Genomic DNA, 72,089 nt, shown 5'->3' on the forward strand with positions numbered 1-72,089 from the left:
TGCCTGATTAAGAATTAGCAATCACACGTTCCTATTAGATTGCGATAACATGATCACTTGGATGGCATATTTCCACTGTCTTGCTGACAGCGATTGAACTGATCGTTTTCATAATCAATGGCATTTACACTCCTAATTAAACGCTTATGGCAGACAACTTCCCATTATTGCGGCTGACAACATGCAGTGAGAAAAGAGGTCAAGACAAAAATCTTTACTGTTAAGGCAGCGGAGGCACTAATTAACAAAGCAGCACAAAACCAAGCAGTTGTTTTTTGACTTGTTTTTAAATGAGCTGTCAGAAGAAAAGCTTGCAGTGTTATTTTGCTGTAAATAAGAAGAGCAGGATTTAAAAAATGTATTTTTTGATTTGAAATTGGTTGTTGAAAACATAAAAACATACCAAAAAAAAAGTAAGTTCTGCAAAAGTAGGGAGGTCAACCTCCTTACTTTCAGTTGCTGATGAATAAAATAGATTGAACCATCCCTTAGTGAAATCCTTCTTGGCGGTGGATGCTAGGTGACATATTCCTTTTTCATTTTCAATATTGCGTGCTGTTCTCATTGTTCTTGTTTTAGATTACTTCCATTCACAAACTAAAGTGAAACTTTTCTTTTTCTTCAGCAGATCTGTCACTTACGTCAGATGCTGTTCCACTGTCTCAGAGATCTGCAGAGTGCAAGTCGTGTTTCCTCAGTAAAGCTGGGGTGGAAAAATTATCAAGGGTGTTGTTGGCATCAAACCTGGTATTGTAGACTGGAGTTGCAGAGTGCTGCTTCTTACAGAAACACACAGTCAACCCTCTGGCAATGTAATAGTGCATTACCTAGTGCTTTTTGTACTCCTGAAAATGTATCTTAATCCAGCAAAGATTTAGCCGGCCCATCAAGTCCTGTCTGCTGTAATTTACAATGTAGTCTGTGTGTTGCAGCTGTATTCTTTAAAAGAAAACACTTTGATACTTATTGCACTTGTATCGAGGCAGGCAGTCCATCTAATGCACAATCAAACAGTAAAGGATATTTTTAAATCGTATCACTGTTGCTAGTCTCACTGGCAGCTTACAGGTTGACTGTCCCACAGGGAAATCTCCCGCTGCTCCAGATGGCAAGTCCACCCCCAACTGTCTCCATTTTCTTTGACAGGAGGAAGGTATAACAGCACATATGAGAGGGAGAGAAGAAATAAAATGTACTGCTGAAGTTACAGAGTTTGATTCAACCTTCCTTTATGGACTTGGCTTTGCACCAGTCTGACAGCACACCTGGAAGCTTTGCACAGGTTTAAAGCCATATCCTCTCTGATGATTAGAAAATGTGTTGCATCCCCGGGTCCTTTCATTCCCACATAAATGGCTTATAGAGCAGCCTATAGAATCTTTGCAGGAGCGTGTCTGTCCTTCAACGATAAAATGACATGTTTTTGATAGACCTTGCTAGTACAGGCACAAAGGTGAACGTGATGGCTTGCGTTTTGCTAGGTGACAGTCAGTGACGGGGAACTGGTGATGCTCTGAAACACACTCAGGCCTACAGCCACAGCTGGAGAGAGGCATATATTCGTCAAAACACACTCACACACACCATTACCTCTATACCCTCCAAGCAACGATTGGGTTGCAGAGGCTCGGACTCTAATTTAATGTAATTTCATTTATCACTCCGAATTAGATTTCATGTTGCTACTTAATAATTTAAATCCCCTGGAAAGCACTCTTGGCTTTCATCTCAGTTTCAAGGAACACTGGGAAAAGATGACCGGAGGTAACGGCCACTACAGTGACCATGATTTATTTTGCAGTGCAGCATAGGCAGTATAGTGAAACAAGAGAATTTGTGGAAGTGCTATAGTCCGTGATTAAGCAAGTGCAGAGTCGCCAATCAAATCTGTAAAACTTTTCTGCAGTTAAGCTTTATTCATGTTTTTGGTCTCTATCCCCAACTCTGAACTCAACCCAGAGTTACAAAACGTCTCGCTCATGAGGTTTAAGAATGGTTTGATGAACATTTACATTTCATTAATTTAGTGTTGAAACTATTCTGTTTGTTTGTTTGTTTTTTGCACCATTAGGATTCATGAATACGCCACTGCGTCATCTACAATATAAAACCCTGTATGTTCTGAATTTAAGCTTTAGTGTTCGTAATCTTTAAAGGCAAGCAAAGGAAGTTTTGTAATGTCAAAGTATTGATCAAGATCCTGCTATCATTAGATGTTGAACTGTAGTGTGTTTGAAGTTAATTGCTCTAATACAAAAACTAAGATTAGTCAAATTAAGATATTTAAAGAAATGTGTTGCTGAGGAGCACAATTTCACATTAATTTATTTTCACATAAGCAAACTTTGAAAATGCCCATTACAGCTACAGTGTGAAGTGCTTTTAGTTCACTTTCTCTTTTCACATTTATGCATGGACCAAACAATAGAACTTCTCAAGCCTGTTTCTCCAGTTCTACTGTGCACAATTATGAGGCATAACTTATGTTAAATCATATCCATAAAGTCACATTCTCTGCTTGTTTAATCTATTTGACACATTGATATGCAAGAACACAGCCAATGCCATCGTGTCAGGCTTTTAAATTTCAATAATCAATAGTTTATATTCTAATGAAGGAAATAGATTTATTGTCAACTGAGCATCTTTCTCCAGTGCTGAAAAATGAAGCCAATATGGAAGGGCCAAAAGCTACAGTTCTTCAAATATGTCCACTTGGTGTTGGCTCCTGACGCGAGTCAGTCCCTATAAAACCTCAAGTGGCTGCACAGTGGCTTGGTGGTTAGCACTTTCACCTTGCAGCTAGAAGATTCCTGGTTCGCGTCCCGGCTTTCCTGGGATCTTTCTGCATGGAGTTTGCCTGGTTTTCTCCAGGTACTCCAGTCTCCTCCCACAGTCCAAAAACATGCTGAGGTTAATTGGTGATCCAAAATTGTCCGTCTGTGTGAATGTGAGTCTGATTGTTTGTCTCTATATGTAGCCCTGTGATAGACTGGTGACCTGTCCAGGTGTCCCCTGCCTTCACCCTAAGTCAGCTGGGATAGACTCCAACCACTCTGTGGCCCTAATGAGGATTAAGCAGTATATCAATAATGGATGGAGGGATCGATCTCATTACCTAATTTTCCTAGTTAGGACAGCTGTTTGAAGGGTGAATTTATATACAGCTCACCTGTTTAAATTATAGTAAGGTCTACAGTTAAGTAGAATTGTATGGACCACTCACACTCCTCTTTCCTCATTTCTGGATTATCTGGGAGATAAGAGGAGTCAGGCCGGCCAAAGTGGCTATAGCTGGAGCCACCATACTGAGTTTTAAAACTGCACATCAGGAACACTATAGGTAGCATCATGAAGGGTTCATCCATCTGAAAATACAGTCAGTGGGTCTTATGTAAGCTTACTATTTTAACAAATTCATAGACATGCCAATAAATTGCCAAGATCGAGGGCAACAGTAGAAACAGAATGTACTGTTAGGTTGTTTTGTTATTTTTTATAGTTCTTATGATGGTGACATTTTTGAATGATGCTACTCTGGTGAACTTTGGAATATACTCATTTAAAGCAAAGAACTACTTGCATGTGAAAACTGGGGAAAACTAAATATTTGTGAAGATTCTATAGACTAGACAGTATGAGGTGCTCTTTAATATTAAGAACAGGAACCATTCAGTCATGCTAAGATGAATGCTTTGAAATAATAAATTACAAAATGCAAATAAGAAGAAGATTAGACTGTGTTTATGGTTGGCATTTAATTTTAATTGGTTCATTATTTCAGGAAATTACATTTTTAAACTCTCTTGACTGCCACAGCTGTGCTTAGTGCGGTGTCAAGGGAAAGAAGGCTACAGGTCGAGAGTGTTCCTCTCTGGAAACCAGGCTCCTGTGTGGAAAGTCTCATTTGGTGTGAATTTGGATGATCTTCTTCCTCTTCATGCATTAGCAAGAAATGAAAATTGAACTGAAGAGAATCCATTCATATAAATCTGCACTGTCTGCAGTGACAAAATTATTGAGCTTGTGGGGATGCGGTTAAAGATAATTCACGTTTTATATAAAGCAGCAACTTTCAGGCTGGACAGTTTTGCTTATGCTTATTCCTTCTTCCCTAACCTGATCAAGTCACTGTCACACTTATCTTGATCACCCAGACTTGTCTTAGAGAGATCAGACCCCAGGCTGCAATAAAACCCCTCATGTAAAGCTTTACTGTTTCTTTTTGCTTGTTTTCTTGCTGTTTCTTTGCATTTGTTGTTGCTGTCTCCTGCGAAGCCCCTAACCTTGAATAACATAATCTATGCTGGCTGTGTCTTGGAATATTTTTGCAGTTGTCCTTCCAGCGTCCACCTCACATATGATTCCATTTTACGCTCTAAACATACGTTAGCAAACCATCTAAAACCCCTGAGGAAGGCATCTGACACACAGAAAACAAAACAAACAAGCAGACAAATACACAAGCAAAAAATAAGCCTCGTATTTTCTTGAGCAAATGCACCGAGCAGAAGAACACGTGAGGGGAAGTGTTGGATTTGTAGCGGTCCATAGCAATTTTTCTCCTTGACAAGACAAGCTGCCGTAGATTCACCCTTTGTCCAGCAAATGGGTTATTAATATGCACCTTTTTGATCCCAAGACATGCTTTTCATTCTTTTGATCTTATGTAGTCTTTGCACAGCATACTTCAAGGTTAGCCTGACGCGCCAGATGGTTTGTTACACAGAACCATCTGAGAAGCCGTCCTTGGAAACTGCTGGGAAAAGGGTAGGCACTTCCAAAAAAAATACTTGGCAGGTGATTGGTTGAACCATCTGTCAATCACTGTCTCTCACAGGATAACACACACCTGAAATGTGCCCGTAGACCATCAGTAGTTCCTCATATAGGATGCTAACCAGTCCGAACAACTGTGAATCATCCACAAGCTCATAGCCTTAAGCCTCGGTGAGACAGACTCTCTCGTAATCTTGTGATAATCCAGCTACCTTGCAAGGCAGGATGGTGTCGTGGTCTAATTACAAAACTCACACACAAAAATAGTTATGACAATTGCCAGCAGATTTCTTCCATGCTGCTTGTGCAATATGTCAAATGACAGCAGCTAGAACTGGGACAAAAATACATTCATGTCTAGCCAGGCGTACAGGAAATGTTATGCCACAAAATCATTTCCTGAAAATCATTGAAAAGCTAGTTTCCAGCAAATGAACATTTATATTTAACAAAATGAACAGTTCATAAAGAAACACACAGAATGTTATGTTTAATTTTCATTATACATACACTTTAAGAAAACAATAGGAACCCTACCAACTCATTTACACGTCTGGCAGCTGAGGAAATTTCCTCTCCCAGGAACCGGATTAAAACACTCCTGAAATTGATAAAGCCAATCATGTTCTGAAAAATAATTGTAAGAGTTGGCATCAAAAAACTTAAAACCCAGTTGAAACTTCTGATGTTAGCTGTGGCATTTTGCCAGTTAACATTTGCAAAGAAGAGCTTGGGGGAAAAAAAAGGCAAGTATACAGTTGAAGTCTATCTCACGCTGGTGTCATAAAAAAAATTCCAGTCTTGTTTGTGACCTTTGTTACATCTAAACCCCCGTCTTTCTTTGACGTCCTTATCTTCAGTTCAGAAGTTTGATAGAGTAATGGCACAGAATATAGTGTATTGTAAGAAATGCAGAGGTATTATGCTATGAAAGTAAGCTAAAGCTGAGTAACCTTTTCTTTACTTCTATGACATTTCTGCTTTATTAGGGGGAATGATAGGCAGAGTTCAGAACCATAAACATCTGAAGAAGGTTAGCAACATAGAGCAAAGGTGGCGAGTTGGATTCAAACACAGACGCAATTCCTCGAGTTCAATAATCCGACGTATACAATACATGCTTTGTGGTATTTGAGAGATAAAAAAAGAAAACATGCATATCACACATTGTTTTAGATGTGCATATCAAACAGCTCTCATGGGACTGTTTGCTGTCATCAGCAACAAGGGCAAGATGAACCCTGGAATGCTGCTGTGAAACAGCATCTGTCCCACGGTGTGCAGTATAGAGCCACTGTTCCCTATGAAATGTCAGCGTGCCCTCATAGATGACTGGTTTTCATCAGGATAAGGCTTGATCCAGAGATAAAGTGCCTCTCCTTATCGCCCATGACAGTTCTCGCTTGTTCTATCACATACAAAGTGTAGGCGCATGCGGCGCCGTTCACAGGACTCCCCGCTGGCATCAATAGCAGCAGGATTTTCGAACGGGATTTTACTGGTCTCAGGCTTGTGAGCAGCGATCCCTGATGCAAAGCTGTCTTATCTGACAAGTGTGTGCATGTGGGTATATTGTATTCTCTTTTTCATTGTATGCGTTTCTTTGTATCTACATTTGTGTGTATATGTTGTGTATGGTCGTCACACTGGATGACTACACAGACACTAGTTATCTCCAATCAAGAGCATGGGCATTAGAGCACCCCTCCACCACTGCAGTCGTTCCCTGTCACTCTTCCCTTCTATCCATCCATGCTTCCACCCATCCATCTATCCACCACTAGCACTCCATCACCCCCCTCCCTTCCCCCTTTATCCCTCATCCACAGTTGAGCTCAGACTCCTGGGGAGATTATGTCTGCCTGTCAGCCTCTCTGGTATGATAGGTTAGAGCAGAGTTTTTATTTTTTCATCCTTCCTGCTCACGTGAAAGCTGTCATGATTGGCACTCATCTCAAGTTGTGATTGTTGTACTGTGTGCGGATTTGTGGGGGAGTCGCTGCTTAGATTTCGATACAGAGGCAAAGCTCTGCTGACAGCCAGAATGACAAAGGTGCGGCAAGCAGTCAACGGCTCTTTATCGGTAAATGCAGGAATTCTCTTGTCTCCAAAACATCTCCTCTTGGGAGACGTCTCGTATTGCTGAGTCACAATGCAAAACAGAACTCAAAGGGAATCTCAGTAAAGGACTCTGCTCCTCTAGGAATGAAAGGAAAACAGAACATCTATTTCAATTTAATTGATTCAGTTGTTATTGACTTAATTTGTGCAGGAGGATTCATGCAATGAGTGGCTAAGGCAAGATCTGAACCAAAGCCAAAGGTGGGAATGAGTAATTGCACAAGTTAACATTTCAGCCATTATTGCATACACTTTACAATCAAGGGACATCTCTTTCTTCATTACTGTGGTTCTGCAGACTTCAAAGCTATCCCATTACTTTTTCCTGATGGCCAACTTCCATTTTAATTTTTACCCAGACGGAATGACTTCATTGTTGTTGTCTTATGTACAAGGTCGATACATTCTCATTCCACAAAATAACAGAACAACTTATTTGTGAGTAGTAGACATTCAGCTCAACACCAACCCCATTAAATGTTAACAGGCTGATTGTTTTCTAAAGAAATATCTAAAATGAAACGAATAAAAAAAAAAAAATCACTAACTAAAAGTTCATGCCTGTTTGACCCCCCACATTATACATTTTCCTCTGACACAGGCAGCGGGCTGTAATGATGTCGTCAAATCCCCCAAACGTATTTTTAATCTAAAACTATACGGCACGTTTTGCAATGCTGCACCAGATTCCTAAGACTTGCAACTTTCTTGACATCTACCTTCTAAAGTTCAACAGTTAGACTTGTCTTTCTTTTCAGCACCTACCATTCTGACATCTGTCTCCTCTGACTGACGACATACCTTCCTAGTTCTGTGCAAGCAATCAAGGAAGTTACTTTGCTCCAAACTGGTGCCACTCACTTTTTACTCATTCTCTGCAGCTAAAGCCGGGCATATGCACACAGCTGTCACAGCTGTCGTTTTCCTGTCGCTCTCAGGTTAAACAACCTTCTCTCCTGCGGGTTCTTGTCCAGCCAGCGTGCTGGTTAGAGCACTAAATGTGACTCAGATGAAGCATCATGACATGTTAAAAGATTGTTTTACTTGGATTCAGTCATAAGGGATCTCACAGCACAAGTGTGACACATACTTTGTTTTCCACCCGTACTGTGCCAAAGTAGAACTTGAGAGAAAGGAGCAGCTTGCGGCACTTATTGTGTGCGTTTGTGACAACATTGATGTTGGAAAAGAGGAAGTTAGAGGAAATGCAAGGCAGTAGATGCCAACAGTGCTGCTAGACGACCATGAAGAACTTGATGAGCTGTACATGTTTTATTTAAAAGTGGAAAAGATGAAATATGACACTGGACTCTTGCTGGTTTTATTTCTGTTTTTACAGTTTGTTCTTTTTGTAGAGGCAATCTTTTGCGCTTTTTTTTTTTTAACAAATTCTTTTCCACATGTACCCTCATCTCAGCAAATCCACACTGTCCCTGCAACTCTTAACAATGAAAATTACTGCAATTTGTGCCATTAGGTGTTCTTTCCCACAAGCATCGTCGTGCCTTGTTGAATTCCCAATTGTCGGAATACCTGCAGTCTCAGCAGGAGTTTCTATGACTCACCCTCATCTCCTCAGGGAACAGAGAAATTCAGCTCTCCTGAAGCTGTCAGAACTTGACTACAGTCCCAGTATGGGCTCTTAAGAGACAAATGAAGCAAATTGTGGTCGAATATATAGAACGCAGGAACGAACAATGCTTCAGAAATACAGAATATTGCAGCAGTTCTGTATGATGTCAGACTGCACACTATCTGCCTCAGGGTGAACCAATGAATCAAGGCAGTTCTTAGTGGGAAAGTTCATAGTGGGAGATAGACAGTGGAATAGAGTGAAACAGTGCGAGAAGCTTACTGGCAGTTATGGTGGTGCCAGATGGGAGAGGGAAGAGCTGCCCAGGAGAAGCGCCAATAAGCACAGACAAGTAGTGCCAGCCCAACTGTGTCTAACAGGAGGTCCAGCTATTTAATCAAACCCAACACTGAAACCCCACCAGTGCCAGATGCAATTCAAATCCATATATAACTCAAACGCCAATTAGTTCTATATAGATTTCCCACCACTCCTCCTGTCAAAGCTCTTAGAATAGCTACTCCTTGTTGTAATTTGTGTAATAAACTGAACCCCCATAGGATGAGAGACCTAGAAGACGTGACGGATTTCAAAATTATGGGTGATAGGATCTAGCTGGAAAACTGAGCTCATGATGCATGCAGCGATTTGTAAAGATGCTCTGTCAATAGTGTTATATTTACACTGCAAGCACTTGTTACCATATGCAAGAAGTTTCAACATTTGTCCTTCACTTAAGTTAAATCTGTCTTGCAGCTGGCTGTTGCTATTGCCAAGATTCAACCATCCTGTCATTTAGGTGATTGAGGTGCCAATATAGTTCCACTCAGATACACACACCTAGTGAAGAAAACCACTAACTAATAACAAGACCATTGTCAGGATATCCCTTTGAGAAGGCTGATGAAATCATCTGGTGCCGCTCTGTGGGGACAATCCAACAGAGGAGGGGACAGGTAGTTTGAGCAAGAAATAACTGAAAATACCTTGATTAAATTCAGAGGTGAGAGATTTTCATCAACGTGATACGGCTCAGTGGGGGTGTCGGTGTGATAGTAGGGGCCGGGAGTCTCTCCTGTTGACAGAAAGGACACACTGCTTGTCAGCAAAGTCATCTTTTCCGTGCACAACATCTGTGCTGATTTCGTGCTGCACTGTAAGCAGCCCATTAATCTAAACCAGGACCACTCCTTATCGTGCAGAGCGACAGGCACCCTCACACTGTGTACTGAGAATGAAAAATAGATATGAGGTTTTTTTTCCTCCCCATTCACCGCATTTGTCTTTATGTCTTTCTCTTTGTGCCCCTTATTCTTCTTATCAGCTACCCCCTCTTCATGCGTCTATGAGGTCATTTGAATTTGACATGGTTTCGTGTCTGGTAAGCAGTGCAACACAGAAATACCCCTCCCAGGAACACCAGCATGCTTCTTGACCCCTTTTTTTGGAGCGCTGCAGCCTCAGCATTGGATCGATGCACAGTGGTGCTGATGCTGTGGCATTTCCACTGGGAGATGGATGTTGTGGGGTCTATAAGGCAGCATAGTGACATTTACATAAGGAAGAATGGATGCTGTTAGACCAGTGAGGAAAGAAAAGAGGTGGGAGAGTAAAAGCCACGCAGTGTTATTGCCCCATCCTCTCTGATGTTCCTTGACAGTCATTTTGCCCCTCCTGCTGTGGTACAGAGACGGTACACGAAGTATTTTCTTTACGCCATCTGCAATTCCAGCCGGCAAAAAAACCAAGGTGATGGCATATGTCAGCACACTGCAACCAACATTGGAGGGAGGTTAATGAATAGATTTAAATAAAGATTTCATATTTTTCAGTTGGTTGGAGCAGCAAGACGATTCAGACCCAAGCCTCCCTGCCGTCATGGGCAAAGTGGTTCTATATAAAAGAGGACAGAATGTGCAGAGGGACTGAGTGCAGCAGAACTCAGAGCTGAGCCAGCCAAACTTGAAGTTATTCAATCAAAAATGAGTACATTTCACATTATGAGTATCCTATTGAATGTAGGCCAAGGTGTGCTGTGCACAGAAAATGTTTCAAAGCCCAGGAAATGATTGCTAGAACGCAGTTATGTCAGGGCAACCTGGTGCCGGCTGCTTCAGATAGTAGCTGCTTCCATAGAAAAGATGTTTCTTCAAATAGCATATATTAAGAGCCATCGTTTTCCTAATTTAATGGTTAAATTATACTAAATGATGTTTAATACATCAATTAGTGATGAACGTGAGCACGTGACTCGTGATGGTGCCAGTGTGTATGGCTTGCCCTCTGTCTCTGCGCACTTTTCTTGTATTTTTGTTAGTTTTACTGGTTGTCACTGTAGATGTCAGCTCTCTGCTGGTTTATGACCGCCAAGCACTACTTGATCTGAGACCCTCTTTTGAAAAATTGGTCTCATTTGAACCCGATGGGCACAAAACCGGCTGCCCTCCGCTTCTCTCTGGGATACCGGCTCGCAGGCGCCAGGGTAAGCGTGGAGGCCGGCTGGTGAAACTGAAGGCTTGGCTGGTTCTTTCTGCTAAGACGCTCCAACGGATCGGACCGGAATATCACCGCTTCGTTTCGTGGCGCACTCTGGATCCAATCGACCCCTGTTTGGTTCCAGTGGTCGGTCTGGACGAAGGATTCTCCACTCGCCGCCTCCCAGCTGCTAACCCTCGCTGGCGTGGGGTGAACCAGCTGAATCTCCAGCTGATAGCTAGGAGTCCATTGACAGCTAACTCCCCTGCTCCTCCTGCTCGGTTTGCCCTGGTGAACGCTAGATCGCTAGCAAATAAAACTTTTATCCTGAAGGATTTATTCGAGTCACGGGGATTGGATTTTCTCTTTATAGCCGAAACATGGTTGGCTGTGGGTGAGTCAAGTGCCTTTTGTTAACTTTTACCGCCTGGCTGTTTGCATTTTAACTCCCCGAGAACATCGGGCCGTGGATGGGGGGCTTGCAACTGTCTTTAAAAGTAACTTTAAGTGTAAGCAGCTCGTACCCACGGCATCATATGCCAGCTTTGAAATGAACATATTTGAACTGAGCTCTGCGCCCCCGGTGTTGTGCGCTGTCATTTACAGGCCACCCAAATACAGCAAAGACTTCATTAGTGACTTTTCGCATTTCCTAGCTGAATTTGTACCGGTGTATGACCGCATTCTCATTACTGGGGACTTTAATGTCCATGTGTGTTGTCCTGAAAAGTCACTGGCGAAAGACTTTTTAAATTTGACTGAATGTTTTAATCTTACACAGTGTGTTGTTGGTCCCACACATGAACATGGCCACACTCTCGATCTTGTTCTTACTCATGGTCTTATTGTCTCGAAGCTTGAGATTTGTGATGCAATTTTCTCTGATCATCTGCCTGTTTTATTTGAAATTCCCCTATCTTGTGCTGTATCCAAACCGTGCGCGCCTGTGCGTCGTGGCCGTATGGTTAATCCCTCCACCGCTGTGCACTGTTGCTCTGTCCTGAACGTAGATGACTCTCTATGTTTAAACAGATCCATTGATGACTTTTGCGCTGGTTTCAATTCTGCTTGCAGAGCTGCATTAGACATTGTCGCTCCTGTGAAACTCAGGCTGTCTAAACCAAAGTCTGAACCCTGGCTGAATGACATTACGCGCGCTGCCAGACGTGAGTGCAGAAAGGCTGAAAGAAAATGGAAAAAGGATAAGCTACATGTGTCTTTTCAGAATCTGAGAGATAAGTGGCATTCCTGTCAAAAAAACCGTCAAAGATGCAAAAACTAGACACTTTTCTGACATCATTGTTTCCAACGGTAACAACCCACGTGTTCTTTTTGATACTATTAAAACAGTTCTCAGTGCTCCTGAGCCCCACTGTCCCGAGGACCCATTGAAAATGTGTGAGGATTTCTTGCAGTTTTTCATTCGTAAAGTGGAGAGCACTAGAGCCCTTATAAGTCGTCCTGCACATGACCCAGGCACATCAGTAACTTATTCTGCTGTTTTTAATCAGTTTGAACCTGTTAGCCTGCATCTTTTAGAACAAGTTTTCAGTGAAATGAGAATTACAGGCTCCCACATTGATGTGATTCCTCCTCGTCTTTTTAAAGAAGTCTTTCGGACATTGGCACCTTTTGTCCTTGATATTGTTAATGGCAGCTTGGCCAATGGTGTTGTCCCTTTGTGTTTTAAACATGCAGTGGTCCAGCCTCTGTTAAAGAAACCAAACCTTGATCGACAGGAACTCTCCAATTATCGGCCAATTTCCAAACTTCCTTTGCTGTCCAAAATTTTGGAAAAATTTGTGTACATTCAGCTGAGCTCATTTTTAAATGAAAATTGAATTTCTGAAGTCTTCCAATCGGGATTCAAAACTGGCCACAGCACTGAGACGGCTTTGTTGAGGATCTTTAATGATGTTCTTCGGGCTTCTGATTCTGGTCATACTGTTGCTCTTCTCCTGTTGGATTTAACTGCAGCCTTTGATACGGCGGACCACCAGATTTTACTGTCACGGTTGGAGAACTGGGTGGGAATAAAAGGTCCAGCTTTAGCCTGGTTTAAATCATATTTGTCCAACAGAAGCTTTTCCGTCCAGGTCGGGGATTCTGTTTCCATTGTGGCCCCTCTGATGTGTGGTGTACCGCAAGGGTCAGTTCATGGACCCTTGCTTTTTTCATTGTACTTGTTGCCTCTTGGGTCAGTTCGGCGTAGATATGATGTGTCGTTTCATTTTACGCAGATGACTGCCAAATTTATTTGCCTTTGAAACAGTCCAAGTCCCTCCTTGAATGCTTTGAAGAAGTAAAATTGTGGATGGCTTACAATTTTTTGCATTTCAATGAGCATAAAACTGAGGTTTTGCTGTTTTCTCACTCCGGGGGTCAAAGCTGAGCTTGGCTCTTTAACCCAAGCTGTACGCCCTGTTGTGACGAATCTGGGTGTAAAGATGGACTCTGTTTTTAAATTAGATACCCAGATCAGTGCTGTTGTGAAATCAAGTTTTTATCATTTGAGGCAACTTGCCAAAGTGAAGCCTTTTTTATCTCGTCACAACTTTGAAATTTTGATCCATGCTTTTATTACCACTCGTTTAGATTATTGCAACGTGCTTTACTCAGGACTCAGCAAAACCTCACTGTTGTGACTTCAACTGGTTCAGAAAGCTGCCGCTCGCCTTTTAACGGGGTCACGTAAATATAACCACATAACTCCCATCCTCCAGTCCCTCCACTGGCTCCCCGTGCACCTCCGTATTGATTTCAAACTTCTTTTATTTGTTTTTAAATGCCTTCACGGTTTGGCCCCCCTGTACCTGTGTGATCTGCTGGTTCCCTACAACCCTTCTCGCTCACTGAGGTCAGCAGATCAAGCTCTACTGGTGGTGCCTATGACCAAAAAGAAACTGAGAGGTGATCGTGCTTTTTCTGTGGCTGCTCCTAAACTGTGGAATGAGCTCCCACTACATATCAGACAGGCCGATTCCCTCCCGATTTTTAAATCTCTTTTAAAAACACATTTTTTTAACTTAGCGTATGGCTCAGCTTAGAGCTGACTTTTACTGTACAACCTGTGTCTTATGTCTTATTTTTATACTCGCATTATTTTATTTGTATTTTTATTTGGTTATTTATTCTTTTATTCTATTATTTAATGTGTACAGCACTTTGGCTGACAGTGTTGTTTTAAAGTGCTTTAGAAATAAAGTTGGATTGGATTGGATTGGAATTCATAGCCAGATTTTGACTCCATAACTAAGCTTTATGGCTAATTAGACTTTTTCAAATAAAATGTGAAACATTTCTTCTAATAAAGTAGTCATGTGTGATATCAATGGGACGATATAGGATATGGCAAATGCCACACATTTTATTAAACTGCACCAAGGAAAGAATTAGCTTAGTTTCGCAAACCTGAAAAATGAGTCCAATATATTGGAGAATCTGTCTCATTTACTGATCTCAGACATTCTGCCTGTCTTATGTGTGGTTTTATTGGAAGGAATGACTTCTGTAAAATCACTCACACTGCTTCCAGTTCAGGATTATATTGGATATAAATGGATCAAAATGGAGCTTCAGGTGAGCTATCGACTGCAAAAGTTCTTATCAAATAGTGTTACTGAATTAATCTGTTTTGATGCTCATAGCAGAATCAAAGTGAGATGTAAGGACTTCGAATCACTCAACAAATGTGTCAGATATATAAATCTAGTACGTCTTATTACATGAACAGAAAATTGAACTGTGCTCTCAAAGAATAATGTATAAACTTGATTTACTTTGCTAAATAACAGCAGACCAGGGTCAGCTCAGGACATCGGATTTTACTGTGCATGTGTTTCACATTTTAACCAGAACAAGGATCTTATGCTTAATGTATGCCAGCATTAGTTTAATTTGTGTCTCTCAAAAATAATCTGACTCTGGTGTGACATTTCATGCATTACCATAATTACCAAATAAAGGAAATCTTCAGAGGTGCTGCAAATTGCAAATGTAATAGTGTCCTACATCATTATCACTTTTTGATTCTGACAATTATAACAGGCTCATAATGTGTTAATAATTCCTTATAAGCACTGCATCCTCTAAGAGAAGCAATAGCCCAACAATAGAGCTGCTTGTGCAATCTACCATTCCATTCTAATTAGTTCACAAGCTTATAATTTACTTGTCTTTCTGGCTGAGGCTTTAACACATCACTGAGTCCAGTTGGTTGTTTTTTATCTTTGGATAGTCTCATCAGCTCCGTATTCCACTAAGCTTCTGAAGCAGCACAGTGGGGAGGGTTTTTTTCTTCTTTTTTTTCCCAAATTGAAAAACCCTAATCTGTGCCAGAGAGAATTTCCATATCTGCTACTGTGTTGGTTCAGAAACTGCTTGCCCTGTCTCTGAACTGGCCAGTGAGCGTAGGATTGTAGCGGAGTGCTTCAGTTCAGGCAGACGCCTGGAAATGATGCTGCACTTCTGTCTGGCCAATGTTAGCAACACTAGTGCATTAGTGTTGACTTTGTTTGCAGTCTCCAATGAACTGAGACCCATCTGGGCAGTGTTTTAAGAAAGCTAAATAATTTGTTGACTTGCTCATTTCAGTTTGTGTCTTCTGATAAAACATTTTTGCTTGGTTAAATATGAACACAACAACAAGCAGGAATACAGTGTATGATTACAGAGATTATGTTGCAGGCTGGAGCTGGTTCTTCTCATGGGTTCCAACATAAACCATTTCAAAACAATCTTCTTCACAGCTGGATGTCATGCTTTATTATTTTATTTTTTTTTTTTAAATGCAGGCACATAAAACATTCCTTTTGGCCTCCATGATTGGAAGTTATATATGTTGTCAGAGAAGCTGACAACCGGAATGCAAAGATATCCTCCCTGCATCCATGCTGCATAAGTCACCTCAATCCATGTGTCTCTGTGGAGGTCTCCAACATCTATGAAAAAACATCACTTTATTGTGCTCAAAGTGAACATCTGCAAATGTCCCCACTGCTAGAAAACATGCATAACCACACCTTTACAACACTGCTGAGATTGCAGTAAGAGGTCTATTGAAAAGCTGTTTCTTTGTGCCGTGCGACACGCAACATCTGCAAGTCATTTGACACATTGCAGAATTATTTCGCTCTCTCTCCAGAGATGAGTTGTGCCCTAAAGACAAACTGCAGTGATGAATCTCCATAATTGTCTCCCTCCTTCTTAGTTGTTCTGAAAGTCGGGGCCCCGTTCTCAAGGCAAACAGAAGTAGCCCCAGCTGTTTGGAGAACGGCAACAGCAGTTTGGTTTTTTTTTTGTTTTTTTTTTAACTCAGAGCAGGAGACCAGTCCCAAGCAGGCCCATTTTTACCTGACAGGTAACCTTGCAAACTTCTCCTGCAGCAGATCTCGCTGAAGTAATGGATGTTGAAACTCTATGACTCTTTGCTTTGCTGTGAAAACTTGTCAGTATTAAATATATTCTTAGTGACACTGTTACTTTCATGTCTTTAACCCTTAGATGCATAAGAGGGTCAAAAATGACCCAGTGAGGTCATTTTCCTGAAATATCTTGTAATGAAAAGTTTTTTGTCATTTCATTTTCCAGCTATTCCTCAAAAAACATGCTTTTGATATCATTCCATTTAGGTTTTGAAGTTACCTTTTATACTTTTCAAGAAATTGTAAAATTGTAACGTTTGTAATAGGGCTGTCAAAATTAATGCATTAATGCAGATTAATCCATCATCATGATTCATCTGGTCAAAACTTTTAACGCAACTAACCCATCTACCGAGACATATCTGGCAACACATTTCAGGCAATTTGTCCAAGTAGACTTACCGTCGTGCAGGCCGCCGCACATGGGCAAATTGGATGTTGGCATTGTTCCTTTGTTGTTCTGTGTGATTTCTTTCTTTTTTCAATTATCAAAATGTGCAAAATCTGTTATAAAGTGAAAAACAAACATATTTCAAACATGAAATCATTCTTGTATGAACAAAAATATAATTCAAACAATAATACAAATGATTATTCTTAACCAAAATCGCAAAGATTGTATAAAAACACATTGATTCTTCTACGAGTCATTTTTAACCCATTTATGGAAGTGTAGGGTCCACTCATGCATCTAAGGGTTGAGGGCCAACTGACTGGTAGTCTTAAGTTGGGTTAAAGTAAAGGAAAGTGACCTGTAATGTGAAATACCAGGCACCTCTGACAGCATTTTGGAACAGTTCTCCACTGTTTGTCTACACATGCACTTCATGCAGTAAGAAGTCAACTCACATTATTCCACAGACCTACAGCTGCGTGCAGAATACTGGCAGTTAAATGTGGATGTAGACAATGCAGGATTCAGAGTTAAGTACGATGTTTTCAAATGTGTCATGTGGAAGAAAATGCATTAGATAGACCACATGGTTTCAGTGAACAACACCGGATGTAAGATGCAACCAAACTCATTTGCAATGTATTTCTTTTCTTCCTTTCTTTCTTTTTTTTTTTGCCCTGCAATATTAGCATTTGAATGGAATGTAATTGCATCTCTGGTAGCTCGAAATGCATCTTAGCTATATGGAGTCCTCATCAAAATAAGCATCAAATCAGTTTCAGAGGCAAAATAATCACTGTTGTGCAAAAGTTTAGCGCACTGACCCAGCGATGAGCCAAAACAGCTTGTGCCATCACCACATGTTGGTAATAATCTACCCGGGGTACATGAATGACATTGAAATCACATAGAAATGCTTATGTGGAGTGAGTGTGGGGGGGTCCTCTGCATCCCTTCAAAGCTGTTCTACCAGCAGCCATCAGGTCTGTGTGATGAGCTCCTGGCATGTGCAAGTAATGTGTGCCGTGGCGCCAATGTCCTTTCATTCCTCATTTCACTTTAAAGCTCTCTGCATGTTGGCTCATCATGATGAAGTTTGGATTTCATTCCTCCCTCTGCCCCATTCCAATCTGTCTCAGTCAGTGAGAACCACATGTCCTGCCTGTATTTCTGGACAAAACATTTCTATTGCATTTTAATTGGTCTATTGTAGTCCATCGTAACAAGCTTCCTTTCAAGTCTACTGTGTATTAAATATAATGTGGGAGAAAACTAAGCTGTGAAGAATTTTACATCAAAATGTGCATTGTCTGATTGTTTATCTGGCTGCTCTTGGTATTCTTGAAGTCTCTCTCTGGTACTCTGACTCCTGCTCATATTTGCTGTGGTTAAAGATGCATTGTGGGGAGTGATGATCTTGTTTTCCACTTGTGTGACTCTGCTGAGACAGCCCTCTCTGCAAACTCCCAAAGCTTGTCGCTCCAAATACATACACATAAACACACACACACACTCCCAAACTGTGTGTGTATTATTTGTCAGAAAACAAATAGGGAACGATGTCTCCACACACACACACACACACACACACACACACACACACACACACACACACACACACACACACACACACACACACACACACACACCACTCACCACATGCATTTTCAAAATTAGCGATAAATTATATGCACACTTTTGTCCACTTTCTCTGTGGCTGCTTTTCACCGGCAGATTTAAAAGTCATGTTATCTATTATTTTTAAAAAATGCCAAAATTACACCATTTATCAGGGACAGGAACTGCAAAAGGAACTGTCTGATTTTAAACTTTCCAGTGATTGAACTAATTGTGTATGATGTGTGCTTGTGTCGGAATTGTTATAATTGTTATATTTCATCAAAATCATTTTATTCTGCATTTCTCCAACAACTAAGAAGCCATGATTCAGTCAGCTACGACCAGCTGAGCTGTGGACTGCATTTAAACAGAACAGAGAGGACACATTAATGAAAACCAATTAGAGAGATCCATCCATCCATCCATCCATCCATCCATCCATCATCTATACACCGCTTAGTCCTCAATAGGGTCGTAGGGGGCTGGAGTCTATCCCAGCTGACTTAGGGTGAAGGCAGAGGACAACCTGGACAGGTCATTAGTCTTATCACAGGGCTACATATAGAGACAAACAATCACACTCACATTCACACCTACGGACAATTTAGAATCACCAATTAACCTCAGCATGTTTTTGGACTGTGGGAGGAAGGCAGAGAACCCACGCATGCACAGGGAGAACATGCAAAAAATAAAACATACATGATGAATAAAATAACTGCAGCATGGCTCAAAATAGTATACAGAGGAACATGTTGTCAGCAGGTTGTTAAAGACACAATCAGCATGGTGAAGTATGTTTTTAGAGTCGATGTGCAGAGCAGTGTGAAAAACACCTAGTTTGTAGAGGTGGCAACAACTTAAGTGGCAAAATATGAATAGTCCACAGAACCTTGATTTTTTTTTTTCCCCCCTAGTCTTTCTAACACCTATAGGGCACTTAGAAAGGTGTTGTATCTGTTGATTCCATTTTTCTATTTATATTTTTTTGAAAAATGCTAATCAAAGAAATTCAGAAATTTAGTTCTTTTATGTTCTTTTTAGTTCTATTATAACTTTGCAATACTGCACAAAAAACATTTGCGTTTTCTTTTCTTCTAGCTATGGTTGTGCTGCTTCCATAGAGGAGCAGGACTTTATATTGCAGTGAAAATGAGGGTACAGAGAGTAAAAATCTGAGAGGAGCAAAAACCACACAGAATCTACTTCTGTTTCAGGTGGTAAATTACATGTTTAAGTTCGATAAATAGATCAGATGGCAGTTGCTTACAATGACTTGGTTCCAAACTAATTCCAACTGAATTTCCCCTCGGGAATTAATAAAGTTACTGTATTGTATTGCATTGTAAAAAAAAAAAAACAGAAGTCATGTCATTTCAGGGTGAGCAACTCAGCTCAAGTGTAACTCGATGGTTTAAAGAACAAACAAGGTAGCTCACCCCTCATCCAAACTAAACACTGATATGAACAGCATGAAACTCTTAGTTCACGCAAACTAGTTATCACTTCCAGATGCTCTTAGCTCACCACAACAGACTGTGGTCAATTTCTTACTGTAACCTTAACTTGGAAACACATTGACATGTGACTAGTTGTGTTAAACCACAGTATGTAAAGTTCCATTAACCTATGCTTATTGTTAGATTTCATTGCGATGTTTGAGACATTCCTTGCAAAGACTTTTTCCACCACCTCAATACAGTGGAGGTGAATGGATTATTTTCATCTTGTTTGAATGATCTGAAACAGCAACATTGAATGTGTAGGTCACTGTGGACAACCCAGCAGCTATGGTGTAGAAAAAGTGTTTCATGAACCTACTGTTAGAAGAAACACATTTTGTATTTTCAGCGGAAAATAAAGTGGCATCTTAGAAAATGTAAATGTATTTTATATTAGTTTGGCTGGACTGCACAGTGGCTCGGTGATTAGCACTTTCACCTTGAAGCTAGAAGATCACCGGTTCACATCCCGGCCTTCCTGGGATCTTTCTGCATGGAGTTTGCATGTTCTCCCTGTGCATGCATGGGTTTTATCCAGGTATTTCAGCTTCCAAAAGTCCAAAAACATGCTCTAGTTTATGGTAACTCTAAATTGCACGTAGGTGTGAATGTGAGTGTCATTGTTTGTATGTAAATGTAGCCCTGCGATAGACTGGTGACCTGTCCCCTGCCTTCACCCTAAGTCAGCTGAGATAGGCTCCAGCCCCCTGCAACCCTGATAAGTGGCATATAGATAATGGATCGATAGATTGGTTTGGCTTTCACCAATGCCCCATGTAATGTCTATTACTCCTCCACAGGAACAAAGTCTCTTAACCTCTGACACGTTTTTCGTGCAAATAATTCTTCAAATAAAATCAAGGTTTGCACATGTTGAGATTGCTTCAAAATTTATGATGCAGTTGCTCTGCCTCCATGGGAAAGTGCTATTTAGCCAACTTTGTTTGCTAAGATGGCAAACACAAGCACACAAGTTCCCGCATACATTCGGTTTCAGCTGGGAAATGTGATTGTCGGTGACAACTTGTATGACGTAGCAGCCTGTAAGCAGGTGCTTCGGGCTACGTGCCCGCTCACTGAAATGGCCACAGAGGAATTTCTGTCAGGCCTGGTTACTGGCATTGCTATCTAGCCCCAGCAGTCTGTGTGTTTGGGACCTCAGCAGAAGAAAAGTGTGTATGCGTGCGTGTGACTGTGTGTGAAGGTGTTGGGGAGTGAGGGAACAGACAATGAAACAGAAAAAAAAAACATGTAGTCACCAGGGGACGAACACTTTCTCCAAGCTTCTGCTGTGCAGATGCATGTTGTAAATTATAGACTTGAAAAGGTTTCTATTCCAAGAGATAACGCATATCTCACATCCTGTGACTTTGTAAGAGTCCCACAATGTTGCTGATTTCTCACTAAAGAGGAGCCTGTGTTTGGCAACCATTTTTAAAATGCTTAAGTGCTGTGTTGAGTATTCACAAAGGAATACTTTGGCACTGCAGATACTGTATGTGTACAGAGTACTTCAGTGCAGTTCTGCCTGGATCAACAAAATACTAAAAGCTCTGCTGCAAAATGTTCAAAAAATTGACAAAGATATGACTTTTTCCAGGGAATTAGTTTGTTTTTTTCTCCACTGTTTCTTGACTGTGTCTAGAGTCGCTGCATATCATGCACAGTATTACCTTGAAATAGCTGTTTGAGATAACTCAACCATTATGGGATTGGTGGCAATGTTGCATTTTAAGAAACTTATTAAATTCACGTACCACCTTGGTACGTGGATTCCAAATAGTTGGAATGAACAATTCTCAATGCCTCTTTGCCAGTGATTAATACTTTCTTCATTACTTTAGTTTTTTTTTCTTTTACTCAAGAAATGGTAAAGCCTTAAACATATTGTATAAAATATATGTTGTACAATGTCTATTGACTGATGGAGACTTTTAAAACCCATTTATTGTTAAGCAAATGCACTTGTGATTGGAGTATAGGAGTGAAAGAAACATATTTGCTCAACTAAAATGCTTGCTTGTCTGAGCTGCACTTCACTCATTTCTAGTAATTTTGTCCAGCTTGAAAGCTTATGACTTGATTATCAGAAGTCTGGCAATCACACAAATGTGGTGTTGCAGTATTAAATCCTTTCGTATTCACTTTCTGAGTACAATAGTGTTGGGCTTTAGTTGTTTCCATTTTGTGAATTTTCTATCACAGAATATCCAAATTACCTATTTAGCAAATGTCTTTCAAAGTGTCGCATTTCTGAAATGCATTTTTGAATGATCTGCTCAAATGAATACTAATGTCTTCCTATGTCTTTCTCTCTCTCTCTTGTTTTTCCTTTCAGGTGGTTTACTGAGGACGGGTTTGTGTGGATGTGAGAAGCCTAGGTTAAATGGAAGATTATCTGAACTGATGCAGATTGTAGAATCAGGCTGGATAAGTTAAAGTATGAAACACGTGTGCAAGCTATTACGCTCCAAACAGCATGAATGAATGATGTTCTCATGAAAAGTTGGACTCTTATTCAGTTTGGGTGCTCCACATTGTGCTGCATTATTCTTGTCAAGCGGCCATGATCTCTCCCGAAGGACAAGCTGGCAGTGGGCTTTCCAATATGGAGTGATGAGTGATATGTCATGTGTAAATTGTTCCACACTGGATCAGACTTATCGATTTCTGAGTGTTGGCACTTGGATCTTTCGAGCTCTGTGCTTCTGCAGCAGAATGATTACTTTTTCATCATCTCATTGATATTTCATCATTATTGTGCTTCTCCTTCCTTCCTTCCAAACTACTACTGCCAACTGCCCTTCTGAAAAGCAATTATGCTATGGATGTCTATCATTTCCCTCTTATGAAACTGTCCATGCGCCAGGGCTCGTTTAGAAAACAGAGATGTTATATTCATACTGTAGATGGCAGTCTACCTTTTCACTTGTAGCTATTCTTGTGTGCTCCGTGCGCTTCACCCATTAGCCTTCCAGTGGCACTTGCTTGTTTCTGCTTCCATGCCCAGAGATGCACTTGCTGACACAGGATCCCACTTACACAGAATTATGATAATGTTTGTCTCACCTTTATGCTGAGGTAAACATGGAGATCCATCACTGTGATTATTTAAAGGCAAGTAATGGGTCGGAGGGGCAAAATTCACATTTTTAAAAGAATACCAACAGTGATTATAGTTGTGCCTGTGGATCTGTTATGGCAGTTTACTGCATGGCTGCAACAGTGTGCATAATGATGACAATTAAAGAATGTGTAAAGTTGAAAATAGTTCTGGAAAGGCATTGGGGTATCATAGAGCAGAAAGGGGGAAAAAGCACAGAAAAAAGAGTGAAGTGGATAAAAAAACAGCTTGTACTCTGTCTTTAGAGTGAAGCTGGGAGCAGATTGTCCCATCTGGAGGTGTGGAAGGAGGCGTGTTGTCTTGACAAGAGTGTTTGATATGTTAGTGGGGGGAAGGGAATGTGCTGAATGACACTGCAGCATCATATCACATCATGACATCAAATTAAATGAGGGTCCAACCCTTGAAGCGGAGCAGGGCAGGATTTGTATGTAAAAATATAACAATTTTATCATCAGTAACTGTGAATATGGATGCAATACAGAAAAACATCCAGCTGCAACACTGACCCCATATAATAAACTAAATTCAATCATTATATTCCTGACTGTGATAGTAGTAAAGCTGTGAGAACTTTAAAAGCAACCCAGGCCTGTGTCTAGAGAAAACTGAACTCATAAATGTTAGATGATTTCCCTGCTGTTGTTTTTGGAATCCTTCAGCTCAGTGGTTCCCAAACCCTGGGGCAGTCCCTCTTCAAATCTTTAAGGCATCATAGCCGATCAACTACGGCTCAGGAGATAGAGTGGGTCGTCAATTGGTGGTTCGATCCCCAGCTCCTGCTGGCTACACATCAAAGTGTCCTTGAGCAAAAACGTTGCATCTTAAATTGCTCCATCTTGCCACTATCAGCGTGAGTGTGTGAATAGAAGGTATTGTGAAGTGTTGTGTCCCGCATAGGTAGAAAAGTGTTGTACAAGTGCTGTCCATTTACCGCTGCAGGAGGGGAGTGACCAGAGGAGAATATGTAAGCCAAAGATGAATAAATCAGATTTATTCCAGAACAAGAATGCTTTCAGATCAGAAATGCCATCAAAATTCAGCTTAGCAAGGTTCATTCAGACAGCAAAATAACATAAGCACAGAGCTGACAGAACAAAAGAAGTCTGAACAATGTTCGTAAAGCAAACACATCTGAAGTGACGACATTATGATGAAGCTCATCTCGCTCTTGGCGTCACTGTGAATGCAGTGAGAAACTCTTTTGTCTGTGTTTGAAATCAGGCTAAAGAAAACATGCAGTCCATGCTCTTAATAGCATGAACAACTCTTTACTTCGGCTTCAGAAAGGGAACCTGACAGGAAGAAGTTCAAGAACCAGAACTGCTTTAGTATAAATGGCCATGCTGTGTTAAGTTTATCGATTCGACACTACAGGATTTCTGGCTCTTCAAGTGCACAAAATTAAAAAGTCTCCTCTTTCTGCCATGTGTGAAATTAACTTGTACAGTGTTAATCAAAATATATGGGCTACAGTGCAGTTGCACACACTTATGCCGATACATGCATAGAGACCCATTGTTATGCATGCAAGGAACACATACAAAGTGCTAAAATGCATATGGACACACACACACACACACACATGCATGCATCTTGCATTTTAGAATAGCATGACGAATGGAGGACTAACAAAGTAGTTCAACTATAGTGTCTTATACTGCTGATAGATGTATGCTCAGAGACTGGTGTGTGTGTGTGTGTGTGTGTGTGTGTGTGTGTGTGTGTGTGTGTGTGTGTGTGTGTGTGTGTGTGTGTGTGTGTGTGTGTGTGTGTGTGTGTGTGTGTGTGTGTGTGTGTGTGTGTGTGTGTGTGTGTGTGTGTGTGTGTGTGTGTGTGTGTGTTTTTCGCCAACATAACAAAACTATCATCTTCCTCCCTTTTGGTCTGTCTACCTGAATCAGCAAGGAGCTCACACTGTCCTAACAGCATCTGGTCTAAACGAGGTGAGCGGAGTGGCCACTATGCCAAATGGACACATAAAAAGGAGACATTAATGGACTGAGGAGCAGCATAAATCTACCAACAGAGCCCTCTACTCCAACGCCTGTGTTAGCAGGCCAATGTAGGAGGAGAGGGCGAAGACGCCCCAGGTGAGGCATATATCTCTGGCATCTAATTATACTGACTCTAAGTGCCAATGACATCACACATCCCACATGGAAAAAGGGGAAAATACAATTATTTTTCCATTTATATGAAGAGTGTTCCAAGATAGTATGCTTTGTGTGTTTTTAACACTATTTACTATGGGATTTTTGTCTTCTAAATAGTGAAGATTTACTATATGAAAATTACAGGCACCACAGCAAGAACTCAGTGCAACAACACTCCATATACCTTCCAATGCAAGGATTTGAATCCGTTGCTTTTGCAGGACTTCATATGCCCTCCTTTATTTCTGATGACAGACTCAATCTTTCTCAGCATGGAGGATACCAGTGTCGACTAAGTTCAGGAGCGATGTTATGCCATTCTTTAAAGAAAAGGTTTTGTTGTTTTTCCCTCTCTTTAAAATACCCAAAAGGAGTTTTACTGAATTCAAATCATGTGACACGTGTGGCCATGTCAGAGTTGTGTGGTTTTTCTCCTTTAGAACTCTTGTACAATTTTGGCAGTGTGCTTTAGATCATTATAATGCAGCAATATTCCTCTGGACACTGCTTATCTTGTCAACCAGTATTTGGTATATCCACAGACAATCACATTACCACCTACAAATGTCATCTCCCCAGTATGTTTCTCCACTCTTGCATTTTCATATCATCACACTCACGCCTCCATTCTTCACTATTAAGACGATGCACTTGCTGTGGTAGTCCTGGCCAGATTCATAGCAAACAGCTGGTCTCATCTGATGAGAAAATGTTTCAGGTTATTTTAACAAAGTTTCATCCTGCAAATTTGTGCCAAAGTGCAAACAAGGACTTTAAAAAAAAAAAAAAATAATAATTCATAGAGGTTGGTGTTATACAAGGTCCTTGAGACTGTCTGAGCTGTAACAGAAACTTAGATTACCATTGTTAACCCCTGTGCAAAGTCTGAAGCACTTGTTCATCTGTTTTAGAGCTAGATGGTGCATGTAGTGTGCTGTCCATGGTGCCATTGAGGGAGGATTACCACTGCAGCTCTGATCAATGGTACTATACCCCTCGATTACTACTGGAACTGCGTTGACCAGACCATAGACTGCCATAGCTGCTCATGGACCCTCTTCTCCCCCTGGATTCCCGCCGTTCCCTGCTCTGTCGACAGCCAGCTATTCCCTGAACCATTACCTGCCTTGCCTGCCGCCAGCTCAGCTCCCCTCTCACCCGGACTCTGGATTTCCCGAACCTGCCTTCTCCCTTTGTGTTTAGTTCCTCCCATTTCGTGAGTACCCTCTTTTGTTAGTTTATCCAGCTTTGGTTTTTGTAGGATTTCACTTTCGGGCTTAGTTGCTTGTTTTGGTTATTTGTAGAATGAGGTTTGGTTTAGTTTTCCCTTCAGTTTAGTTTTCCCACTTCTGTATTGGTTTTAGTTCTTATCTTGTTAATAAGGTCCTTTGTGTGAATCCTCACTTGTGTCTGCCAGTTCTGTGTGTGCGCCTGGGTTCTAACTCCCTCGTGACAAAACTATCTAAATCGAAGCTCATGGACGGCTCAATGACAGAAATGATTACTTACCTTTGTCTCATTCTTTATATACTAGTAATTGTTAATTAGAGGAAAAGTAAACAAAATGTATGGAGATAGCCATATAAATGAAAAACAATTGGTTCAGATTCTCCTTATGTAACATTTTATTTGCTGCCAAAAATCCACAAGGCACCGGAAACATGGCCGGTTCCCTTTATAATTCCCAGTGGTTGACCGATCGTGACTGTGGATTGGAGTCCAAGTAGTATATCAATTCCTTTTAAATCTGTTCTCTAACAAACATGACAGCTATGTAAAGGACACGTATGATTTTGTTCAAAGATTAAAAAAATACACAAATTATAAATAATACTTTTAAATTGATGTTGAATCCTTATACACCAATATAGATACCAGCCTGGGGTTACAAGCAGTTAAACAAGTCTTTCAAAAATATCCTGACAGCACACAGCCTGATCAGATTGTTTTGAATCTTCTAGAAATCTCATTAACAAGGAATGATTTTGAATTCAATAAGAAATGTTACTTGCAAATCTCTGGTTGTGCAATGGGAGGAAATATTCACTTGCCTATGCTAACATTTATCAAGCAGACTGAGAAGCCTTTGTTTTCACAAAATGTTCTAAATTACCCAACTTATATCTAAGATACTTAGAAAACATTTTTGGCCTTTGGCCCCATTCCAAAGAAAATTTTATAGAGTTTGTTCACATCTTAAAAAACCATCACCTTAAAATCTGCTTAAAGGCCAATTTACAAACATCACAACTGCAATTTCTCAACACCCGTGTTTTTGTTTTTTCTAACTTCGTGGAGGGCTTTAAAAATCCAGCCACGAGTTTATTTCAAGAATACCGATAGACAATGCTTTACAAGTCCAGCTATCATCCTCCACATACCAAATCTGCACTTACAAAGAGGATGTAGAGGCCACTAAAATCTTGTTTGTCGGTTTCCATCCTAGAGGGTATTCGGTCTGCTTCCTTAAAACCATCAGGAAACAGGTTAATAGCATCTTTCAAACCTCCGTAGATTACAAAAGCAACAATCAAGTGAATTTAGTTCCGTTTACAGTTACATATTCAGAACAATATTCATGTCTCAATTCCATTCTAAAAAAAAATTCAAGAGTCTCAGGTTTAACTTCCAGCTCTAGGTGAATACCGAATGATTACAGCTCACAAATGCAATATAAATCTTGGGGACATTCTAGTACATACAAAGCTTAAATCTGATACTGTAAAAACAAAAACTAAAAATCATAGATTTTTTAATACCACTTACCTGGAAAATATCCACTCAAGGCTGGAAGCTCTCATTCGTAAAATTTACTCTCTAGACACCACCAATGTAGTTTTTCCAATGTACAACCTGTAATAAAATTCATATAGGAGAGACGGGTAATCTTCAAACCAGATTGTATCAACATACTAACCATATTCGCTGGAAAAACAAATCAACAGTCATTTATAATCACCTTCTACAACAGGGAGAGGATAATATAAACTACATGGTGCTGGAGAGCAACATCAATTGGTCCTTCAGCCAGAGGCAATCAGTGGAGAGGAGGTGGATCATGAACCTACAAACCATTGAGCCACGTGGTCTGAATGAGAGGATTTAAAAATACATTTCCTAGAAATCATTGCCCCACCCCCTTCTTTTAAGTTGCACTTTGTATGTTACCTGTTAAATTGTAGTTTTTATTATGAACATCATAACTGCCAGGAACAAGTACCCCCTGCCTCTCCGCCTTTGTTCCGCTCCACGGAGCCACCGTATTCACCAAGCTGGATCCCAAGAAAGCCTATCACCTGGCATGCATCCAGGAGGGGCATGAATGGAACACAGCTTTTAATACACCCCTGGGCCACTACGAAGAACTCGTCATACCCTTTGGCCTGACCAACGCCCCAGCCATCTTCCAGAACCTGGTTAACAATGTCCTCCGAGACTTCCTGAACAGGTTTGTGTTCATCTATCTCGACGACATCTTGATTTTCTCCCACACCCCGGAGGAACACCAGCAACATGTCCGCCAGGTCCTGGAGTGCCTGCTTAGGAACCGCCTATATGTGAAGGCAGAGAAGTTTGAGTTCCATGTTTGGACAGTCTCTTTCCTGGGGTACGTGGTGTTGGTGGGGGAGATCAAGTTGGACCCTGTCAAGATCACAGTGGTGAGGGATTGGCCCCGACCCGAGAGCTGGAAACAGCTAGAATGGTTCTTCGGGTTCACCAATTTCTACTTCTGCTTCATCCAAAACTACAGCCACATTGCGGCCCCTCTCAGGGCCGTCACCTCCACTTTCACCAAGTTCCTTTGGACCTCTGGGGTGGAAACAACATTCAAGTAACTGAAGACCTGCTTTGTGTCAGCTCCCATCCTCACACAGCCAGACCCGAGCCTCGTCGCGAAGGTGGATGCATCGAACACTGGAGCAGGTGCGGTCCTTTCCCAAAGCTCTCCCAAAGACAATGAATTACATCTATATGCTTTCTTCTCCAGAAAGCTAACGCCAGCAGAGAGGAACTCTGACATCGGCAACAAGGAACTGCTGGCAGTGAAACTGGCCCTGGAGGAGTGGCACCATTGGCTGGAGGGAGCTGAGCAGCCTTTTCATGTGTGGATCAACTATAAAAACCTCTCCTACATCCAGACAGCCAAGAGGTTGAACTCCCGGCAAGCCCGGTGGACCCTGTTTTTTGGATGTTTTAATTTCTGTCTTATCGCCCTGGCTCCAGAAATATTAACCTGGATGCCCTATCCCGCTGCATTCCGCCGAGGAGGCCCCAAAGGAGCAGAAGCCCATCCTTCCGTCCACTTGGCTCCTGGCAGTCCTCACCTGGAAAACAGAATTAAAGGTCCGACAAACCCAGGTGCACCAACCGGACCCCTGTAACGGCCCTGCGAACACTGCTTGTCGCTGCAGAATGCTGTGGTAGCCATGCTGGTTAAGTGTGCCTTGAATTTGGAATAAATCACCAATAGTGTCATCAACAAAGCACCCACACACCATCACACCTCCTCCTCCATGCTTCACGGTGGGAACCATGCATGTAGAGGCCATCCTTTCACCTTTTCTGTGTCTCACAAAGACACGGCAGTTGGAAGCAAAGATCTCAAATTTGGACTCATCAAAGCAGAGATTTTCTCTAGTCAAATGCCCATTCCTTGAGTTTCTTTGCTCAAACAATTTTCTTCTTGTTGTTCATCCTCAATACTGGCTTCTTTGCAGCAATTCCACCATAAAGGCCTGATTTGCACAGTCTCCTCTGACCAGCTGATGTTGAGATTTGGCTGCTACTTGAACTCTGAAGAATTTATGTGGGCTCTAGGTTGAGGTGCTGCTAACTTGCGGTTTCTAAAGCTGGTAACTCTAATGAATTTTAACTCTTGGTCTTCTTTTCCTGGGGCAGTCCTCATGAGAGCCAGTTCCATCATAGCATTTGATGGTTTTGGTGACTGCACTTTAGGATACATTCAAAGTTCTTGAAATGTTCCAGATCAACTGATCTTCATGTCTTAAAGTAATAATGGGCTGGTGATTCTCTTTAAGTAGTTCTTGCCATACTATGGATTACAGCAATAGTCAAATAGGGCTACCCATTGTGTACTAACTGTTCCCCTATGAACTAAAATTGGGCTACCTTAAAGCATCTAAAATATAAAACATTCTGGTTTGTTTTACATTTGTTTACTACATAATTCAATATATGCTCCTTCATAGTTTTGATGTCTTCAGTATTAATCTACAATGTAGAAAATAATTAAATGAAGAAAAAACATTGAATGACAAGGTGTGTCCAAACTTTTGACTGGTACTGTATATTTCTAAAAAAAACAATGTTAGTTTTATTTTTATTCATGATGCTAAAATGCAATATAAATCAGAGTAAAACTTCCAAGTGTAAATGCACTGCATCAATACAGGTTTTATCACACACGCTAATCAGGCATCTCAGAGGCATCTGGATATAACAAAAAAAAACAAAAACAAAACAAAACAAAAAGAATCCACATCTCAAGAACTATATGTAGCCATAATGGAGTGCTAACGTCCTGCTAGATGATATGGGGTGTGATGAATCAGGGCACTATTAAAGAAAGTCTCCATAACTGCTCATCCTTCCAGAAAATGCCCAACAGGTGTTCAATAGACCACTTTGTACTGCAGGATAATGACTGCTGAGGAGGCGCTTGCTATCAAATGTTCTCATTTGTTGAGCAGTGCAGCAGACAGCAAAATTATTCCCATTTTATGTAAATTTAATATAGAATCCATCATTGTGAAAGAGACTCATTCAAGCTCTTACATGACTGATGATACTTATTAGGAACAAATTATGGTACTTAACAAGAAAGCTGTAATATAAGTACTTTGTTGACAAAATATGATCAGACCAGATCTGCAGGAGACTTTGAAAGGAACAATCTGCACCATTTCTATAAATTGATGACTGTTTCGGTGCTTTCCATAGGCAATTGTTACAGCAGAGTGGAGTTCAATAATGGACAGAAGGTTTCATTTCAGGCAATCATGACACCAGGTGATTGTACTGATTAGTTGCTCCCTTGTTCCTTGAAGATGCAGTGAGTTAATCAGTAAAAAGCAACTGCAGCTGACATAATTGGTTAGAAGAAAACCTTTAACACCATTCAAATCACATTTTAAAACAACAAAAACAAGAACATGGGCCATATATATATTCTTTATGTACACAAAACAAAACATTTAAATACATTGTTTTATCAGGTGCCATACGATCAAACAGAAACACAGATTGTGGTAGATGAATTGAATCTGTATGTTGAGGATGAGTTACACTCTGTACTCTTGGTTATATCAGTAATTTTATTTGAGCCATATAGTTTGACAATTCTTTGTAGTTTAGTATGTTTTCTTCATATATGGCCTCTACCCTCTGTTGCTGCAAATCACTAGCAAGATATTCAGGTCCCTTTGTCTTTGTTACGACTGACTTTTAGGCTACAACAAAGGAGGAAATGCACAGGGAGGTTTAACTGAACCCAAAGGGATTTATTAACAAAAAGGTAGTTGGCATCAGTGATGTGTGTGCCTCATATTGTCCATGTAAAACAAACTAAACTAACACAACCAGCATAAGCATATGAGAGAGAGCTCTGTCTCAGCAGACCAGCTTAAAACCAGGGACACTGTCCAGATGTAGCAGGTTAGCTGATGGCAAGATCTGCCCAGCCAGAGTCCTGCAAGAGAGAAGCACAACACCAAGGCTCCGTAACAATTACCAAACCTGCACTGCATTTGCCTTTTCTTTTTTGCTCACTTAGAGGGTTGGCTATTGTGCATTTATAATCTTGAGTCTGCAAGATGTGGCGTTTCAGAGATTCTAATTAGCTTAAACAGACACACGACTCCTTCAATAAACTCCCCAAGTTTTGTGCATCATTTAAAACTCATAATTTGTATTAATGTATGGAAAACCAAAAAAATAAAAATAAAAAATCTCAGCCAGAACTACCAGCCATTTGCTTAATCATCATGTAACTTAGAAGTGGATTAAGGTTGGTAGTATTATCTTTGTAAGTTCATCAAAACCTTAATATTAATGTCATAATCGAACAGTCTCCACCAGGTTCACTGCCACCACTCTCATATTTGAAGGTCAGTGCTACTATACAGACTAACAAAAAATACCTTGAATTAAAGCTTCCTCAAACGAAATCCCACCTTCATTTCATTTGGCCATGTGTATACTTCTTCTGCAAATATGTTGTCATAGTTACAGTGACAACGTGCTGCTATCTCGCAATGATACAGAAATCCTTAATACAACCATGGATCCAGACTATAAGCTGCATCACTGCCAAAATCTAATCATTTGCTCCTTGTGTCATTTCTGACCTTCTCTGAAAATTTCATCCTGGTGCGAACAAACAAACAGACAAACCAATGCCGATCGTCACATAACTCTGCCTCTTTGGCGGAGTCACAATACTACTGTAAAAAACTGCCTTTTAATCACAGTTCATCACCACACAATGTTATATGTGCTTTTAAACATGAGAGCCTCTTTAAATACATCACCCACAAATAATGTGTCATACGTGACCAATGGGAATTTCAAATAGACCACTCAAAACATTGGAAGAGCCTAACCAGCGTGACCTCAAAATCCAAGACGGCTGCTCAACACATTCACAGTAGTGAACGTTGTAGTAATGTACAGTTTATTAGGACTACTGTCTTATTTGTGTGTCATTAAATGAGCGGTAGACACTGTACTGTCCAACTTCTGTCTGTAGATGTTATGCTAGGGTGTTTGTATGTGCAAACTATCATGCAATGCATTGTTAACAACTAGTAGTGGGGGGAAAAAAACGGTTTTCCTGGAGACGTCCATCTTGGTTTTCCAACTTGTACTAGAATGTTGTCAGCTCAGCTTGATGTCAGTATGTGGTACTATTACATACCTCTATTGGCTCTTGAAATGCTAACGATAAACTTTTTCCTTGTACTCTGTGTGTAATCCAGCTGTATTCAAATTTTAAATAACATTAGCCGTATGCACTTTAGTTTCATGGACCATTCATTTAAATTTTAGACTGTTGCATCTAAGAGTTTTGGTATGTCTGACTGTAACTGTGGTAGCATTTTAAAACTGAATATTGAGTTACGGATTAAACTTTGGATCTTAAAGGTGTCTACACACGGGTTTTCAGTTCTCCTGACCAGCTCAGTTCTGCTGTACTGGTTGATATTTCATCCTAATAAGAGAGGATGTTTTTTTATTGAGATGCTGTGCAGGTTATGAAAAGCTGACAGAGTAAAATGTGAGTTACTGCATGGTCTTATCCAGACATATTCGTGAGGATGTGACAGGATGACATTATAATTAAACAGTAACTCTGATGCATCTCAGCTCTCTGATGCTTCCCTTAAAAAAAAAAAAAAAAAAACCCCAAAACTGGAGTACTGTGTGATTTAAATAAATCGGACTTAAATAAATTGAGCTATGTGCTCTTTTGTGGTAACACTGGGTTAATATAGAGCAGGGTGGCAAATATAAGTCAACTCTTTTATGTCGCACCTGAGATGGACGCTGATGAGACATGTTAAAGAGAAATTACCTGTGTGGATGGACCACAAGAGTTAAATGATCTTTTTCACACTACTCTTGTTCAGAATTTTATTAAAATAGATTGCCAAAAAGTGCCTGTATACTCAGATATTTTCTTGCTTCCACGCTGCCAAAAACAAAATACATTAAATGTAGTAAATCAAAATGCTCCAAGAAACATGTGGGTGCAGTGTTGATCTAGAGTGTTGATCTAGAGTGTGTCCCACACTGGCGCACCTTATCAAATGTTCTGGTAGCTGTATTTTCTTGTTCAGGTTTCTGCCACTGCTTTCTTTCCTTAACCTTCATCAAATTGTTATTGTTCCTGTATACTGTGCTATGACCTTTTGATACATTGGGCTATAATTCACAAGATGTGTGAGTAACAAGAAAATGTGGTGTGTAGGTGTGTGAGTGGGTGATGGAGATGGACACACAACAAAAGTCTTTTGCCTTATTGGTGTTACTTGCTCATATATATGCTTTCTATGTTTGTTCTACATTGCTGAGACAGGAGCCCTCAACAATTTTTTCATTTGGTATTAGTGTGTGGTTAGATGTGTATCTAAGAACAAATTTTCCTTAGACAGTATGAAATCCCCCCCCTCCCCTCGTCCCACTTACTTGGGTTTTGTAAAATCATAATTTAAACCATATACAGTTTTACAGTAATTTTCTTTAATGAAATTGCATTATTATTAGACCTATAAATCAAAAGATATATGTATCCCTTTAGTTGGTCCTCTGTGGTTTGAGCATGTATGGTTGTTCAGTTTTGTCTGCATGTTTTTTTAATTGTATTTTTTGGTGTACATAACAACACTGTATTTTCACCCAACGCACTCAGTAAAAATATAGGTTAAAGAGTCAAGCTATGCTACAACATATGTTTGATGTGCCTCAGTTTAGAGGATGGATACCCCTGAGGAGTTCTATTCCCCCCATGATCACTATCTGAATATCCTATATGGATTAATAGAAATGCATGATGTACATCTTTGCGGAACGTAATCAGACCACATCTGGAGGTCGCACTGTGATTGGATTTTAGGCAGCTATGAATGTGATCTGTACAGTCTGACCACAATCTTTGCAAGATAATCCACCCAGTGAGTTCACAGGTCACCTATAACTGAACGTATAAGGCTGCAGTGTCAGTCAAATCTTTGTTCATAAAAAGGATTTTAATAAAGAATGGATGGCATCCCTTCAACTGGACCTGCTGTTTCCACCAGCCCTGCCTGACAACATATGAAGTGTTAGGATAAGATGGCAATACTAAGGATGTGCTGTGGTCTTTCATTAGTAACATTGGGATAAATAATATAAAAAGACAAAAAAGAAGAACCAAAACTGGTAAATTCTGCATTTTGCATACAAATCTATACCTTTCTTCTCGGGTGAATTACTCATAAAGTATTTATTGTGGCAGACTGTGGGAAATATCAAACAAAACATCATGACTTGACCTTTCCAACAATGCTAGTTGCTTATCTGTGCAACCAAGAGTCTGGAGAAAAAAAAAAAACATTTTGAAATTAAATCAGATGAAATCATAGTTAAAACCTGCATATTGCTGTGCATCCATCTCTACACCCATTACTCTGGTATGAATTACTCATGAACTCCACATTGCATCAATATGTTAATATCTTGATGTAATTATATGCAATACAGTCAGTACATAGGTATCACCATTTCCATGTAGCGATATGTTAATGTCACATCACAGGAAAGAGCAGAACCTCAGATTTGCAGTGATGCTTATCACATTTGAATGTATGTAATAACGTTATGAAGACAGATCAAACTCATGCTGAGTAACGTCTTCACTAATTTTCCAGCCATTTTCACACTCCTGCTTCTCCATTGAATAAGTCATGAAATCTGTATCATTTCACATTGCACTACATATCAAAATAAGAAGCAGAACGTACCTTTTCTACATTCCAATGGTTATTGTTTTTCTGTGCACTAGTTAATCAGGTTTAGAAAGTAAAATATATATCTGCATCGTTGCTAGTATAGGGTTAGTAATATTGATTTTTAATGCTATGATCCAATTATGAAAAGATATCACTGTTGCAATGAATTCAATAATACAAGCTATTTTACCTCCGATATGAAGGCTAATTTAAAGAATCTCAAAGTATTAGCATCAAATAATGGAAGACTTGTTAAGCTAGACTCTTCTGAAAAAAGCAAGATACAGCATCTGTGGACAACTTTTAAAATGACCAAGACACCAGCTTAATAGTACAGTAGAATACTATGTCAGACTAATGTAAAACCTAGCTTTACATGGAAATGCACTGTCCCTGTGGATGATCTAGATTTCCCATTATGTAGGTTGCTTCAGTTTTGAAACAGCCATGAAAACTATTTTAGATGTGAAAATAAATCTCTGAATTATGCTATTATTTGTACTACTGTATAGGGGAGCTTTGGGAATTTCAACCGATGTCTTGATATTACAGAAATCTGCTCTCCCACACAGTTCTAACAGATACTTTTCACGGTTTGCTTAAAGTTTATTCATTAAGATTTAATTATCTGCTCCCATTTTGTGCCTGAATGGAGTTCAGCAGCTATTTTTCATGGCAGCCAAAGAACATTCTTTGAAAGAAATGAGGTATCTTAAACATATGGGAATTGAATAGGTCTGTGGGGGAGGATGCAGCAAATATCCTTGACTTGTAAGGAACTATCAGAAGCACTTAAAGCAATAACAACAGCTGACAGAGGGTTTGACAAAGAGAGATGAGCCTGATGGTAGTTGGCGAGCTGCAGTTTTTTGATTCAGTCCTCATGAGCGACTCAACACTTGCACTCACTGATTTGTTCTGTCTCAAGCGATGCAGAAAATTACTTCATCAGAGCTCCCGTGTTAAATGATTGTTTGTCGAAAAGCGCTGCTGCTTTGAATTGCAGTCATAATGGGAAGTTGGTTGCACCAGGTAAGTATTGGTTTAGACGAAACTTTGAATGATATTTCCATTTACATTATAAACATGTACTGTCCAAACCCATCCTTTCCATCACTCTTGTATAGCCGTATGCATCTTCCATGGAAGTTATTATATAATTTATTATATACATTTTTTTGTTGTTTTCAGATTATTTACAGGATGACTTTGCTCATGCTTACTCACCTTCATTTCATTCAGCTCATTCACTGTTTCCAAAATGCTGCTGCTGCAAATATAAAATATATTTCCAATAATAGACCAGGTCTACATACTGTTTGGAACAGAAACAATGAATAAGCTATCAGAAATTGCATATAGATGAAATCAATAGGTAATGGAGAACCATATTGAGCAGTATACATTGTTACTTTCAGTTAGGTGTTGGCATTTTCAACCTTGGTGTCTCTCAAAAAATCATGTTAAGTCCCAGCCCTTACTTTTACACCACCAAATGATTTTTGCCAAATACCAGAAAATTGCTACCTGGGTGTGGTTAGATTCAGCCTACTGAAGGTTAGTGACTCATTTGATTTACATAGTATTTTAATATGAAGAGATCGTTTGAAAGCGCATGGCATATTTATTGTGGTAACAATAGATTGAAAAGGTTTGATAATGTATCTCAAGACTGGATGAATTCTAGATGCTGGTGGTGGGAACTTTGGTCGAGACATCCTAAATAATCAGGTTGAGGAAGTGGGGAGAAATGGGATTATAAAATAGTAATTTAGGAAGAATGACATAATTACTGTGATATGGTTAAAAGAAAACCAACCAGGGATTGATTGGATCAGGAGAATGTGGGCAGAAGGACCATCCAGTGTGTGGTGTTATTGAAATTGTGAATGCAGGGATTGTGACAGCGTGGAAAACTGGAAGTGACTGAGAGAATAGAACTGAAGAAATAGCACAATCACCTACAGAAGACTAAAGACGGAATGTAAAGGGAGCAGGCCTTCTGTATTTGATTTTTACTTTAGCTTCATCAGAAAGATTAAGCTCGTTTTAGATTAGGTAACTTTTGGTCACCAATGGCACAAAGTCAATTCTGTCTCAGTCGCCAAGCACAATGGGTTTGATCAAGGTTCGGAGGCAAGAAGGAACACTTCTTTTCGCTGCTAGTGCCACAGTCTTGAACCTGTATGCAAACTGCAATACTGTAGCGTGTGGAAAAGTACGGGGGAATTTGCAGAGGTCCTGTACAATACACTACCAATCAAACATTTGGACACACTTTCTCATTCAAATGAATGAGAAAATGTGCCCCAACCTTTGATTGGTAGTGTATATGAAGTTAAAACAGTGAGGATGGTGTCTGGAATACATCACTGTAGGTACACACAGTACTTGTAAGTTCTGCTGCATTAACAGTTTCTCCACGAGGAGTTTGTATAAGGGAACATATAAGAAAATTCACTTTGTACTGCAGACTGTCCCTGTGTGCATCTTCTTCTTGTAATCCCGTTCTGAGCTGTAAACTGATTGGTTGACCGAACAGTCACCCCATATGCAACTCCTCCAGAGCCTGTCTTGCTTTATCTGGCAATTTCTTCTTTTCCATATCTCTTAAATATTTTTTTCAAAGCTCCAGTTTTGTCCCTTTCAGCTGTCAGTCACTCATTTTTTCCTTTCCAATGTTGTGTGTTACAAAGGCTGAGATACGGCAATACAGTATGATATTCATTGACACATACCTTGTTAATATCAGTGTCTACATGGATGTGTTTAGACTTGTTTGAATCTTTTTTTACGAGGATGAACATATGATATTTTTGGAGTGGAGTCATAATGCTTTCTGTCTCTTTTTTTCTTTTTGCTCTTGCACCTTGGACCCATATATGTCCTGACCATTTTTCTGTGTCAGTGTTACTGTGAAAGCAGGAGCCAGAGTTGATTCTTCATAGAAGATTCTCCAGCAATTTCCCAGCATGAGCTTTTCCCAGCATGCATTGGGTGAGTGAAAGGCCAAGATATGCTGGACCAGACACAGTCACCAGAGCCACTAAATGAACACAAGCTCCATGCGTGAAAAGGCCCATCTTGCCCTCTTTTTTTCCCTTTGTCCTTTATGTAGTGAACTGATTGCCTGACCTAAAGGTGACCTCGAACCGTACCACACCATCGCCATCTATCTACGTCTCCACCAATCCTGTGAACCCCCTCATTCATACTCCTTTCAGCTGCCAGTCAATCCGCACTCTTCTTTTTGGAAAGGTGAGACACATTTGAACAGTTGTACACAATTGTATGTAGGGACTTGCAAGCCTCTTTTCAGTCAAGGCCCAAATACACTCCCATTGCCAAAGCTTCCTCTGTGAAAAATAACAGAAAGGCTTGTGTGTGTGTGTGTGTGTGTGTGTGTGTGTGTGTGTGTGTGTGTGCGTGCGTGCGTGCGTGCGTGCGTGCGTGCGTGCGTGCGTGCGTGCGTGCGTGCGTGCGTGCGTGCGTGCGTGCGTGCGTGTGTGTGAACAGTTTCTGTGTGGGTTGTCTGCATTAGTCTGCTGTGTCTGGTTGCTCTGTTGATATAGAAAGTGTTTATCTTGAAGGACGATAATTCATGCACAAGGATGATTAATTTAATTAACACATTATGAATTCACACTATTAATGGCTCTCGTGTTCTTCCAGATAACTGAAAACTAACTAACATAATGCTACTATTCCTATAGTTTATGTATAAAAATGATTAGGATTATTATTATGATTATTATTATTATTATACAGTTTAAACAATGATGGAGATTTTTGAGACATTTCGCAATATGCTGGATGCATGCTATACCCATGGACTTTATTTTTATTTATTTATTTTACTGCTATTCTAGATAGAAATAAGAATATATTTCTGGACAAAGGCAGCACCCATTGGAATTGCAAATCAGTTTGAGTTTTCCTCCCTGCTGGGTGCCAGCAATGTTGACACCACAGATGGCTTTAACTTTTTGGTATTTTAATGGGCATGATATGAAAAATTGGGATGGCAGTTTTCCCATTTGAAAAAGTCCTGAGCAAACTCCCTCCTTTTAGTTCAAAGATGGCCGCTGATGTGAACCCCTGTTTTCAAACGCCAATGCGATTAGCCTGCCAAGTGCTGCCTAAACAGATCTACAGTAGAATGGTGCATTGCTGATAGCCAGAGGCCTTATCCTTTTTTTTTTTTTTTTTTTTTTGCGAGACACAGGAATTGGTCACCTGTGCTGTTGAATCAGATGCTTGTCCTTTAGAATGAGCCCAAATCTGGAAGTCAGGACTCCCCGTCTGATGATCTTTCTGGAAAGTGTAGCAAGAGCAGTTAAGAGTATTAGTAGAGATGCAGTCTGCTGTTGACACACTCCCTTCTGATCATAGGAAAAAACAAAAACTGAGCCCTCCAGCGAGCCACTCTAAATTGTCACTGACACTGTGTGAGACTTACAAATTATGCTCTAGTGAACACGAAAGTAAATAGCAACGTGGATGTTACTCTAGAGACATAACTGATTTGCTATTTCTCTCAAAATTGCACAGAAAAAAAATAGAGAAAATTGAATGCGCACAATAGGAAATATCTGTAAAGTCAAATCTACATCCTTAAAAATAACACCACCCAACACAATTTTCTCATTCTTATGGGTAAATGATCTAATGTACTGCAGGACTCCCTGGCCATATTAGTCACACATACACAGTTTATTGCAATGCAGTACAACAGCTCTGCCATATATTCTCATTACAGAGAACGCGCAATATGCATGCTTTTGTTTAAATGTTCCACAAGGTAATAATTCAACTATATGACTGTTTACTTCAGATACAGCTGCTGGTGGCATTGTACTGGGGTTGACTTTTTGTAAATTATGTTTCTAATATTCTTTCCTCCTCTTTCCTGTGTTTGTAAATGAGGGTATAGCATTAGAGACATTTACAGGCATAATGTAATTCAGCAGAACATCTCTGTAAACTGCAACCTGAAATGAACATATAGTTAGAGACGGATGTCAAATTAAAGGAAAACCTTGACCTCTACAGTGAGAGGACCTGATTCCTGTGGAGGGCATTCTGCGTCCATGTTTTAGATCCATTCGGCAACTTAGTGAGAAGACTCCCTCCAATCCAAAATTGTTCCGATGGAAGTGTTCTCCAGGATGACATGCTTCAATCCATTTGGCATGAGAGGTCATTGAATGGTTTAATGGGGATGAAAATTATGTTCATCTTATTTTGCGGCGACACACACTCACAATCACCAGATCTCAATGTACTGAACAACTATGGGAGATTTTGTAAAGATATGTTAGACAGAGCTCCTCATCACCATCATTAAAATGCCAAAAGAACTAATATCTTTTGGAAGAATGGTGTTCCATTCCTCCAGTAGCGTTCCAGAGACTTCATTACCAAAGCTGCAGTAAAGCTATTCTAGTGGCACATGGTGAACCACCTAACTTTATGAAATGTTTTCCTTTGTCATTTGTGTATAAGTATCTCAACAGTATCAATCCAAACAGAATATTAATTTCTTTTTAAACAATTTATCTCTACGTAGTGTGTGAGATTTTGCAGGGGTACCTGATAAAATGGTTCTTAACTATATAAGAAATGTGAAATTGATTAACTCATTTTCAATGCAGGTAAATGATAATATTTTTTATCATATAAGTATTATTGATTGTTGATATTATGATAGACAGTATATTCGCCATCATTTAGGGATGTTTAATCATAGAAAGGCGTTGGTATTTTCATTTTCATTGTTGGTCTAGCTTTATTTCACATATTTAAAAAAAATGTTAATGAGCTTTAGAGGGTACATGGTTTTACTATATGTACAGTGCAGTGCAAAAGTATTTAATAATAATTATCACACTTAAATGTTTCAGATCAAAATAATTTTAATAAAAGCACAAAATGCAATTTTTAGATGATAATTTTTACTTTTTGACGGTAAATTGCACAGGCCATTTTGCTTGATGTGAAAAAGTAATTGCCCCTTAAGCCAATCTACCAAATGCCCAAATTAATTTAGCAGTTGTCTTCAGTTTCACCAGACACACCCACATATGATTACTACCAGGCTGGTTGAATCTAAATATCACTAAATAGAATCTGTCTGCTATTGTGAAGTAGCTAAAGGGTCTCAAAAAGCAACACATGATGCCATGTTCTAAAGAGATTCAAGAACAGACTTAAAACAAAATCATTGGCATCTATCAGTCTGGATAGCGGTACAAAGCTATCGTTTTATAAAACTCTGGGACTCTAGGGAATGGCAGTGGCAGACATTATCCACAAATGGACACATGGAACAGTGGTGAACCTTCCCAGGAGTGGCTTTTACTACCAACATTTCTCCAAGAGCATGTCGTGCATTTTGTGTTTTGTATGTTATCTCTCAAGAAAAATAAATATTAGTTTGATCTGGAACATTCAAGTGTGAAAAATGTGCAAAAATAGAAGATATGTGGCAAATACTTTTGCACTATACATTTGGAACACAGATATGCCCTGAAAGTAGCTTCAAAAATAATTTGGATAATGAAAAGATTCTTACATATAGTCCTTTTTTTGTGGTATGTAAGTGTATTACACTTTACAACATCTACTGCAGTGACATTTCTTAACAGCAACAAGAGAAATCCTGTGCAGGGTTAAACTGTAAAATAGGATCCATTTGAGTGTGGAATTTTTTCTAATATTCCATTGTCAGACATCCTCATCAATCTCCAACTATAATCCATCATTGTCAAGTGAACAATGCATGCATTAATTTGAAGGAATGCATTCCTTTTTCCTCACACCCTCAGGCAATAATTTTAACAACTGTCAGCAACTTCTTGGATGCTGTAAGTACAGCTCACATCAATCGCCTCTGTAGAAGGAATAATGCACACTGAACACTGGTAGACTACTGTACACGGCTGAAAAGCCTGTACCATACGCATGCTTAAGAGAAATCAAAAGCACAGCACTTTCAGGCTTTAGGCTCTTGTGAGATCACATGGAATCTAATACAACACTTTACAGTGAACTACGGATGAGGCAACAAAAAGTAATCACGCAGTATATACAAAAGTGTAGATTTAAAAATACAATAGTTATGCTATTTTATTAGCAGCCTTAAAGTTACATTAATATTTTAAGGGCCACTTTGAGGCACTGTGACACCAAAACCGGTTGACAGATACATAGCCCTGAAAAATGATCACTTAATACTGCATTCAGCCCAACTCACTGACACAGAGGGTCTATCTGTATGGGTCAACATGCTTCCACTGACCCTCCATTCTTCTAGGGTGAGATGCTGCCTGGCTTTAGTGACCTGGTGCTGCTATCAGGAATAGAAATAAATTCAATAGCTCAGACATTTAAATGTCATTTAACCGATGAAGAAAAAGTGTGGTAGCAGGAGAAAGAGTAAATAGGAAGCGTATATACAGATTAAGAAAAGAGGGAGCTTATGGACAAGCAGAGGTTAAACCGAAGCTGATGTAATCCATGTAATTCTCAGGTTTAGCAGCGGCTTGGAAGGACCTACAGAGCAGACTAGAGTTGAGGCAGGTCGCGTATGATGAGGGTCTGCCGTCTGAAGGTGTCATTATAAAACTAATATGGCTAATGCATTAGGAAAGAATAGTCTTCTTATGCATTCAGCAAACACTTCCCAACAAAAACAGTCATTTGAAGTAGCCTGTCTGTCAGTGTACGTCAAGTATTTTGATCTTAACTAACGGCTGAAGGAAATATCTGGCATTATAGAAAATAAATGTGCAATTGCTAACTTGGTCAATGGTTGTAAGCATGCCACTCATGTAGACACAACGTAAAATTATCAGAGCTTGTTTGCAAAAAGCAGCTGCTTTCTGCTTCAACATGCTTGAAATGAGGTTAATGAGTGTTATAGATGTATATACAACTAGAAAAGTACTCAGAGAGGGCGGTACTCCACTAAGGCTGTTCATTTCCCCATATGGCATTGTCAGAAATGCTGCATTTGTTTTTTAGTTACTGAGTTCGGTTCGGACAGACGGATGAACGGAACGGAGCAGAATGGAGCGAGCCACACATTGTGATCGGTTCGCAATATCCGATGGAGGGGGAGTACGTGAATTGATGAGCTCAATACCGATTATGCGACATTGTCCAACGGGGGGGGAGTAACCAAATATTCGAATCTCAAAATAAATATTCGGATACCACTGTAACGACCGAATATTTGGATATCCGGATATTGGGGTCCAGCCCTAGAAACACCCCTACAATTTACTCAGTTGTTCCTTGTATATCATTTCCAATGGATAAGTCCCAATAAGCCCCCAGTGGTGGATTTGCAGTAGGATCGCAATCGTGTGATTATCAGCAGGCAGCTGACGTACCGTTCACTTGTAGCCATGCCGCTATCTCGCAATGATACAGAAATCTTTAACAAATCCGTGGATCCAGACTATAAGCCGCATCACTGCCAAAATCTAATCATTTGGTCCTTGTATCATTTCTGACCTTCTCTGAATATTTCATCCAAATCCATTAGTCTGTTTTTGAGTAATGTTGCTAACAGACAAGCAGACAGATGGACAAACGTACACCGATCATCACATAACTCTCCTGCGTTCCTTGGTGGAATAAATGTACCAAAAAAGTTGAAAAATCATCTAAAAGAGGCTGAAAACCTCCGTGGAGCTGGAAAGTATTCCAAATATTCCCTTTCAATCAGGCCAGTGGTAATTATTAGTACACACCATAATATATTGGATAACATGATGCATACAAAAATACAGTATAATTTGTTTTAATGGGAAAAGCAAAACATCATATGATATAAATGCAATGATTTGTTGTCTAAATAACACAAAGATTTTTTTTTTTTTTTAAATAGCACATGTCAGAGCTATATAGATATGAATGTGACTGTGAATGAAGATCAGTCAAATGATTATTTCCCATGATTCTTTGCTGGGTGACAATAACCTCTTTTTTCAAGGCTGCTGCAGTGTGCCTGAGGGGAGTGAAGAAATAATTTGTATGTGCTTGTGCCATGTGTGTTCTTGTGTGCATGCACTGAAATATGTCAGCGCATTTGTCTCTGTGTTATAAAACAAATATACGATGCATACGGGCAAAGCGGCACTCCATATTTCAAAACCCACTCATTGCTCCGGTGTCATTTCACCCTCTGAATGCTGGGAAGGGGTAAATAATGGAAAGGAAAGGAGATCGGCTCCCTGTTATGAAAAGGAATAACCTTTTTTTAATTTACCATAAGATGTCTCTAAGCACACAGAGAGATTTTCCTCAGACGTTTTTCTGCTTCATTTGCACTCCGCTCTGTTTTTGTCAAGCTCATCAGTTTTTGCTTGTGTCAAAAGCTCTTCCTTTCTAATGGATTTTCTGCTAACAGATTTTCTATTTACGATAAGAGGATGCTCTTGGTCTTTAAAAGCCCAAAGGAATGTTGATGGGAGCAGTTATATTCCAAACATGTCTAATAGAGTATTTTTGCATTGCTAGTGGAGTGAAATGTGACAGATATAAAAATGTACACCCCCTTTAGTCATTATGCATGTACAGTATATACAGGGCTTTTAATAATTTCATCAAAAAGAAAATCCAGGCATTTATGACTGAAGGTAAAAAATTGAATCACACATTGCAAGTCTTAAACTTTAAAACAGTTTGATACACAGCCCAACAATGAATTATGGACCACATTACCTGCTCTGGCTTCTCAGTAACACACTTATAAGAGCAGCTATATAAGGTGTCACCTTGTGAATATAGTTTTATATCTTCACCATGCTGAGTGTTCGCTCACACAAAATGCTGAAAGGCTACACGGACGCCTATCAGTTCTGTCAGTGCAAATGCCTGAAGATTTAAATTATTTCATCATGTATTGACACGACGGGGGCTGTGTCAGATATTGGAGGCAGTTAAGTGCAAATGTTGCCAACATAGATTTGTGTGGTTTTTTTGGGGGTTTTTTCTGAGGAATAACCTGGCATAATTGTTGATGGAAAAATGAGAAAGTAACTACAATGAATGGTTCGAAACCGTCCAAACCCCAAAAACAGAATGAACAAGAAAAGCACTCGGGGAGCACAGTACTCCATCAAGGCTGTTCATTCCCCCATATGGCATTGTCAGAAATGCAGCATTTTCTTTAAAATAAATTCAGCTTTTGTTTATTAGTTACTGATGATGAGAAATCACGGCAACATAGAATGTGGCCATTTAATATAGTTGTACCCACAAAATGACCATGTGGTTAGCACGGGCGTGTGTTATGCATGTGTACGTTATGTATGGATACCGAATCGCGTGACCCTAAATATGTAATGGGCGGTGGGAAGTGATGGGACTCGGAAGCACCCCCACAATTTAATCAGTTGTTCCTTGTATCATTTCAGAAGGATAAGTCCCAATAAGTCCGCAGCTGTCAATTTGTAGTAGGATTGTAATCATGTGATCGTCAACAGGCAGCTGACGTAGTGGTCACTTGTTGTTATAGTTACAGTGATGCAATCCTGCTATCTCACAATGATACAGAAATATTTAACAAATCCATGGATCCAGACTATAAGCCGAATCACTGCCAAAATCTAATCACTTGGTCCTTGTGTCACGTCTGACCTTCCCTGAAAATTTCATCCAAATCCGTTGTTCTGTTTTTGAGTAATGTTGCGAACAGACAGACAAACAGGTGGACAAATGTACACCAATCTTCACATAACTCCACTGCATTTGCTGGCTGAGTAATTATATTGGATTTCTTCTTTTTTGTTTGGGCACTTTCGCCAATATAAACACTTTTTTTTTTTTTTAACCTGTTTGTCTCCGTCAGCTCTTGAGGGAATTACTTGGCTCTGTATCCTCCACTAATTTTAGCAGCTAGTCTATGACTAAGACTGTCTCTCTGTCTGTCATTTCATGCAGGGCAGGTGAGGCTGTGCAGACGATTTATCAGCGCTTTTCAAGTGAAAACCTGCCTGCTGTTGCTGGAAACAACATGGATGAAAATGGTGAGCCAAAGACTAAAGCTGAGGGCTGTTAAACCACAAAAATGAGCTGATAAAACCTGTTTTCCTGCTGTAGAAAAATAACAGATCTTGCAGTGAAGCTCCACTTTGTGCTGTTATGCCAAATAGGGCTGGTCAAGACACAACAGGAAAGTGACCTATCTTCCCCAGGAACCAGGCACCCACAGAAGCAGATTGAGATGTGAGCATTTCTGTCTTTATTTACATTTTTTTCAAATCTAAGGAGCTTGAATTTAACATCAGGGTGAACAAAGGGTGATATATGAGTTATATAAAGAATCCCAACCAAGATGGCGTAACCAAAATGAAAAAGCGGGAGAACACATGCTGAGAAGAAATGACTGGCCCATCCTTACAAATTCTAGAGAACAACAAAGCCATCTGCACGGCATCAAGTACCGGTGGACACACTGGATTTAAGAGTCGCTGGTTTGGACAGGAGGGAGATGAATGATTTCTATGCAATATGACAGCGCCATCTTGGCTCCTTATGTTGTGGACCCATGTCACTGGACAGCAGCCAATCATCTGCAGGCTGGCAGCTGTTCCACCAATCACCACCTCTTCTGTGCACACTCTGTTTAACATGCACATTCACACCTGATGCACATCATGCAGATTCCAGACTGGGAAAGAAAACAGACTGTTTATACTACAAAATATGGCAGTCGTAACAATACGATGGAGTGCTTTTTTAATCCGCCTTTTCCGTGCATATGTTTCGGACATCAGGACACTGTCTTGTATTTTCTCCACCTGATCGTATGAGTTGTGCACTGACATTCAAAGGGGACTGATGTTTTCATTTTAACAGTCTATTATAATTATAATGAAATACTATTTATTTCATTAGTTTGACTTTACTCAACATCACTGAACTTCTGGTCTGTGCCATGTCATCAAGATATGTAAGTTAGAGATTTCACATGAAAACTAGACCTTATTTAGATTTATTCTGAATTTACCAATTAATAAAGGTTTCCAAACTCTACTGTTTAAAAGTTTGTGGTCTCTTAGAAATGTCCTTATTTTTGAAAGAAAAATGTGTCAGTCTAGACATTGTTAATGTGGTAAATGACTATTCTAGCTGGAAACGGCTGATTTTTAATGGAATATCTACATAGGAGTACAGAGGAACATTTCCAGCAACCATCACTCCTGTGTTCTAATGCTACATTGTGTTAGCTAGTGGTGTTGAAAGGCTAATTGCTGGTTAGAAACCCCCTGTGCAATTATGTTAACAAACATACGAATAAAAGTGTGAGTTTTCATAGAAAACATGAAATTCTCTGTGTGACCCCAAACTTATGTAATGGTAGTGTATGTTATTAATATCTAAGAATTAAATTGGAATTTGCGATGTCAGGGAAGGGTTTGTGTTTTCATGGTTGCCAACAGTGCATGTACATGTGTACATCAGTGTTTTGACATAGGCCTACATCTGAAACCGAAACAACTTCTAGAGGTTACCTATGATTGATGCTGTTTGACAGACTGCACATAAACTATGATAAAGTCTGTTCTGCGCTGACGACCTTCTGCCCTGAATGTGGTACTGTGCAAAACAGCCAGCTGATGACAATCGAACCTTTCTGTAGTTGCAATCTCCAGTGTATCATTATCACATTTAGGAATCACGGTTTTAGGCTGCCACTAAAGGAGAAGAGAATAATAATATCAGTGAGTTAGTATGCATAGACCAGTAATTTTAATAATTACAACGAAAGGGCATACATTTACATTCTACTGTATTAAAATATACAGACATTAATGATGCCTCAGTTAGGAAATTGTGAAATTGGCTTGCATCGCCTAGCCATGGTGTAATTAGAGTTACATATATTATGCTGAACCCACAGTAGCTCAACCTAAGCTCGCCAGCAATCTAAATGTAACAGCGAGCTAGCACATTATTGTTATTATTATAGAATTATTGTAGATAATACAACTCAAGAAAAGGGTTTTTAAGTTATGTGAAGGATAGGACAGAGAATTGTATCTGTAACTATATGCATCATTGAAGATGGAAGTTGGAAAGTCGAGCATCCCCTGATGACAGCCACGACCTAATTTAAACTTTTACATTTAAATATGATCAAATTTTTGATTATCTTTGCAGGAGTTGAATCTTAAAAGGTTGACTCATGCACAGACTCACTGCTGCTCACTGTCATACAAGCCTGCTGCTTTCAGTGGATCATTTGAGAACAGAGGTGCACAGTCACATTTTTGACAGAAGCAGTCATTTGGATTTATTGTTGATAATTATCAATCAGAATGCCTGAATTGGTCCTGATTGCAATCCTGTGAATCATCCCCACTTTCCTGTAATTTGATTATAGTCTTTATTCTGTTAAATCCATTGATTTACTGACTACCATGAATGCAGCTGATGGCACACCTGTTCGTGCCGTGTTTAAATCCCACTTGTACACTGTGTCACATTATGATGTTTGTTTGGAACAACCTGGTTATTTGTTCTTGATTTTTACACAGCGGTGTTGGCTAATGAACGGCAGGGTGACTGAATAAGAAGCAGGCTGATGGCACAACAGTGAGTATCAACCCTCAATAGAGGGTCCCTGTGTGAAGGGACCTCTCAGTGGTCTAGTTTATTACAAAATGAGCTGCAGAGTTTTATTTTAACAATGTAATGTGTACAATGGAAAGGTTCTTTTAAAAGTAGAAACAGCTAAATTAACTCTCAATGCATGGTATGTCTTCTTGCCAGTCCCTTGATCAAAATAGTAACAAAAGACATAGTTTTCTGACATTGCGAAGAACCGTGGGGGACTTCTTGTCTTCACCATGCATATAAAAATTGATCTCATGTGACTAGGATAGAAAGCATGTTTATAAACTACATTTATTACCTTACGTGCCGTTCCCATACACAGAGGCCAGTACTATACTCATCCACCCTCTGGTAGCCTCAGTATTTTATTATCACCGCTTCTACTAGAGCTGTGTTACCATCTCATTTAAATGCAGTGGAGCCACAATGTTGCATTGCGTTTAAAAGAGAAGCAAAAACCAACATTTAAAAATTATATTTTCAGGACGACAACTCCACTCCAGATTTTTCTTGCACTTGTTAACATGAACGCAGGAGGTTTCTGGGTTACCTTTTGTTCATATGGTGTTAATGTATAAAAACCTCATTCACACTACGTTTAAGCACGTATGTTCTCATTATTGCATTTCATTCTAACGAAATAGAACTTACAACCTAACTTACCCTTTGGTAAGTTGACAATGCAGCTCCTGTAGCTACCATTATGTATTGAATTCACTTGTGGGGTAGCCCAGCGCTATCCAAACATTCATGCTAAAATAATGATGATCCCTCACAAGTGAGAAATACAAACCACAGGAGGAAAAATCGAGCTAGTTAGTTACTCCTCTTCTTTCCACACACTGATGTATTAATCATCATGCTTCTCCAGTTAGAAGGTGTAAATGGGATATATCACCAAAATAAAATGTACCGCTATATTAAATTAAATTACACTTTCCTCTGGTCTTAAACACTGATGCAAACATGTAGAATAATGTAGCAGTCAAAAATATAACATTGGCCTTGTTGTAAGTTGACTATTCAGTATGGAAATGTTGCACATTCTACTCAAGACATAAGTTGAAATGGAAATACAGAGGGCAGGGATAATGTTTTAACAGATAACTAATTTTTATCGCTATATGTAAGACTTTTCTTTCCACACATCATGTTGTCTCCACTATCCAAAAGGGACCATTAAAATTAGCTTGAAACAGCCCATTAATGTGAGGGCAGACTTCTACAGCCACTGTATTTGAGACAAATATGAGAGCAATCAAAGAGAACTACCTCCTCATCAATAAACCACAATGATCCCATCCATCTCTCCAGAGCTATGATGGATAGACATGGACTAGTCTAATTAAAGGATGAATTATGGAATGGATTCAATTCATCACTATTCTGTCATTGCTATTAAATTCACAGTCAGTCCCGTCTTTCCGTATCTGGGTTGCGCTGCTTTTCTGCAACTATCAATCATGAATCAAGAAAAAATTAGTCCCAGCAGGGGATGTAGTTTATCTGGGCCACACTTCTGGTGGAACAACTCTCTGCTTTAGGTATTCATGTTAAAATAGGCCTCATGTGTAAGGATCCCCTGTGTACACTGCTGAACCTTCTTGACTGCATATGGCAGCCAATATGGCGTTAGAACAAACATGGTGGGAGAGACAATTGAACACTCTCACGGTCCACACAAACATACAAACACACAAACACACACATGCACACACATGCGCACACATTGGCACAAAGTCAGACACAGACATGTATTCATGCTCGCAAACAAACACACTGGTACACACAAAACCCTGGATGAAGATTGTTAGGATATTATTGATTGAGTTGGCTGTGTTGTGCACACACTGCACATCATACCAACCAGTGGAAATAAGATAGATTTCAAATAAGCGCCTCTTAGCAAGGACTCGCTTCTGCTTTATGAAGGATTTATGAGTGTTCATATTGAGGTCAATTAACATTTCTGTAAAAAGAACAAGAAAGTAAAAAGAGGGACGGAGAATGATACACCTGGGGCCGATGACTGCAACATACCCAAGGCCACAGATGTCACATTTGTCAAAAAAGAGGTCCAAGAGCAAGACTCAGAATGCAGATAAAAAGTTAGGAATCTTACACTCAAAATGTAACAAGGATTCAAAAAAATAAATAAATAAATAAATAAAATACAAGCAGGCAACCAACGTACACAAGGAAAGGGCTGAGGCAAGATCTAAAAACACAGGCAAGGGCAAAGGCATGATCCCAATCAAAAACAGGCAGGTAGAAAACTGGAAAACCAAGGCACAAGCCATTAAATCAATCTTTCATGTGAGTAGTGGTGATTATTTGATGCAGTAGGTGGGAAAGCAGGGCTGTTGGGAGTCGTTGATGTGAAGAGAAAAGACAGAGGGTCATGGAGACACAAAAACTAGATCAGGGGGAATGACTAAATAGAAGACAGAAAACCAAAACCATGATAGAACCTCCCCGCTCAAATAGTGAGGCGACTGGAGAGTTGTCATGTCGTGATGACCTGGCTTCTGGAGAGCAGAGGAAGTGGGTAACACATAGAGCCTTTCACAAGGACAGCCTGAAGTCAGAGCAAGCAAGTGAGCCCAGTATCAAGAAAAACCTCTCATAGGTAGGCAAATGCACGAACCCTAAGAGAACAAGTTCAGGGCAGAATGTGGGATGAGCAGGAGGGTAAAGACAAGCAGTTGGGCCAGTGCTGATAGACTCAGGTTCAGAGTTAGGAACAGGTGAACTGGGGAGTGCTTGGAAGCTGTACTAGATAGGAAGCTATCAGTTTATGTGCCAGCTGACTGGATGACTAGCTGTGGGCCAGCCAGGTTGAAGCTAACAAGCTAGCAAACTGGGAAAGGGGCTGGAGGTGAAGCAGGCCCAGTGTAATCACCAGTAGTATTGATCACAGGCTCAGAAACTGGATCAGACATGAAGCGAGTAGATCAGAGGTCAGTTGACTCAGGATCGGGACCAAACAGGGAAATAGCAGGCTTGAGGTTACTCAGCTTAGGAGCTGGACCAAGCAGGAGGTTAACAAGCTGATTTCTAGTCGGCTTACAAACAGGTGAGTGTTCCAGCAGCTGGTCAGTTCAGGGGCAGGGTTGTGATTGGTCGAGTGGAAAACAGACTGGAGTCTGGTCAACTCATGAGGGGACTTATGGTTAGTATAACCCAAGCTAGGCTTAGATTAGAAGTTGCATGGTGAATACAGAGATGCTTGTAAACTCATCTGGAGATTAGCTGGATCTCCATCAAGGCATATATGCTGCTGTTTTAAGTTAAATGTCCCTGTTGCCTTCAGTGACTGCATGCAGTCTTTTAAGCTCCTTCATGTAGAACCCAAGGTCTGTTGAGTCCATTTCAGGCCAGATTGTACTCTCTTATATTTCAAAACATGACCCAAGAGCATGACTCAAAAAGCAGTTGACATGTTAAAAATCTTTACTTCAACAAAACAAGGATACACAAATCCATGCAGGCATCTAAAGTACAGAGGACTAGGCTGAGGCAAAATCCGAAAACAAGGACAAGGTCAAAAACATGATTAAGATCAAAAAGAGCCAGGTTATAAACAGCACACTGGAATGCCAGGGCACAAAGCATTAAGGCAATCTGGCAGATGAGCAATGGTAAACTGGGAGTAGTATACTGCAGGGGTTGATTAGCAGAGTGGAAAGAGGTGAGCAGAAAAGGTGGTGACAATCAGGTGATGCAACAGGCAGGAAAGCATGGCAGGTGGGAGGGGTTGTTCTGAAGATGCAAGAGGGGAGCTTAGGAGCAAAAAAAACAAACTGGATGGAAATAACAACTGAAAACAAAACTGTGACAAGAGGGACCGGTGCACTTCAGTATCCCTCTCCTCATCAGGGATGTCAGTGGACATAAGCACCTGTCAAAGGGATCAAGCAAACAAGCCAATCGGATCACAGTATCTGAATACAAAACACCATTCAGTGGTTGCTATCAATTCATACTCTCCGCAATACATTTCAACACTTACTCACACAACACTACATATGCACTTGTGCTTCTGTGAGTGTGTGTGTGTTCGTCTGCATGTAAAGTGGAAAATCTATTATACAGCAGAACACACAAGAAAGAGGGTAAGAAAGAGAGAGTGGGTGAAAAATGCCTCAGGCTCCATGTAGTTCTATTAGTGGGGCTGCTGAAGGAGTGCAGTAGAATGGACCACTGCAATCCTTTTTTTCTTCCCACAAAATTATGCAGACTCCAAAATCTTTTGAATTTCAATGTTTTGCAAGATGTTAACAACATGACTTTCAAAACAACTCTGCAGCACCTTGGAATAGGAAAGTATTTTAACTCACAACACAGGAATTTCCAAATTACACTGTTTGATATTCATTTTCAGGTTGACACGGACATGTCTATGTGGAAAGGTGGTGTTTTGTGTGTGTGTGTGTGTGTTTTTTTTTTTTTTTATATGATCTCAGTTAAATGGAATTTTTACCGTAGCATCTTTCATTTCAGTTGCAGCGATGGAACTGTTAAGTGAACTGTGACCTTCAATCTGTGTAGTGTCATTAAACAACCAGTCGCAAATAGAAATGTAAACCAATTACGCACCCAGAAGGGGCATTAATTATGAGAAAAGTTTTCCTATAAAGAAGTTATCTTGCTGCAACGTACACTGAGAACAACTATTTACCTTTGGATCCTCTAAATGGTCTGAAGGCTTTGAGCTGATGTATGATCACAGAAAGGGTGCCGTAGATTTGCTTCAATAACAGATAAATTGCTTTTCAGTTCAGTGTTTTCTAATCTTGGATCACATTTGACAGACTTTATGACCATGAATTGCCTCTTGGGAAAAGGAGCAAGTAAAATTAGTGTTCATAATGAATGTAACTGCATTACACCTTCTTTCGGGAAAACACGGGAGTGCAATTAGCAGGACTAATGAGTAAAACTTGCTTACAACCCAAAAGGGTTACATGCATCTTTTATATGTGACTGCATCATGCAATTGTTTTTGGAAAAGACACATAGCAGCTTGTCCTAAAATATACTATATATATATATATATATATATATATATATATATATATATATATATATATATATATATATATATATATATATATATATAATATAATATAACTAAAATATATAGCTTTTTTTTTTTTGCCCCTTTCGTAAAATACATGCTGTACATTCACAACTGCTTTTATTATTGTTATTATTTATTATGTTTGTTCACTTAATGGGGCTTTGGCTATTAGTCAACGGACTTAATTTACATCTCAATTAAAATATAATGAGTGAATACCAGAACAGTGAAAAATGGAAAGTACACACAAGGAGATGTAGAAAAATAACATCTTCCAAGTTTAAATAAAGCAATCAAGTCAAAAAGCGGATTATTACATGTAGGCAACGAGACACAGAGGTTTTGTTTATTCATGGTTGATAGAGCTGAGGCAGGATGGGAGTGATAAATAATGACAAAAAGAAAGTTAGCGACATGTGACCAGTTTTTCCATCAACCAGCCCCTGGCCCTTAAAAAAAAATACTAAAAACAACAAAGCATGATTTTGAGGGTATTTGCTCTTAACTCTGAATACATAATGTTGAACTGTGTCAGGAATCAGTGCGAAAACGCATGCAGGATGATGGAAATGACATCAATGAGATGCCAATCTATTAAAATACACACAAAAAAGCATGTATTACCATCTGTGTACAAATTCACACATGCACAATAGAGCACAAATACCTCACCACCTTCATAAACTCCTGCGTAAACCAGAACTTCTTTGTTTCTGTGTGGATCAGCAGTTCATGCATAGACTGTAGCATCAGTAAAACTCTCACAGGATCCATGTGCAAGTTTTATGCTGTGATATTTAGCCTTTAAGGATGCGTGCTGCTGTGGATAAAGTGCTGGATCATTTGAGTGTAACAGAAGAGACAGCGGTATTTGCAATGGATTTGCTGAGGTGAGTCAGAGGTCACACCACATGTGGCTCTGTTCTGCTCACCAGTGAGTCTAACCTTTGCTGTGCTCCATTAGCAACAGAGACTGTCTCTTGGGGTGGAACAGGGTGAAAGGAAATGAACAGCTGGACTGATTTCCTGTCTCTTTGCTGTTTGATGCTTGGGGGCAGATTTGCTAATTTCCATACACAAAGCAAACCGAATGGTTTTGTTGACATTCCACACTTCACTTGAATAGTTTTTGTGAAGTTTGCGCATGCTTGTGACTGCACATGTGTCCTTTTTGATCGATATGTCAGGCAAGCTCGTGACTGGAAGGCCACCAGTTGAAATCCCTGGACTGCCTGGGAAAATATGGGAGGGAAAAATGCAAATATGTAATTCTCTACATTTCCTCGGCAGCTGGTACTGAAGTGCACTTGAGCAAGACACTGAAAAGCCAAACTGTTTCTATGAAACTGCATTCACATTGTTGCTCTGGTCAGCTCTGGTAGGCTTCCAATGGCTGAGCTGGGAATCAGATGCAAAATGACATATGCATAACTTGCTCTTCTTTGGATGAATAAATATCAAAATATTACTACTGTAATGTAAACAGCACGTCAGATCAGCACCTTCAAGTCCGAGGCCATGGTTCTCTGCCGGAAACTGGTGGACCCTTCCCTCCAAGTTGGTGGGTAGTTGCTTCCCCAAGCAAAGGAGTTCAAGTATTTTGGGATCTTGTTCGCTAGTGATGGGAAAATGGAGCAAGAGATGGACAGGCGGCTTGGTGCAGTGTCAACAGTAGCTGCTGGACCAAACTGTTGTGGTGAAGAGGGAGCTGAGCCACAAGGCAAGCTCTTGATTTATCAGTCCATCTACATTCCAACCCTCACCTATAGTTATGAGTTTTAGGTAGTGACCGAAAGAATGAAATCACGGGTACAAGCGACTGAAATGAGCTTCCTCTGCAGGGTGGCTGGGCTTAGCCTTAGAGATAGGGTGAGAAGCTCAGACATCCAGAGGGAGCTCGGAGTAGAGCCGCTGCTCCTTTGCGTCAAAAGGAACCAGTTGGGGTGGTTTAGACGTCTGATTTTGAGGCCTCCAGGGAGACTTCCTTTGGAGGTTTTTCGAGTGGGAGGAGATTGAGGGTAGACCCAGAACTCTCTGGAGGGATTATGTATCTCGCCTGGCCTGGGAACACCTCGGGATCCCACAGTAAGAGCTTCAAAGTGTTGCTAGGAGGAGGGACGTCTGGAATGACCTGCTTCATCTGCTGCCTCCGTGACCCGACCCCGGATAAGCAGAAGAAAATGGATTGATGGATGGATGTAATGTAAACACATATTAAAGGTTGTGTTTACATTTTTGATGTGGTAACTTCAGGGCATAGAAACACTTGATTTTATACCAAATGCTCACATTAATATCTAAATTCATTTCATATTGATAAATGTACATGAAAGACCAAGGGAAGTCTTTAATGTTGCTTATATTTCTCGAACAATCAATCTTTTATAGAAAGCTTCAGTGAGTAAAAAGATTCTCGCTTGGAGGACTGGTTGCAGAGCTACATTGGAATCCAAAGTGAGCTCCCCTCGGTAGCTTGAAGAGCTCTTTAATCTTCCTTTTCCCATCTCCTTCCCCCTACAGTATCGTGACTTATCTCTTCATTGTTGGATGAAGTGAATAGAGAGAAGCCAGGGTGAACAAGGTCTTGTTCTTTTGTGATGGCGCACTTATTGACGCAGCCACACAAAAAGCAGCAGAGAATTAGAAAGTGGCTGGTAAGGAGGCGCTCTGTGCTAATGAAGTGTATCCTTCACTATCTATCAACTGTCTCACGGCAACTATCAACGAACAAAATCAATACAGACGTGGTCAAAGATTCAGCAGTGCTTGAATGGGAGTGTTCACCCCAATCTTTACTCTTCTCTTTGTGTCCCCTCTTCGGCTGATGGCACTAAACTCATTCCACATTAGAAGATGATCCCCGCTGCTGTTTGGCTGTGGCTTCCTCTTATGTTTAACCAGTGTGACCCAGCATAATGCAGCTGCAGTTATCAGCTTTATTTTAGCAGTCTGGCACTCATCAAAGATTGTGTCGGAGAATTTCTAGAACTGTGTGTGCTGTAATGCAGATTTCCCATGCATAGAATTTGAGAGTCGAAGGTTTTCCCACGATGAGAATTATAATAAGGATGAAATAAATATAAGCAGCATTGGTGTGACATTGATAAAGCACACAAAATAAGGGTCTGGAAACTGGTGGGTGGCGACATTTTCCTTTAAGCTAATGTTTTAGTTAGTCCCACTATATCAATGGAAGGCAACTACAGTATGATTAATTGAGATATCAGTGCTTTTAAAATTCTTTCTTTCTACAGTATGTGCAGCGTACACAATGGACCAAGTTGATCTCTTCCACTAAAACCAACACCCACCCAAAACTTCAATGTCTCCATCCTATAACTTTCTTCCCCCTGCATAAAGGACACACTATCTCTCGTATTGGATATAATGTGTGAGCTGCAGAACTGTCAGATATTAATGTAAGTCACACCAGTATCCTCAGGGACACAAGGCATTAAACTGAGCGCTTAAAAAAAATCTGCTTATGAATACAATTCCAAAGAAGACTGGTCTGGGTTTTTTTTTGTGTGTGTGTCCTGACTGTATTCTGGTAGCATTTTAGACTGTGGATAGAGGCATTTACAGTTTGTAGGCTGACTGGATGTACTTATTTGATTAGCTAGAAACTGCCCCACAACATCAACAAACTTTCTACAGAAAACTTCATGATACCAAGAAGTTAGTTGTCAGACTTCCCACAGTGTAGTAGAGTCTGCTGAAACTTGAAGCTTTAAAATGTAGCTTTCGTTGACCTTTCTGTACTTATAATCTGTTGGGCTGCATATTTTAACATGTTTGATTACAGCTGAGTCACTCCTAAAGTATCGCCATATTAAACACACATTACTGTGATGTGAAGTCACAATTGGTAAATTGTTATATTCATTAAAAAAACAAAAACAAAACTTGTAGCTCTCCTGCTGTTTGTGTGTTTTCACTCTCAGCTGGGCATTTCTCGCTGTATTTTAGATGCCAAGTTATAGATAGTAGAGAATGTCTTACAGCTCAGTCAGGACAAAACTAAAGTGTTCGTCATTGGTACTGGAACTCGGAGTGAGAAGCTGAATGTGAAACCACAGCACTGCAATTAAATGTGTGTCAGCAAGCTGGAAACCTTGGAGTCATGTTTGAGTCAGATCTCTGTTTTGAGCTCATGTTATAAAGTTAAAGAAGAATACATTTTATCATTCAAAGAACATTGCCAGGGTGCAAATATCTCTCTCACTAGCCAATGCAGAGACACTACTACATGCTTTAATTAACTGCAGGACTGACTGTTGTAGTGCTCGAAGAAGAATATATCTCAATTACAACGGCTTCAAAACTCAGCTGCACGTGTGCTGACTAAGACCAGGAGGAGAGAACACATCACAACAACTTTAAAGTCTCTGCACTGGCTACCCATCTGTTACAGAATTGATTTTAAGATCCTTTTATTGGTGTATAAAACTCTTAATAGTCTTGGTCCTACCTATTTATTGGATTTGTTTTAAACCTCCTAGAACCCTCGGGTCTTCTGGCACTGGCCCTTTAATTATATCCAAAGTCAGAATAAAAGCCCACGGTGAGGCAGTGTTTTGTATGGTCCACGTCTCTGAAACAGCCTTCATGTAGACCTGAGGGCAGCATGGAATGTTGGGATTTTAAAAAGCTAAACTTGTACCTTTTTAAGGGTTTAATTCTTAGATATCTTTTTTTCCCCTTTGTTCAAATTTATGATGGCAGATTATATACAGAACTGACCACATGGTGAAAAGTAAAAGACACCACATGTTTACTTCTGTACAACACACATGTTGTACAGAAGTAAACATGGAAGCCACTGAAATTTACCGTTGCATTTTTACAATTCCACAATGTCATTTAGCAGATACTTTTATGCAAAGCAACACAAATCTGAAAGTAGAAACAACACAAGCAACAATCTAGTCAGGAGAAAACAACCTGGATCAGTGCTATAAAACAAGTTCAAGTGTATTAATAGGAAGGTGGTGTCTACAGGCAGTGCAGATGTAATAGGATTTTTTTTTCTTTTGCAGTCTGTCAAATGCAAAGGTTTTCAGTGAAGAGCTGAGTTTTTAGTCTTTTCTTAAAGACTGCATTTATAGAAAGTCGAAGTGGAAAGGAAGCCAGACAAATTGTAAAAAAGCATCCCTTCAAGTACTTACAAGCTCTAAACATGTTGCTATCCCTCCAGTGATTACCTTCATCACAGCTGTCATCCATGTTTGTGGTCAGTAATCGATTCCCACCAGCGCCACTCCCATAGCTGTGATGAAGGTCACATCTGATTTAGCACCGCATATGGAAGTCGCTGACATTAGAATTGAAAAGATTATACTCTATGTGTGTTTTGCTGTTCATATTGTTATGAGAAAAACAGATCTGAGACTCATATTAGCACCGTTTAGTCTGAGTGTAGCCAGAACAATGGTTCTGGTTAGGGGTTATGGGTATTGTTAGGATCTGTACAACAGTAATTTGGTCTAAAAGGAGAGGATTTTTAAAAATTATTTTTTTTATTTTTAAAATGGGCCAGTTCGTATTAATGAACATTAACACATAAATACGAGAGATTCTAGCCATTTGGCTAATTTCCATCTTGAGTCCCATTTGCAGGTTAAAAATTTTTTAAAATTACAAATAACACCATAACTGAACAAAGTCATACAAGCAACAAGCGAGAACACATAGTGCACACAAAAAGACAAAAGGGACCAATCAAGCTACCAAGCAATAATTAATTAATGTTTGTACATGACTTTTTTAATTAACCTTTATTCATATAGGTAATCTCACTGAGACACAGGGTCTCTTTCTCAAGAGAGACCTGTCCTCAAATAACATAACAAGACAACACTGAGTCACTGACAAACAACACTAAAGGACCTTTACTAGACAGTATAACAATATAATATAACACTGAGTTACAGACAGACAGGTTCATGACAAAACACAACATAGACACCAAAATGGATGTGCAAAAGCACCAAACAATAAAGTTAAAATTTAAAAACATTAAGAACAAGTCCTAAAATATCTTTCCATAGTATTATATTGCAAATATTACTTTGTTACTATTGCACATATCCCTCTATCGCTATTGCACATTGTTATACTACACTTTCCCCACAGTTCGCTTAGTCAGACCTTTCCTCACATGACCTACAGTCACTGACTGAAAAAGCTCTGAGAGGGACCACTCAGCAACTTCAGGTTTCTTTGCAACTTATTGGAGAAAACCTTTTCAGTCAAAATATGACATTCACATGGACTCCACCAGGTCCTCTAGCCTGGTTCTGCTACAGGCTTTGCCAGGATACTACGTGACTATGGATGTTTATTTTTTTTAGTTTCTGGTGCTGTTTTCAAATTCTGTATTTACATGAACATGAGCAGGAATTTTTATTTTATTCAAATGACACACTTTACCTTCTTTTTCTCTTGGGAGGCAAAACACGAACAAATAGCTAATCTCACTTGTATCCACTGACACCTTTGGGGGCAGTGATATAAAATCCTCCCCAAATCTTTGAATCTGAAAGCCACACCATCTCATAAATACTTTAAAATAAATCACCAAGGCATTAGGAATAACAGTGGGTGGAAATTTACAGTTGGGGAGACTCGGCTGGGTGGTTAATGGCAACATTTCAAAGTAAAAAATACATCAAAGTGCTTTTCTGGCTCCTCAGTTCAAATGACGACTGAACCCAGTTTGACGTGGTTCTCAATTTTTATTGAACGATCTATCAAAACCATCACTCTCTTCCTCTTGGACTGCATAAAGCCAGAGGAAATGGAGCCATTAGAGGGTTCCATCACAAGAGCAAATGTCATCACTGGTTTCATCTCCTGGTGCAAGAGAGATGCATTCCTTAACATCACAGTGTGTAGCTTTTATTTGATAACAGGGAGAGAAAAAAAGAGTAAAAGTTGAATAAATTTGATATGGGCGGAGGCAATCAATAACCATTTGAGGCTGGCCTGACACTGCAATAATTACGTTTTTTCTTGTTTTTCTTTCTCACTTAACCTACCCAGAAGAGAGTTGCACTTATAGCTATAGAGATTTTTCCCTCCCATTATCTGGTAAAATTAATAAAAATTCAAGCAGCTTCCCTTTTATAACAAATATATTGAAAAATCCACCCCACTGAAAGAGTATAGCACGGTGATATTTGATCGAAGAGACAGTTTTTCTACTTTATTTCCTGCACAACTTGAAAGGGTGGTGAATGAATTCTCAGCTCCTCTGTCTTCTGGCGGCGTTATCATATCCTGCTGAAATAAGGCCATCTCACCAGCTCACACAGAGTGAATTGTGGATTGTACATAATTACTGATTCCTACTGGCATATTTCATACTGAGCAAGATAAATTAAATGATAAGAATCTCAGTCTTCTTAGTACTTATTTCCTCCTTCAATGCATGTAAGACGGAAGCACTGACATTACATTTCTTTTTTTTTTATTTCATTTTGGGGCCATGAGAGCATGCAGCATTTACTGGCTGGAAAAGCAATTATCATGAGCTCTAAGGACGTTTGCAGACAACAGGCTCTGTAGAAGTTATTTTTTGTCACTGTGATGTTTTTATTCTGAAATTTGGTGCAAAAATCCACCCTGTTATTAAAACATCTACCTGGAAACCAAAGATGACTGAACACAAAGGAACATATTTTATCATCTTCCCCAGCCAGCAACCCAGCATTCAAATGGTGAACATAAGCTGCAGCAGTAATTGTTCCTCTACTAAGAATTTATCACAAACCTGAGAGGGCATAATGCATTTTAAATCAGACGAGTATAACTGTCTAATTCCAGGCACAACTTGAGGCCTTTGTGGCATTGTTAGAAAAAAGCAATGGCATAATTGCTTTGATATTTGAAACATTTCAAATATCAAAGCTGTGGGTCTATTCTGTAGGGGTAATGACTCATAAAAAAATATAAGGGAGCTGTTTTTCGCTGTTGTTCTTGGCTGCGTATCTGACTTCTCAAGCGATTTTCCTTTCGCTGCCTTTCAGAAATTGCTCGACTTTTCATGATTGAAGGAGAGGGAATTGTCTCTCCGAGTGAGCTATTGTGTCATAAATCAAAAATGTGATGAACCTGAAGTCTTGCAGAAGGGAATTGAATTAATTTATTATCAAGCAAGAGTTTCTAACTGTACCGTCTGACTCATTTACAGATTGATGAATGTATGAATATATCTATATACACTGAAGGCTCTCTTTGTATGGAAAAGTTGATCCTGCTGCAAATATTGGAGTAAAACTTAAGAGGTGACAGATAGAGCTAATGTTTTATTTTTTATTTCAAAACAGTTGTAAAGAGGCGGGTAACAGTGTCATGATGATATAGCATGTTGTGTTGTTGCTACTTGCAGCTTGTCTGGTATTGGGAATAGTCTTTTTGTTTCCTTGGTTTTTAATCAGCATTCTACTTTGGCACAAGCTCAAATATTTCAACTTTTCAACATTTTGAACTTTTTTCCCCCCAATCTATCACTGCCATAGTGTTGAAGTTTAACCTTTCTTTCATATATTTTCACTAAATTTAGTCCAGACATTCATGCAACTTGGTGGACATGTTAATCATACAGTGGCCCCAACAAGTATTTGTACACACTATGCTTGAAAAAAGACATTATATCAGATAAGAAAATTGCAAAGCAAACAGTATTTATTTTAAAGCGCACAAGCCCACTTGTGAAGCAAAATATCCAAAGCAAAAGAAGTTTGATAGGGGTTTAATGATAAAACATTGGATATTTGGATGCCTAATAGTGGCTTCATCAAAGATCAGTTAGCTTGCAGAACTAATTAACAATGTCTGGGAATGGAATCAACCAGTTTTTGTATTAACTGTTCTGACAAGTTCCTCTATATTTCAGCCAGCTAAGCTTTCAGTTTATCCACACTAGCGCATCAACGAGCTGATTTTTTTTCCTTCATGACTCATAGGTGTTCTGTGAGATTTAGATCAGAGCTCTAAAAGGGACATTCTAAGACACTGATTTTCTCCTGGACAAAATATTCTTTCAACTGGTGGCTGTTGGCTTTGAATCATTATCCTGTTGAAAAATCCTCTTTTGTTTGAATTCTTCGCTACATGTTGGAGTTCGTGACTCCAAGAGTTTTAAGTGCACAATCACCACTGTAGGCAAAAGAGCATCTTACTTTTCCACTTCTAAGATGCACGGTACCCTGAGGGTAGTCCAGTTGGAATTCTTCGCCTGACTCTCTCCACACAACTTTCTACCAACAGAATCCTGTAGGCTGAATTCAAGCTCATCTGAAAACAACACATTTCCAAAAGCTCTTGCCTTTATGTGTAAATTTGATCCAAGCTGTTTTATTCTTTGAGGTCATGGATGGTAGCCACTGTATCACTCTCCCTCTGTATCCACACTCATAGATCCTATTACTAATGGCCTGTGACTTCTACCTGGTAACTGTTGTTGATTTCTGAAGCTACCCTTGCAGCCTTTTCACTCTTGTTTCTCTTGATTTTATTTTTTTTTTCTGCAATTCTGCAGTCCAATCTGCCGCTGGTCTTTTTGGTTCTGCTGGTGCGCCTTCTGTTCTCAGGCACCGGTTTTCCATCTCTGAACTTTGTGACAACATATCAAACCAGACAATGCAAGGTTGTGTTTATTGTTGATCTCATGAATAGAATGGCTGCCTTGAATGCAAGCAAATCATGCGCAACCTTTTCTTTGTGCTCACTTTACTTGTCTTTGCCATTTTTTGCAGGCATTTTAATGAACCAGTTTCAAGATTATTTAGTAAGTGTGTACAACACCTGGCAGAAATTATGGAACCATCACTCTTGGACAATGTTCATTCAGTTGTTTAATTTAGTAGAAAAAAACAGCAAATCACAGACATGCCACAAAGTTATGTTTATTCAAAAATGATAACCTTCTGGCTTTAAGAAACACTTTAAAAAGAAAGAAAGAACACATTCACCTGCATCAGATTAAATCTGCTAATTAGTCTGCAGTTAAAAAGGAGTGCTCAAACCTTGGAAAGCTGCTGCACCAAGTGGACTGACATGAATCATGGCTCCAATATTAGAAATGTCAGTTGAAACAAAGGAGAGGATTATACAACTTCTTCAAGACAGTAAATCATTACGGAACGTTGCAAAAGATATTGGTTGTTCCCAGTCAACTGTGTCTAAAATCTGGACTAAGTACAAACAAAATAGGAAGGTTGTGAAAGGGAAACATACTGGTAGGCCAATGAAGACATCAAAGTGTCAAGATAGGAACCTAAAGCAACATGTTTTGAAATGCACCACAAAACAAATGAGGAACAAATGGGCGGAGACTGGAGTCAACGTCTGTGACCAAACTGTAAGAAATTGCCCAAAGGAAATGGGATTTACATACAGAAAAGCTGAACAAAAGACATCATTACCCCCTAAGCAAGAAAAAAAAAAAAAAAAAAAAGAAAGAAACAAAAACAGGGTTACACTGGGCTAAAGAAAAGTAATCATGGACTGTGGACGACTGGATGAAAGTGATATTCAGTGAAGAATCGCAAATCTGCATTGGGCAAGGTGATGATGCTGGAACTTTTGTTTGATGATGTTTGAATGAAACTGATGAAGACGACTGGCTGAAAAAAAATGCAAATTTCCACAGCCATTGATTATATGGTGCTGTGTGTCAGGTAAGGGCAGAGGGGAGATGGCTGTCATTACATCTTCAATAAATGCACAAGTTTACATTGAAATTTTGGACACGTTTTTTACTCATCAGTTGAAAGGATGACATAATTTTTGAAGATGATAATGCATCTTGGGGTGCACAGTGGTCAGTGGTTAGTACAGTCGCCTTGCAGCTAGAAGATCTCCAGTTTGCGTTCCGGCCTCGGATCCTTCTGCATGGAGTTTGCATGTTGTCCCTGTGAATACTCGGGCTTTTTCCGAGTACTCCAGCTTCCTCTCACAGTCCAAATCATGCTGAGGTTTATTGGTTTTTCTAAACTGTCCATAAGTGCGAATGTGAGTGTTCTTGTTTGTCTCTATATCTAGCCCTGTGATAGACTGGTGACCCTTGCCTTCACCCTAAATCAGCTGGGATAGACTCCAGCCTCCTGTGACCCTAATAAGGGGTTAAGCGGTGTATTGATAATGGATGGATGAATGTATTATGTTTGTAAATTCATCAAAACCTTAATATTAATGTCATTAATATGGGATTAAGCAGTGTATAGATGTTGGATGGATGGATAATGCATCTTGCCGCTGGGCAAAATAGATGTGAAAACTTTCTTTTGGGAAAGACATAAAATGTCAATAGCATGGCCTGCAAATAGTTCAAATCTCAATCCAATTGAAAATCCATGGTGAAAATTGAAGAAAATGGTCCATGACAAAACTCTAACCCGCAAAGCTGATCTGTAACAAGAGAAAGTTGGAGCTGGATTGATGAAGAGTACTGTTTGTTGACAGTCAAGTCCATGCCTCAGATGGTGTAGCATTTTTTTTTCATGATTTCATAATATTTTCCTCAGAATTGCATGATTCCATACTTCTTTTTCCCTCTGTTTTACCCAAAAAGAAGCAATTTTGACCAACTATGACAATTTTCTTTCATTTTTTTTTGATGTTTCTTAAAGCCAGAAGGTTAGCCTTTGAATAAACATGGTTTTGTGACACCAAGAGTGGTGATTCTATAATTTCTGCCAGGGGTTGTACAACATTTACAAACTGTATGTTAACACAAATGTCCCCAGCAGAGTAGCCACATGTGTAGTGCATCACAACAATCCAATACTTTTGGAGTATTTTCATGCTTATACAAATGGCATCTTGATTTAACTATTTGTAGAGTTTTGCTATATATGTCTCATGAAAATGTGCTGTTAAAATAATTGTTAGATCATGATACATGCCACTTACATTAATAATAATTTGCCTTTATTTGTCACAAATACATTACAGCACTGTGAAATGTTGCTTTTCGCTTATCCCAATCGGGGTCAGAGTGCAGGGTCAGCCATAGTGCAGCACCCCTGGAGCAGGAAGGGTTAAGAGCCTTCCTCAAGAGCCCGACAGTGGGCGCATCAGGGTTTGAACCACTGACCTTCTGATCAGTGGGCCAGAGACCTCTGACTTCTTTTCTGACCTCAAAAAGAACAAAATGAAGGTTTTGAATTGGCCAGGTCAAAATCCGGACTTGAATCCAATTGAGATGCTGTGGCAAGATCTCAAAAGGGCAGTTCGTGCTCAAAAACCATCTAATGTGGCCAAATTACAATTCTTCTGCCAAAGAGTGGACCAAAATTCCTTTATGGTGATGTAAAAGACTCACCACAAGCTGCAGCAAACATCTGACTGCAGTTGTTGCTGTCAATGGTGGTCCAACCAGTTATTAGGTTTAGGGGGACAATTACTATTTCAGGTGATTCAGGTTTTCAATAAATAAATCATTATTTAAAAACAGCATTTTGTGTTTTGTGGGTTATCTGTGTATAATATTCACTAAATATAATTAATATTTGATGAGCTGGAACATTTAAGTGTGGGAAAAATGAAAAATTTCTGTTGGGGGGCAAATAATTTTTTTCACAGCACTGTATATAAGGGTAGCAAACTTAACATGATAGATGTCTTCTGTCATGAAGTATGTTTCCATACACATTAGATTGAATGGAGTAAAAAGAAAAGGCAGGCTGGTTGGAGTATCAGGCTAGATCACTTGTAGCATTGCTCTTGTCTTCCATTTGCAGCTATCAGATAGGGAAGCCAAATATAGCACTCTGGTAAATGGAACAGTATCCAAGCAACCAGAAACTAAATGGGGTTAATCCTCACCTGCTCCAGTAACTCAGCTGGTACAGAAATTAGAGATATAAGAGATTTGATGGATATGGAGCATTTAAGGACCGAACTGCTTCAAACCAGATGAGCAGAATCATTGGATAGTGCAGTTTTTTTGTAAATGTTTTCCATTTGATCTGAGTCACTTATTGAAGTCATCAGCAGAGTTGTGAGCGAGTGGCGACAGTCGTGGCGGCCGGTTTACCATACACCCGTGGCACTCTACTCTGTCTGCCACTAGCCGAAGTGATTAAAGGGCAGCTGTCAAGAGATGCGATTTTATCTCCCCCAAACAGGTGTAGAGCAAAGCTGACAGCAGCAACACTTACACCTCACATGGGATGGACTCGACCAAGACAAATGGAATTATGTCTTTCTCCCACTTTGTCAAGCACCTTATCTGTCTGAATCGATGCAGCTTTCTCCTACCCGGGGGGAGCGGGAGGAAATGTGAGTGCAGCTATTGCAGGCAGGTATAGTAATTGGACTCTTTCCATCCTCCCTTTTAAGTCTGGAATAAGTGAAACTCCTTCCTGACTGGAAGCAAATGTAGTGAAGGGGTAGTGACAGTGATAACAGTGAGACAGCTGAGTCTCAAGCTGTGCATCAACACTGTTACTGTATGCACTATTCACTCTGTCACTGACAAAATGTCACTTGAAATCTGCCTGTGTTGGTACAGTTGAGCTGCCTGTGTACTGTAGAACTTGTCATATAATCCCGTAATCACACAACTCTTGCACAGTATCTTCTGTATATATGAGTGGTGATCAGGTTGTCCAAGTGAGTGTTCAAACAGAATTAAACAGACAGATTTGGTTCCAGCACAAACTGTGTTGTGATAGAAAAAACACTCAGGCACAAGCAGAAAAGCGGGATGGTTTACCTTCATTATAGTGGAATATAATAAAATTTCTGGTGTATTTTATGCAATCGTTCAATGGGTTTAATGACTTTAGAGGGTGGGTAACGACACACGAATTGATGAGTGACGAGTCGAATACCGATTGCGCAACATCGTCGGTTCTCAAAATAAATGTTCGGACACCACCGTAACGACCGGATATTCGGATATTCAGGCCCAGCCCTACTAGCCATGTAATGACACATGTACTTTGTATTCAAGCATCATGACAAGGACATTTTAATATGAGAGGTAACTGCCAAATGTTAATTGTCAAAACAATTTACTGATACTAGACACATTTAGAAAACATTTCAAGTAACTAAAGTATTATTAACATTTTAATGATTATTTTACAGAAATTCAGAGCAGCTTCTTGAAGTTACAGAAAGATCCAGTTCATATTAGCCTGACTCGCTGGATATAGACTGTAAATATAAGCCTGCCATTGGCTGTGCAATCCTTTTTCAGTAAAGCAGCCCTGCTATTTACTTCCAGTGAATTATCCACTAGTACTTACCTTTCTGCATGTAAATGTTTCACCAAAACAATTCCCCTGTCACTATTCAAGGAAATGTCATTATTGGTGCATCCAATTTCACAGTGTCCAATATGATTTTAACTGGCTTAAAGAAACACAAACACCACAGAGCTTTTTTTTTTTTTTTTCTTCATAGCAGAATAATGCTGAGGTGCAGTCAGACCATTCTACATAGCACTGTTTCAGCACTATAGGACTGGCTAAGTGACTAAAACATATTTAAATTCTGAAAAGGTCTGTTTTGACTTAAGGTACAAGGCAAAAACTGTCAAAGATCTTTTCCTAACCTGAACTGTACCTTTAGTAGAATACACTTATCAACATGTGGCATGCATAATGTAAAGCTCAGTCTCTGGTGTCAAAAAAAGTTGCTTCAAGCACTCTCCCTCCGCCTCTAACTCTGACTTACAGTGTAAGCACTGTAAGTGTGTCACATTGACAATATACTGCATAAGCAGACTGTGTAAGAAGATGCGGTTAGAATTCATAATCTCTATTTTCAGTTTTTGGCAACAACACATAAAATCTTCTGACCTTTACAAAAATGGCTTCTCAGACATTAAGTGGCCAACTTAGGATTCCAAAAAGCCTTTTAAGGACTGTAGAATAATATGTAGTCTTGGCTATACATAATTACAGAATTGTACAGCAAACATTAATCATAAGTGTGAATGTACTTATTGAATGCCAAATGCAAAGCAGAAATGTGCACAACTTTCTATTCCAATGATAGAAGCAGAAGAAGTTATATTTACTGTATAATCGAACTGTTATCAGGCTCCAACCATGAACTCCTCTGCCATTTGGTTTGCCCTTTACATTTGCCAGAACTTCTTGCCTTTTTAAATGCAGAGTCAAGATGAGCATCCCCAGTGTGTGTGCACACACAGCACACAAACAGGCACAAACACATATTCTCACCTCATTCATTCACATTAGCTGCTTTTCACCCTGCTTATGCAGAAAGCCTCCATTTCCAGGTGTAAATTTTTTTCATTATAAGGGGAATTGAAAAGAAGATGGGGACTACTTTTTTTTTTTTTTTTTTTTGCCTTTCTCCCAGTGATGAGTTCATGCATTTGAAGAGGAGCTTTGTCACCCAGGAATTAGCACTCCGTGCATGCACCCTCTCTGCTCTCCCAGACGGCCTTTACATCATCTGAGGCTGAGAGAGAGCTGGGAAGAGAAGAGGCTTCATGCTTAGAAAAGGAAATACAAAAAGGGAAGAAGAAAAAGGAATCCTGTCACTGACATACATGCATGTGCAGTGAGGAGTAAAACCAAATAAATCTTTCCCCAACCGGTCCAAATGCAGAGTTAATGAGGGGTTTGTCAACATATTTTCCTTTGATTTATTCCCTTTTCAGTAAGATTGGTTGCATTTAGAAATGGAGCTATCTTAGGAGGGCTAAGACTCTCTGGAACACAGAACCCCAAGTGAATATAACACCCTCGAGGCTGTGCTGCTCCTCCCACACATGTCAGTGATGGCAGACAGCCTGTATCCAAATGAATGAAATTGATCACATACTACATAGGAGATGAAACTTCAGATGTGTGATTGTGAGAGAATGTTTAAATGTGTCTGTGTATTTTGCGATCACTTGAAAGTGAGCGTATTTATGTCTTGTTTCTGCTTGTATAGCTGTATATTTAACCCATGTGGGAGAATATATGTGTGTGCATGTTCATGGTGGATACAGTAGATGTCAACGCCAGCTGCTTGCTTATGATGGAGCTGCTCATTAGCTGGCTGTTAGGGCTATTCTGGACTCTGTGCAACTTTGAAGGGGCAAATACTTCAGAGGATTCCACAGTTGGCAAGGTACCTGTAAGACACCTGGCATGGCCACTATACAGTGTGTGTGTGTGTGTGTGTTAACACCAAAAAATATGTAAAATGAGAGAGAGCGAGAGAGAGAGAGAGAGAGAGAGAGAGAGAGAGAGAGGAGCCATTGTGGCAACAAATGAAAGTATTAACCTAAAAAATTGCGTGTAAAATCTATGATTAGGGGTTTTTTTCCCCCCCACAATGACCTAAAATTCTGGTGAAAGGGTTTTGAATCATCAAACAGCTGCATGCTAATATTCTTTTGTAATCTGAACAATCAGACTCCCTTTTCACTTTTTGACAGGGTAATTAGCAACTATGATCTGACATGAATGTACAGATTATGAAGCTCCTGAACTCATAATGCTCAAAGTTACTCATTTTTGGGTAGAGTAATTATTTGCAGCGCATTTGAAAGTTCAGATTCAGAAAAGTACACTAAATACGGAGAAAGCATTCGTCTTTTTTTTTCTTTTTTATTGAATGTTTCTTTGCTTCCAGTGTGGACCCTTATATCAACTTTGCTAAGCCTAATCTATTGATGCAGGGTGGTTTTACATTCATCGGGCATTGACGTTGTGCTAGTGAAAGGCAGGAAGTGCTTTGTGGATTTATCTTCGACTCCCATGCAGTTCTTGGCTTCTAATTTTCTGATAACAGCAGAACACGCGTTTTCCCCCTAAAAGACACAACTTGAAACTCAAATGTGCAATTACAGCAGATTGAAAGTCTGGGGGCTCTTCTATAACATAAGACCACAATAACAGCCCTGAAAAAAAACCTGGCGGTGTTTAACTGCATTTCTTGTTAAAGGATTGTGTTCGGAGGTTATAGATGTGGTGTTGATTTGGGGGATTTTTTTTTTTCACCCGCTGTTATGTGTGAAACTCTTTCCTGAACCAGAGTGGCTCAGCCTCCAAATCCTCCGAAAGCGGACTGCTAGAGTCAGTTCCTGCCCCGACTAGCCCTTATCTTAGGATACAGGCTGTTCTAACGTTTGACAAAATCCAGACAGATTAGCCCCGACTAGGACTTAAACGAGTCACCTTCAAAGCCTCAAAGATTATAATCTGTTACCACTGAGCAAAAGGTCTTCGAGAGCATGAGATGTGCAGTCCACAATGTTGGAAAGAGATCATAATTTAGATGCAATATTTTCTGCTCTGAAAATTATGGATAGGTTACAGATAAAACACAACAGACAGGATATTCAGAAAAATTACAAGGCTTAGAGGCAGGAAGTTGGGTGAGGCCTGTGTTTATTTTGGTCAGTGTATCATCCTTTATCCTTCATCATACAATGTGTTATCTTGGCTGGAACAAAACAAAAACTGTTCACACAAATAACTTTAGTATGGCTGTGTTGTGTGGTTGCTCACCAAAGATATGTGCTTTTTATAACCAACTTCTATTCATCCAACTGTACGGATATTATTTTTCTGTGTTCTTCAAAGACAATGCTGCACTAATTCCAAAACTTGTATGAAAAAAAAAAAAAGGCTTGTAACAGATTCAAGTCAGTGACAATTTTGGCCACATCCAACATCACAGGTGGTTCTCAGCGCTTATTAAATATAGAAGAA

General features: G+C 39.7%; 1 protein-coding gene across 6 annotated transcripts; it reads left to right on the plus strand.

The window, feature by feature from the left end:
- Positions 1-10,743: 10,743 nt before the first annotated feature.
- On the plus strand, positions 10,744-48,155 carry LOC118471156 (uncharacterized). 6 transcript variants are annotated; one of them, XR_008603107.1, is made up of 7 exons: positions 10,744-11,342; positions 22,226-25,104; positions 26,079-26,383; positions 38,584-38,672; positions 38,794-38,933; positions 46,629-46,714; positions 46,841-48,155. XR_008603107.1 is itself a non-coding variant. In XM_035953946.2 (3 exons), the coding sequence occupies exons 1-3, from the start codon at positions 10,745-10,747 to the stop codon at positions 46,952-46,954; spliced, it is 798 nt and encodes a 265-aa protein (XP_035809839.2). In that variant the 5' UTR covers position 10,744; the 3' UTR covers positions 46,955-48,155. The 6 variants fall into 6 exon arrangements, 2 of the variants coding, with proteins under 2 accessions (XP_035809839.2, XP_054870838.1); XR_008603106.1 differs by having other exon boundaries at positions 46,629-48,155; XR_008603109.1 differs by lacking the exons at positions 38,584-38,672; positions 38,794-38,933.
- Positions 48,156-72,089: the final 23,934 nt, after the last annotated feature.

This window comes from Amphiprion ocellaris, chromosome 2 (assembly GCF_022539595.1).
Source record: "Amphiprion ocellaris isolate individual 3 ecotype Okinawa chromosome 2, ASM2253959v1, whole genome shotgun sequence".
Taxonomy (NCBI): domain Eukaryota; kingdom Metazoa; phylum Chordata; class Actinopteri; family Pomacentridae; genus Amphiprion; species Amphiprion ocellaris.

Coding starts and splice junctions, on each gene's coding strand:
- LOC118471156 (XM_035953946.2), top strand. CDS start 10,745: ATGGCTTGCCCTCTGTCTCTGCGCACTTTTCTTGTATTTTTGTTAGTT. Junction 11,343..46,628: donor CGAAACATGGTTGGCTGTGG/GTGAGTCAAGTG, acceptor CATTTCATGCAG/GGCAGGTGAGGCTGTGCAGA. Junction 46,715..46,840: donor AAACAACATGGATGAAAATG/GTGAGCCAAAGA, acceptor TATGCCAAATAG/GGCTGGTCAAGACACAACAG.